Below are 71,455 nucleotides of genomic sequence, written 5' to 3'. Positions count from 1 at the left end.
CTGCAGGTGCTGCCAGACAGTCTCCAGTTGGTTCATGCCAGCTCCAGATCGAAATGGTAGTTGGGTTTGGTGACTCTTTGCATGCTCAGTAATTAGAGGCAATTTTGCATATGGTGGGGTGGCTGAGGTGGCTGAAGGTGTGTTTGTGGTCTCAGTGCAATAGAACAGTTGCAGGAGGTGGGTTCCCCTTGCATTTCCGAAGGGCCACAGCAACTTACAGAGAATGGGCCCATGTTAATCTTGAGGTTGTAGATGCAGTCTAGCACTTAGTATTGGTGGATGTTGATGGTATGGGCTGTAGAGTCACATGGAGAGTAGGACTTCACAGTGATAGAGGAAAAGTGAGGGGCTGGCCCTTGCAATGTTGTCTCCTTGCCCCTAGAGTTTTCCATTTTAACTGTGGAAAAAGCCTATAAATTCTCTGTTCCTGTATGGTGAGGACTGTTTGATACTGACGTCCACAGTACCCTTATTTGTACAAAAAAAAAAAAAAAAAAAGGAAAAGAGCTACCAGGATTTGGGTCTTGTTTTGGGGCAGCATTTAGGGCTAGATGGGGACAAAGCTGATCTGCTGCTGGAGCTGTCTCACATAAAGATACACCTTCAGCTGGGACCACTGTGGAATAGCTACATGAGCAAATGCTGCTAGACAAAAGTCTTTGAACTTACCAACTGCATCATGGTTGCAATGCACACTACCCTTTTGTCATAGGAGATTTATGGTTGCTCTGACTATGTATAGCATCTCAGACCTAAAATCAGAAGAAGAGACAGAGATTTTGCCATCTGCCTCTAAATAGGTTTCATGCTTGTGCCACTACATATGAAAAGTCACCAAAAACTGAATACTTGGGCACTTTGTGGAAGAGTTAGATTTGTCTGTTTACCAGAGCTTGTGCCTTAAAATCCTTAGATGCAAAGTCTAAATGAGATCATAGTGCATTTCATAAGCTGTTTATAAACATCCTTCATTAGGTTATTCATCTCAACCTTCAAGTTTATCTGCCTTTAAATTCACCTTAAATAAGCAAATTAATTTTAAAATATTGTGATCTGCAGATATGTTTTTACAACTGTTATTCAACTTTTATAATGTTTAAAGCCAGGAGAGTGAAAAGGACACTGTGTTTCATCCTGCCCCACTGAGTGAACAGATGTGATGGGTAGTTTATGTACATGCTGTAGAAGAGAAGGTGGAACTGCTTCTTGTGCCAGCTACAGTAGCTCCAGGGTTGTCAGCGCTGGGAGGCCACAGGTATACTGCAGCTGGCATGCATGTGTCACCCCAGTATGCATTTGTTCATCTCCTAACTTAACACCTGTTTCGGAAGCCTTTTCATTTGCTATTGGTGCTGGATTTGGGTCTTTGTCATGGTGAATGAAAATGCTGCCTAGCACACATGTTGTTTCATTTCCCTCTTGAAGAATGATCAGATTAAATTCCTTCAAGGCATGGAAGTCTCAGCCCTCCTGCTTCTCCACAAGAAAAATGTGGATAGTCCAGTTGCATCCTTTGGGCTCCCTGTCACAGCAAGCATTACAACCCATAGCAATATCATACTGGCCTGAATTCATGTACTTTCATGTGACTCATTTTCACTGGCATAAACCAAAGGGAGTGTCTTCTACATCACCCACGAGGAATTTCAGGTATAAAAAAAAGTTGTTTTTTACTATCCTAGATTGTTTCTTTTTTCTAGTTCATTTTTTTTTCTCCAATATAAACAGAAATTGGTTGCTGAGTTACAACACTGTGCACTCCAAAGTTTTTTTGGGGTTGGGTTTTTTTTTTTCTTCTGTAATGTAATGTGATGACAGTGATGTTGCCAGGAATGATTTCCAGAAGAGATGGGTGGTCCAAGAACGTTTGCAGGGTGTGGGGGGGCCTTGCAGCACTGTGTGATGGGTGTCATCTGAACATACCTGTCTGTGTTCAGGCTCAAAGCACGTAAGTGAAGATCACACTCTTGCACATTAGACATGGGCCACCAAGTCAGCAGACTGGACAAAGCAAGAAGATTTTAGCCCAGTTCTGTATAGGTGAGGTGTCCTCTTTATCAGGAGTGACAAAAGCATCTCACGTATGATGTACAGAATCCATACAAAGACTTTCGTTACCAGTGAACACTGATCCTGATAGTGAGAAAATAGTGAGAGCTGCCACTCCTGGCTGACAGTGAGTCTGCTGGATCTCGGAGAACAGGTGTGGTTACCAAGTCCATTAGACTGACCTGATGTGCATTTGGATACTTGGGAGGGCTGTGTCCAACCTCTGGCCTCAACTAGGGAAAGCTGCTTGTGCTGCAGGTAAGTTCTATTTTAACTCTTCACTTGCTGGACAAAATTTGCTAAAACTGGGGGTTTCCTTCCCATGTATTAGCAGGTTGTTAGAGCTAAGCTTGGTTACACTAAGGAAAGTATTGAATGTATTTTGCCCCATTTTGTAAGGTCGCCCTTGCAGACAATTTTTTAGTAAGATGCTGTTCATGACGAGGGTCTTCCACATGGTGAGTATACATGGAAGGGTACAGATCAGGCAAGAAAAATGATCTGGGGATGGAGTTGCTATATGAGCTGCGAGAGAAGATTGAGGTTTATAAAATCACAAAGGATGTGAATAAGCTGAATCTGCACTGATGTTCACCAAGCCCTGCAATGCAAGAATTTGGTGGCGCTCAACAAAATTTGTACAACGTCAGCTTAAAACAAGAAAAAAGTATGCAGTTGGTATAAGAGCCTGGGACTTCCTGCCCCATGAGGCAGCAGAGTCAGGCTGCACCAAGCAAAGTCAGAAATGCGTTAGTCAAATTCATGGGTGACTTACTTGAATATTGAAATGACAAAGTAAGGGTATACTTTATGTATTTCCAGTCCAGTCATTGTTGGTGTTGGGAGAGCACAGAAGCAGGGACTCATCATCAGGCACATGTATTTTCCTTAAATAGTGTATCTTGTTGCCACTATTGAAAACAAGATAGTCTAGATAGACCATTTGTCTGGCTCCAGAGGATGCTTGTTATGTTTGTGCCTGCTGGGTAGTACTTTGAAACCCTTCCCCTGTTGCTTGGTACCAGCAAGTCAATGAGTGGCTTGAGTAGAACAGCTGATTTCTTTTCTGGGTCCTCTAGACCCACTTGGGATAACTCCATACAAAGGGAAACTAAAACCCGACAGCTGATGTTAGAGCATTGCTGTCATCACTAACAAATATGACAAAGCAATACTGGGGGAAATTCAGAAAATGGCTGGGTTACTTAGGGTAGCTAGAAGGATCTGATGCCTTTGAAAGATTTTAATGTATATCCCTTTTCTGAGGCATTTTCTGTACCAAAAGCTGCCCAGTAAAGCCCAGCTCCTACGCAGTAGGTAGGTGGCTTGAGAGAGCGAAGTAGAAGCTCAGCTCAGGAGATGTCAAGGAGACCATTTTCAAGTATGCAGAAGAAAACCCCTTAGACCCATATGTTACTGAAGGTTGTACATTTATTCTCTGCTTGCAGAAATAACAAAGCAGGCAGACAGCTTAGTGCAAGTCTCCTTAAGATGGGGGAAAGACAGTTTAGGACATCCCCATGAAAGTGACTAATGGTTACTTCCAACATAACTTGAGAATTAGAGCCTGGCATTGCAGTAGTTGGGAGTTTGTGGTTCAAAAGCAACAAAGCTCAGAGCTGTGTCTGAATTTTTTTGGTTTTGTGGCAGAAGGGAAGCACGTGCCCTGGCTGGAAGCACTCTGACTCTTCTTCAGCTTGCTGACTCAGGTCCCAGAGTTTCTGAGCCATCACTCTCTTCTTAACAGAGCTTAGCTCAGCTGTTGCCTGGAGCTCTGCTGTAAAGAGAGACCTTTTACAGGCCAATGCTATAAGTGGAAGGAGTGAGGAAGGCAGGCAGGTAAATTCATGCTGACCGTAGCCATATCTTGTTAATTAACTTGCCTGTTGAAAGGATTTACAAGGCTTCTTTTGCTCCCATCATACTGCAGATCCTGCAGAAAAAAAACATACCATAGTGAGAGGTGGCTTCTTTTGGTTGCCTGCTTAAATCTTAAATATAGTCCAAAATAAGTTGCCTGTCATATTGCATATAGTAAGAGTCATCTCTGGATCATCTCTGTTGATGGAGGAGGCTGAATCACACCAGACTGCTGCCTGAAAGAGGCTGCAGGAAACACTGATCCCAGGGAAATTTTCGTTTTGCATTTTAGGGTGGCCTAGGCAAAAAGCCTGTGCTACTGATCTGTTTTGTTCAGTTAGTGAGACTTAAGCAGGGACTGAACTTGCATAGTTTTGCTTGTGATTTGGATGCAACATTAAAAAGACATTTGCTCTAGAAAGTATGTGAATGATTAAATAATTAAGTGAAATTTAAAATTGTTCACAGTTTACCCTCATCTCAAAGTTAACTGCTCTTTGTCAGACCTGAAAAAAATGCTCATATGCCTGCATTCTTACTCAGTTTTTAATTATAAAAACCAACAAAAAAAAATATTTCTCCCTTATGAACTTTGCCTCTTAGTTTATTGACCACCTGTTTTGATAAACATATGGATAAGAAGCCAGCCACAGTAGGGGTAAGATTGAAGAGAAAATATCAGTGAGATACAGAGTCATTCTCCCAGGGTAGATACCAACCACAGAGCAACTCCCCACATACTTTCTCTTTTGCTGTTGCTGGCTTCAGTCCTTGCTTGATCTAAATTGCACCTGGCATATTTGGTTTAGGCTATGAATTAGGTTGCAGACATTCCTGTTTCCTGTAGAGCCACACAAGTTTGGGAAGTGCTTGCCCCTCTAGCTGAGCAGGAGGAGGAGTTTTCAGTGCCAATTTCTTCTTGCAGTTAGAGAAACTGCCATCCGTGTGTTTAGATGGGTTTTGCATGTATCTTGGCTCTTGTTTGCAAATGTTATCAGTATCTTGCAGAATGAAACTGGGCAAGTTCTGCTGCCAGGACGATGACCCACATGTGAGAGGGAAGTGTCAGGCAAGAGTCTTGTTGCACTGTTGTATAACAGGAATGGAGCAGTACCAGTTTTTCCTTGACTGTTGTGTCTCGTGGGTCAACTTGGTCTGTCAAACCCCTCTATCCCAGGCCTACTTAATCACCTCTTTGCACTTGCTGGACAGGATTGCAGAGCTGGTTTCTCTCCTGGGACCATCCTCTAACTGCATCCATCTGAACAATTGGGAGCCAGTACCTTTGAATCCTGCATAGATGTGCCCCGCAATGCTCTCACTTTTAGTCCAGATCTTAAGCAATAGCATCTTAGTGTCTCAGACACATTCACCCTCTGAGTGGTTCAAGATATCTGCAGATGTGGAGCTCGTGTTGAGTGGTTGACGTGACTGTTTACTCTTATCAGTCTGTGTATGCCATGAGAAAAAAAAAAAAGTTATATGCATACCTACTTAGCCTAAAGCCCCGTTGCCTGGGAAGCCAAGGCCTGTCTTCCTGAATCCCACAAACAAATGTGTATGCATCACCATTTCCCACATGTGACTGCAGCCCCCGGACAGAAGGATTTTCATGATTGCTTTTCTGGGTTGAGCTGAGTTACATTTCTCTTCTAATTAATGTGTTGCCAACATGCTGTTCTACAGCAGCTCTTAGATCAAACCTCAACTGTTTTCTGTCTTAAGCCTCTCTTGGAAACATCAGACTGAAGTGGAGGCCTGGATTTTCTGCAAGGTCTGTGCCTCTAGTCTGCAGCTCTGCTGTGTGGATGCCAGAACTGGTGTACATATACTCAGATTTCTGGTGCAGAAATACTAGCACAGGTGTAGATGACCTCACAAAGGAGAAGCAAGGTTCTTACCCCTTCTGATTAGGTCATAATTAGGACATAGGCTTTATGTTCTGCTTAAAAAATCACCATTCTGGAAAAACCTGTAAAAGCTGAGGTGTCATGATAGTTTGTAGAAACTGAGGATCATGTGTGTTTAAGGTTTCTGCTATTGAACCTCAGGGCAGAATAGAGTTTGAATATCTAATTCAAAACACTTTAAACAACTGCTTCATTGAGCAATAACACTTCATATAGCTAGTCTCTGCTTGTTTTGCATTTGCCCTAGGGTCTGTAAATCACAGAATTCACAGGCAGGCATGGAGTAAGCATGTGAAAACACATGGGCAGAATGTTGAAGAGTTTGCAATGTAATATATAAGCTTCTCTACTGATTTTCTTTTGTAAGATGTCTGTACTGGAGAACGTGCTTTGCTGTAGAGCAGACCAAGTTTTCTTCCTCTCTATATTCTGGCTGGCCTCTGGTGTCCTGTGCCTTGCCCACACAAGAAGCTTCTGTAAAAGTGCAGCTATTGGGGTGTGTGTTGCTGGGGAATCACATGTGATACCTTTCTAAAAACGGTCCATTTATGTGTGGGTGAAATTTTGGAAATTCAGTTCCCAATGTATTGTTATGGCTCAAAGCACTATGAATTCCCTTCCTCCATGAGTCTGCTGAGCTAGGTCGGATTTTTTTCCATACTTTAACAGCTGTTTAATAGGCAGGTTGTCAGCTGCAGTTACATTTAATTAAAAAAAAAATAAAAAAGGAACCAATTCTCCCACTTATCTTAGGCAGCACAATATTAGACCCTATGTTTTTCTCTTTTTTTTTTTGCTGTTGTCGTATCTGTTGGACTGAATTTGCTTCCTAAATTATGTCATTAATCCTCATTTAAGGTCATGGTTTTAACTAACGGTGAGTTGAGTACCTTAGTGAAAGTACTTAAGCCTGCACAGCTTTGAAACCAATAGAACTGTACCCAGAAGGGAGTTTGTACCAGGTCAATTACATCTCTTTAAGCCACAACAAAATGTAGACCCGAGGCCCTGTTTTGGCTTTCAGCAGTGTCTTTATTAATTTTATGTCAGTTCTTACCTCCACTGCATTTGCTGCTCTCTTATTAGGAAGCTCTGCTCATGTGTGCTGGTGATGGTGACTAGTGTTTTTGAAACGGACAGAACAAAGCTTAATAGATTTTACTTTTAAACCCATGATGAGTTTCCAGACATGCTGCAGCATGGTGTTTAAGTCGGGGCTCACTTTTGTGGTTCTTATTTGGGACTGCACTGCACCTAACAGAGGTAGGTCCCCCACAGGGCCCCCTCCCACCCGCCTGCCTGTACCCATCCCTGGGTGCATGCTGTCATGCCTCCCCTTGTATAAGTGTTAGTGGTGGCGCAGCTGGTGGTGTGAGCCAAGCAAGCTCAGGGAGCTAGCTCTAACATCCAGCCCTGCAGCAGCACTGAGGCAGGACCATGGAGGACTTCGGCCAGATGGATGCAAATCTTGTGTCAGGTTTCCTGAGCAGCCTCCCTTGAGCTTTCTTTGCTTCTAGTGGGATAGGAAGCTGCAGATTGGCAGAACATGAGTTGCCTGGTAAAGCAAGGGCTATGTTAGACAGCATGTGTATTTTTCTGTGCTTTACTGGTTAGGTTTACGGTGGTGCAAGACTTCTGCTGCAGCTGTGTACAATACATGTATGCAGTGAAAGCAGGGAAGCACGCCTGTTACTGTGCTAGTGAGAAGCACAGAGCTGTACTGAACAAATTAGAAGCAGGTAAATTAATTCAGCTCTGTTTACCCTTGGATGCACTGCTGGTAGAGTCTGATGTCCAGCTAAGTGCACCCTGCCCTGACACAGTGGCTGTCCTGAGAAACTTGACATGGAGACAGATGATAATTTTCAATAAGCATTCATTACGACTCAGTAAAAATGGCCCTTCTTGAACTTAAAGCATAACTATATCCTGATGGCAATGGCAGAGGTGGGACTGATGCTTTAAAATTTCTCCCTTCGAAAGGAAGTACTTCATGTTTTTCTAAAAGCTCACAGATTTCAAACTTCGGTCCCGGCTGCAAACGCAGCCAGCAACATGCTTTTCTATTTTTTTCTGCCTACTTCATTGTTTCAGAAATCTGATACTTATTGTTATGCCTGGAATCTTGTGATGGGCCTCTCTGCATCATATGGTCTGTGTTGGATTCCTGGTTTATTTCTCTGTTTGTAGCCTTTTGCTTGTAGTCTTTACGACAGCTTCATGTCCTGTCTTCTGTTGAACAAGAGATTGTCAATTTAAGATTATATGGCAGAGCTTGGGGAGGAGGAGTTGCAATGGAGGCCTTTCTGCATTCTTGGAAGACTGTTGTTAGGATTGTACTAAAAATGAAGTGATTTGTGCTTGTGTTCCTTGAAGGAGAAAGCTAAGCTATATTAGCCTGTGTGATGGAGCTCCGTCAGTTTTAGGAGACAGCTGGCTTCTCTATCAGTCCGTATACCTTTGACTCAGATTCTCATGGTGCTTGCACTAATTAATTTCTCGATTTTCTTTTCCTCTGCTAATCTGCTTAGCTTTTAAATACTTGCACGCACTTACTGTCAGAGCCAAATCAAATATAATTGAAAAATGTGACTGGTTTGTTGAGGAGCTGTCAGCCTAAGTCAGATTGGGGTCGGCGAAGCAGGGTGTTCTTCGTACACCTAAGCTCCACCTATCTGAATCAACACAATGAAACGCTGTTTGGATTGTAGAAAAGTTGAAGCAGAGCCGAGAGGAGGCATCTTTGCAGCCCTGGATGAGTCAAATCTCTTGCTCTGAGGATGAAGGTTGTGATCAGGCTCCCCCTGTGATGGGGAGGGAAGGAGGAGCAGGAGCTCCACTGCACAGCCAGCAAGGCTGGTTTTGCAAAGCCAGCCAGCAGCCAACTAGCCACAAAACTGCTGCTGGTTTTGCTTCTGCCTCTTACTTGGCTTCTGCTTGGCAGCCACCCACCCAGGAGAGCAGCACCCTTTTTCTGTACCTGCAGCCTGAGCTTCAGGCAAGCACTGCTTCTCTGTTGAATGTGCCACACGCAGGTTGAAAGAAAACCTCACACCCAGAAAACCTGTCACCGCTGGGACCTGCAGGGGACAGGTCTTGTGGTCAGCCTTGCACTGTCCCAGCCAAGGTCCGTGTCAGCTCTGGTCCCCCCACCCCACAGGCTTCCACACAGCTGCTGTCGGGTTTATCAGGCAGTGGGATGAATGTGCTTCCTTTGGCTTCGTCTGCGGTGCACTCCTTCAGCCCTCACCTCCCTTGGGCGACATCTGCGCTCAGAAATCACCACTGGTCCCCCACTCGCTGGTAGAGCTCTTCTGTAGGTGCTCTTCACCTAAAAATCATCTAATCCTGTCTGTGTAAACAGTTGGGTAGTCTAAAACTTGACATACATGCCAGCAAATGTGAGGAAGCTGCTGCGGTACAAGGGAGGCCAGGGACAAACTGCAAAAAAGCTGAGGCATGCCAAAAAAGCCAAGGCTGATTGTAAATTCAGCTGGTTACATCCTCACTCAGGATGGCTCCAGAGCAGTGGTCCTCCTTGGAGGTTGTCAGAGAGCCACAATTCAGCTTCAGATGCCAGGACAGCTGTGGGTTTTGTGATAGCTAGGACACTGATTAAGAGGAATGGTGTCAGTTACTGCTATAGTGAAGTTTGCACTGAAGATGAGACTTTAAACACTCAGAAATGCCTACTGCTTAATGTACCTAACTTTTTAAAACTATGTTTTTAACTGCCTTTTTCTTGTCTGTTCCAGGTTGCATGTCTGGTTCAACTTGATGCATGGCACTTGCATGACACCTAACAGCCTAGCTCTGGATGTGTCACTGAGCAAACATGGCCTACCCAGCAAATACTAACGGCAGTGCCACAGGTAACTAACCGGGAATGCTTTTCCCCCTTTGGATCATTAATTAAAAAAAAACCCCTTTTTTCTTAAATTGTGAAAGTAGCAGAAAAGGGAAGTAGCAGCTTGTAAAACTAAATACTGAAAACTAATTTCCTGGTAGATCAGAGCCTGTCTGTTCCCCCCCACCCAACCCCGATCATCTTTTAAATATTTAAAGTGTGGAAAGTTGTTTGCAAAGATGTAAGATCTGGTACTCGTTGCTTTCAAGGACCTACACTGGCTTACACCAGACTCAGGGAGGCCTAGGGGTTTGCTGCAAAAAGTCATGTGGTTGTTATCCGATGTCTGTAATTAACTTGTGAGATTTAACCAGCTCTTACACGTTGAATCTCCAGCCCTTACTGGTCAGGCTGATTTTTGGTTCTTGCTTCTCAGCAAAACATGAAAGCATTTCTCAAGCAACATCAAGAGGAGGTGTTAGTTCATTTCACTTTTTCGTTATTTTAAGAAGCTCCTGAGTTTTCTATTTTGGTTGTGTGATACTCTTTGAAATAGATCACTTGGCATGTTCAAAGGTTGCTGAGGAGGCCTGACAGGTCAGAGGGGGCAGAGATTTCAGAAGGATTGATAACAGCATAGCAGCCGTGTTCCTCCTGCGGTTGTGTCAATATTTTCCTGTTCTCCTGATCACTGCACAAACAAAGCTTTAGCTCACTAAAGCTGAGGCTGCTGCAGTGGGATTATATGGAAAATTTCAAGTGCATGGCAGGAACTTGCAGGTGCTCTTTTGAGACCTTCTAATGTTCGTACAATGGGGAATGGATTTATCAATGAGGGCTGGGGTGGCTGGGAGCACTTTGAATATCCTAGGAAGAAACATCAACTATCTTTTGTGTTGCCCGTGTAAACAGAAGTTTCATTCGCCCCCCCCCCCCCAAGGCTCATGCCTTTGTGTTCAAATGCTACTTGCTAGATCATGACATAGCATAGTGAGAACTGGCTTATCTGATGTATTTTAGCACCAACCTCCTTTGAAAGTATGTTCTGGTATGGAAAAAAAATCCTAAATTACTCACTGTGCTCCCTGTAGAATTGTTCTAATTAGTGCAAGGGATTAAAGCATTTTGTGTGCAGGAAATTAGAAATATGGAGTGTCATTATCTGCAATTTATGCCAAACAAGTATTTTTTTAAAGACTAGTGGAAGTTACCTGAAGACATTGCAGTTACAATTTTCTGTTGATGATTTAAGGTTACATTTACCCATGTTGTTAATTCCTGAGACAGAGGAAAAAAAGGATATTTTCTCCCCGCACCCCCCCCACCCCCCCACCCCCCCCCCCAATACAATTAGAAGTGTATTCTGTAGGAAAGAAACTATATCCTTTTGTATCCGTTTGTAATCCTTTTGGCGGAATTCAAAACCTCTGCTGTGTGACTTAACTGTAGCTGTTTACTGCCTAAAGCCTGCCACGGAGCTTGACTTTTTTTAGTAATACACTTTTAACTTAAGTCATGCAGAACAATTCCCTCTGCTTACAGGAAAGAAAAATTGTGCATGGAGTGTTACTGATTAGTTTACTGATCCCCTCCCCGCATTAGAATTGTCTATTGAAAAAGTTGGTAGGCTGACTTGTAAAAAAAAAGTGTAAAAACCAGCTAAATGCTTATACTAGGCATGTGTTAATGCAAGATGAAGTTTTAGTTTCAGGATTTTTATGCAAACGGGACTTCTTGCAGGGTAGAAGCTGTTTGTTCCCTTATTCGTAGAAAGACGCTATAATGAATTGCAAGTATTTAATTCAAAACTAAATTGGACAACATCTTGCAGAGACTGTCAGGACTTGTTGTCTTTGCAAACCCTTGAGGCCAGAGTTCTAACATGCAGCTATGCGTGCCTGTGTCTCCAAATCCTCAGCAGTTCATAATGGACAGAGTATTGGGCTGCAAATACCTGTGATTTGTTATCCTGCCGTGCTGCCTGGGAGAGAATGCCTTTGGATGAGCAGGAACTAATTTGGGCGTTGGAGGTATTGAAGCAAGTTTCTTAATTGCATGGAGCTCTTAAGAGTGGAAAGACAAAGTTCAGGGGTGGTGTTTTCTGCACCCTCTGAATCAATCAGCAACAGGAAAAAGAACTAGAAAGACTTGTTATGGACTACTAAGCTGCGTTTATGTTACTTGAATATTTTGTCAAGTTCGACCACATGTTCAGCTGCATTCAAGTACAAGGTGACTAAGGAGCAGTGGTTTGCTTTAGTTAATTCGAGAATGTGAGTACTTGCACTGTTAAATGATTATGCCTATGTGCTATTTCGGTAAATTATTTTCAGTATTCAAGCCTGTGTGGACTACTGCTTTTGCAGATAAAATCTGTAGAGGAATGCTTGAATTTGGAAACTGTTTCCAGGAAAGGATCAAGCTATTTTGCATTTGTATAGAGATTTTTTTAAAAGATGTTTATGGGAAGTACATATGCTGTAAATATTTTCAGTGAGTGTGTATGTGAGAGAAGCTATAAAGCAAGTGATGACTTTATCATGAAAGCACCTATCGTAAATTTCTCTGCCTCTTGCGTATCTCGGTAAAGACATGAACTTTAAATGTGGCAAATTAGTAACCGAGACTGTGATTTAAACTTCAGTCCTGTTTGTCAATAGTTTTGGTGGCTGCTGACTTGGAAGTTTTATTACTCTGTTACCAGTTTCATTGCACAGAGGTCTTGTAGTGAACTGTATTTCTGTGAGCTGCAATCTTATTTGTTGATCCTTATCCATTTTGGAAGTTGGTTTAGACACTTCGTACAGATTTTGGACTAGGCTCTGCAAAGTTGTACTATCTGCTCAGAAAACAGGTGAAGTCTTTCTAACACTAATGATAGATAAATTGGTGCTTCCAGCAAAATTTGCTTTATTTTATCAATTGGGTGCTGGGTAGTGACAACTGTTTGCTGTTTTGGGTCTGCCCTGGTGGCATGTGAGCTCACTGCTCAGTCTGGTAAACTCAGCCGGGTTAAGGACTGCAGAAGTCCAGCGTGTGTCCTGCACTTGTCCAAGGAGCAGCAGCACGAGCTGGTAAATAGTGGGGAGCTACTGGGAAGCTCGAGTTGGTTTGGTGCAACAAGTACAATACAAATTTATCTTTGCATAGTACAAAAAAAAAAAAAGAGGAGGTGATTGTTTCTGGAAATAGTGTCTCCATTAACCACTGGGTGAAACTTCCAGTAATTGTTAGCTTCTATGCTTGCTAGGACTAATACATAAATCATCTATTTAATGAGGCTCCGCAAACATTTCTGTAATGATAAGTGTAGAAAGGTCTTCCAGTCAGATACAAAAAGCACAGGGCACACTAGCCTAAAACTGACCAAGCAGTTTGGAAATGCTTTTGGCTGGATTTTCATTCCTTTCAGTAACACTTGATGTGCTGAAACTTTCTTTTCAAAACACATGTTCTGAAAGGCACTGAATGGTGTGAAATACCAGTCCAAGTTTGTTTATTCTGATCTAGAAAACAAGGAAGCAGCAAGACAAACATAGGAGACTGATTAAAAAAGATAAAGGATTAAAACCTGTATTTGTTTCTAACCATAATGAAAACATCTGTTTTATTTGACTTCTCTAAGCACCTCATGCACTGTATCCAGAGACTACAGAATTCTCAGTCATCTCTTTAACAGGAACATAAAAAAGCATTTTAACGGAAGGAAAGCTTTTCCAATTTTCCTGAGTAGAACCGGCTGCAGGGGTCAGTATAGCAAGGCTGTTGCACAAACTCTTTCTTTACTTTGCTGTGAATCAAATGCGTACTGTTTTCTGTAGACAGTATCTGAGATTTCCCTGATCCTTTCCCTTTTCTCCCTTCTGTCTGCACCTTGTCCCTCGCTCTCGTTTAAGGATTTGTGTTTTCCTGCCTTCCCATCCCATTTCAAACATGCTTGTACTTATAAGGAGCACTACATCTTACCCGGACTCATTTGAACTATTTTCCTGCGTGTTTAACTCCACTATATGCTTCACCTCCTCCTTCAGATTCCTACACAGCTCTTTAAGCAGTGGCGTTGTAGCAACTCACCATCATTTTTACTGTTGTTCTCTTCGCACTTGTAAAGCATGAAACTGCTGCTGTAACAACCAGCATGCAGGCATCAAGTATCTTTGCTGCCAGTTTACTCCTTTCACTTTCAGCCTCCCGGGACAGGGAGATGTCACCCCCAGCAGACCTGGGCCTCCGCCTCCACTCTGGAGAGCACGCGCAGGGCTGCAGGACCACGAGTGGTTTGATGGTGGATACAAACCATGTTGGAGCACTGGTGTTACCCTGCAGCAGCCTGGTGTCCCTCTGGTTATTTTATATATGCACAGTTACTCTGCAGCACTCCATGGGTCTCTGGTTAGCTTTTCTTCGTATCTGAGTAGTTTTCTTGACTCCTAAGTGAAGTTACAACTATGCACCAGTTAGTCAGAGAATGAGGCCATTACAAGAGGCTGTTGCCTGAATTAATGTTGTTTGAGATGTTAACGTCAGCATGACTCAAAGACCAAATGTTTAATAAATGTGTTTTCCATCTGCTGGTATATAAATGCTTAAGCAACTGTTGTAAAGTATTATGAAAACCCCTGTTGACTTATTAACCCTTTTTATTGAAACCAGTAAATAGAACACACGTTTGCTTAGAGCAAATGTTTTTATCATACATGTGCTCTGCATCTATTTGTAACAACTCTTACCAAACATTTGTAGACACACTTTCCTTTCAGTTACTGGATTATTTGACTTAGAATGTCTCCTATGATTTGATTTTACTGATGCATATAATCTTGGGCAGTATGCATGGAGTTTTGCATGATGTCCAGCCTACTGATCTGAAGTGTAGTCTAAGAAGAAGGTGCTGTGCACCAGAACATTACCACTATTACTAATTTTAGCAGAATATCCACCAATTTTCATTACGGACCCTCACTCAATAAATGGGAACTTGCAGACACGAAGAAGTTAGCAATTGGAAGTGTTTGATTGCTAGATAGTAGTCAGTCGGATAGAACCTTTATTCCTGAGTATTGCAGATGCCTGCCACAAGAGCCCAGCTGACAGCCACCCTCCGTTGCTTTCCTGCAGGGTAGGTGTCATCAAGGTATTATTGCGGTGCTATTGACACCCCAAGCTCTGAGCTTAGCAGCCTTAAATGCACTGAGTTTGCTTAGCTTAGCAGATGGAAATGACCAGGGTTCAGGTGAGTTTGTATTTTTATCAAATCATCCGTGCAAGCAAGAGTAATTTGGTTGAGTCAGCGCTGTCTGATGAAAGGCTATTTGAGCCTGGGCTTGCTCCCTTACCATGCTCCCTGCTCTTAAGTCTGCATCTGAAAACCATCAGAGTTAAATGGGGACAGATGTATGCTGAAGGTGTGCTTCAGCAGCTGATGGGAGACTCTTGCCATCGAGAGAACCTGCTGAATTGCCATGTAATCTTACGCTTTCTGGATGGGCAGACAGCATGCAGGACTGTTACTGGGATCCTGCTCCTGCCTCACCCATGGGTGATCTAGTGAGTCACTATGGTGGTGCCCAGTATTTAAAAACAAGCTAGGGTGGGACCCTGAAATCTGTGGGGTGAAAGGTGAGTGAGCCTCCAGTGATTTCACATCAGCTTTATCATAAGGCATATCAAAATTTCCATCAGTATGCGGTAGTATATTCACCGATGCCAGATCTGCCTTAAGGACAGATGGCTGGAGATGGAGCACACATCTCACAGCCAATGCCAGCTTTCTACTTGAATTAATACTTGTTTCTGCTGCAGTTGCTAGTAGATACCTGTAATGCAAGTATGCATTTGCCGTTGCAACAGAAAGCTTGGAAACACATTGACTTGCATTTGCCCAAACTAGAGGCCTTTATCAGACCGCAGAGGATCAGAGATCATGCATCTTCTTTTACACAGGACTTGTTGCTTGAAGAATGCCCTTCAGACCTGATTTTGGAATCTGCTGGAAGGGGAAGGGGCAGGAAGAAGTTAGAAAGGATATAGTAAATACAACTGTCATTAGGAGCTGAGGACATAGCAGTCTGTCTGAGATAGCCCAGTCCTTAGAAATGGAAATTGGATGTGGTGGGAAGCAGATGGCCCAAGACACAAAGCCATATAAGATGCAGAGGCTCTGCAGAAGGACAAAGCACTGTGAGAAATGTAGTAGATTTAGTTCGACTGTCATTTGTTCAGGGATTGCTGGAGTTGTGTCTTGTTCTGGATTATTTTCTGCAGCTGCCCAGAAGCTTCTTACATCTCACCTAGACAGAGGACTGTGTTCATTCCTCTCTGACGCAGGCTTGCTCATGGAGTAATGCACTGTTTCCTTGTCTCAGCTGTTGAGATACACTTGCATGGGCAGCACCAGACCTCATGTGGCCTTGCTGCTGCTCCCTGTGGAAATACATGCCCTCTACACCCTCGGAGGCAGCTAAGGGTGCTGATCTTGTATTTTAAAGCCTGTAATGCTCTAGGGACTAAATAGGCATGCCTTGCTTTATCATTTATCACCAGGGTACCCTGCAATCTCACTGAGCTGATGGCAGTTAACAATGATAAAAGCCCTAAGGTCTTGTGATGGAAGTTGCCGCTTTGCACTGATCTGGTGGTGGTCAGGTGGGAGGTGCCTGTGTGGAGGAGCAGCCCCTGGGGCTGGATGAGGGGCAAGCACCAGTAGCAGGGCAGGCACTTGTCACAGGAAAACACCAAGAATAAACTTTTTTTCAGACTTTTGAAATTACTGTCTCTGCATCTTCTTTCTTCACCCCACTCTCAAGATACACAAGTCAGCAAATCTTCCTGTGGCCATTTAACCCAAACCAGTGTATTTTTCCCCAAAACTATTCTACAGTATTCCTCACTGCCTTCCCAGAAAGCAGTTTATGAATAATGCATATGAATCTCCTCCCTGTGGGAAGGGAGGGGATTTTGTTGCCTTTAAAAGGATGCAGTCCCCCAGGGAAATGGCTTGGATGGAAATAGCCTGATTACAGCTGTTTGTCTTCTGTTCGTGAACACTGAGTGCCTGCATTTAGATGTGTTCCTTACAGAAGGGTTTCTGCTGAAGCAGAAGTCCTTGGGAAGTTTCTTGTAAGGGCCACCTCTCTCCTCCCCCATTTTTGTGCCATTTGTAAGGCTTGGATTAGAGATGACAGGAGGGCAGCCCTTCCCGTATCATGTTCTCACAGCAGGTTTAGGGGCTGAGGGAGCACTCTGGCTGCCCACGTTGGCATTGCTGCTGTATCTTCGTTTCCTTCCTCTGGAAACATGACTCCCCTTGGTGGCACAGTACGATCTGATTCCTGCCAGGGTGTCCCCGTGTGACCAGCTCTGAGGTTCAGGACAAAAGCGTGCCTGTGGCCATCCTCCCCTTTCTTTCTCCCATTCCCTCCTCTGATTTCATCCGGACATCATACTTGCTGCATTGGCTGAAAGCAATGGTTAACCTGTGCTGTGGGATGCATGTTGCAGCTTGCAGTGTCTGGGGGTGTTAGCAGATCAACTGGGACCAAATAGGGTTCTCTCCCTCTCCCATCTCTCTAACTCTTTAAAACTCTTCATAGCATATACTTGGTCTGTGTTAAGTAAAGTCTCCTGAGATTTTTCTTCACCCAACTCTTCACACACACTTGGACAAAACTGAGTACTCAGATGCTCAGAGAGGTAGGTGAATGTGAGATCCCATTGTATTCTTTCATGCTTTCAGTCCATCCTTCCCCACTTGCAAAGCCACCTTTCCTGTAGAAGTAGGTAATGTGACCCTTAACCCCTCTCACAGCCCATCCCTTTTTCTTGCTCAATTTCTCCTCCCTAGTTATCTCACACTGTAATGAGTGTTTTATGGAATGATCTTCTCTTTTTTTATGAATATATTCCTGTATGTTTTTTCTTCATAACAATATGTTGCTTTCCTTCAGCACACAGGACTTGTCTGTAAAATTTCTGTATGGCGGTTCATTATTTGTTTGAAAGTAGAAGAGGGAGGGATGGAGGGAGGGGGTGGAAACTGTTTTTAATAGCTGGGTTTGAAAGTTTGGTCAGATTAGGGTGAGGATAAAATTAACTGATAATTGGGAACAGATTGTTCTCACTGTGTAAACCAGACACGGTTTGGAGTAGTCTCTTATTGCTGAGGGGCATGTTTGTTGATGTACTCCTAGCCCCTTCCCTACCCTCTCTTCACACAACCAACCCCTCTGCCTAGAGCACTGTCTCATGAATTGCAGAGTATCTAATAATAAAAAGAAAACAGTTGTGCAACTTAGCTGCTGTTACTGGAATTTCAGGTCTAATCCTAGCAAATGGGTCAAGTTTTAACACTTTATGTACACTTCCTGGTAAATCTAAAGTGTGCAGCTTTCAAAAAAAAAAAGAACAGTGCAAGAAAATACAATAAAATGCATGGTTGTGGTTGAAAAAGTGGACTGACATTTGCATATGATGGAAGCACAGACAAGATCAGAGCAGTCATGTTTTAAGGGATTAACAAGGATCAACAGCATTTTTTCACTTCAAGAAGTCCGTGACTAAGCCCTTTCTCCCCCTCTCCCCTCCCTCCTGCAGAAATTGTTTCTTAAATTTTAGATAAGTTTTTCCATCTCCTAAGTTAAAAGGTTAAAAAAGAAATTATTGTAGAATCATTCTCTTCTGCTCCTGTCTTCTGTTTTTCTATGTGGAGATACAGCTGTTACGTAGCTTTTAAGCTTGCCAGTACTTCAATGTCTTCACAAGGCTGTGCATCTACTGTATCATGCTTTAGACTTTCATCATTCTCCCTTGCCATCATTAGTTACAGTCCTGTTCCCTTCCTCCACTCTCAGACAGTGTGTCTGCCATCCAGGATTCTTGTCCTTTCATTTTTGTTCTTTTATAAGTCTCTTGGCCCCTTTCTGCAGTGGTTGGTGTTACCCCAGCTTTCCCTGAGGACACACAGGGACTTCTCCCTGGGTGCAGTCACTAGGAAGTGCAGCCTGAGCCTTCCTGGTATCCAGCCCTTCTCTGTGCCCCCTGCTCTGCCTTTAATGCTCAGAGGCCTCCTCACAACCCATCTTCAGTGCTGTGGAAAATGCACTATTTACGATTCTGGGAAAATTATTTCCCTCTGCCTTTGTTGTAAGGCTACAACTCTGGAAGAATGTGTGTAGCTCAGGTAGACCATCTCAGCCTGTATCCCTGTAGGACATGGCACCAGGTATACCCAAGACCAAAGCAGCAGGAGAGACATCTCTGTGTGAGACTGAGTGTAGCATCTCCTGCTCCACTCCAGCCTTACCATCCTTCTCCAGTCCTGCTACTGCACGATGTATTGCATGGACTGTTTATCAATTACATGGCATATTAATAAGGACATGTGTAGTCTTGCTGATGGGTCCCATTAGCTATGCATGGCACCTTCCCCCCCCCCCCCCCCCCGTTTTTGTGGCACTTTTCCTTGCCTCAGCCTCTTGCATAATCCGTATGTTATTGTGGGCAGAAGTGCAGTATTTCTGGATTAGTAATTATTACTAGAAATTCATGGTGTTTAATCGCAGAGTCTTGATCCAAGTGGGAAAGAAATGCCTAAAACCGTAGCTTGTATGGTCTCCCTGGCAAAGCTGTAAGTTCCTTCCTGTACCCCATGCCTCTGCTCAGCTGGAGAGGTGGAGGGTGATGACTGAAGGACAGGGGATGCCTTCCACGCTGGCAGGATCTGCCACCTAACCCCCGAATGACTCAGACACCTTTTTTTCAAATGCCCCAGGAGTCAGTCGCTAGGCTGACACCTCCACTTGAGTTCCCAACAGACAGAAGTTCACTTTGCAGTCTTGTCTGTAGCATAAGAAGACCATGCATGTATTTCCAGATTTGAGAACGCATATCTTTCTTTTATAGCCATGGATTTTTCCTTTCTCTTGCGTTCAGGTTCAGTGTTACTCACTTTTCATCTCTGCAAAACGGGGAAGCAAAGCTGACCCGTAAAGCCCTGCTGGGAGGTGCAAGCCGAGTTTCTAGTTCACTCAGTTCTAACACCCAAACAGAAATAAGCAAGTACATCTGACTGTCCGTACAAAAAAAAGAAGGGAAAAAAAAGCTTCACCAAATTTGAAGACTTGAAAGGTCTACTTGCTCCCACAACAGGACTTCTTACTATAAGCTTTTCCAAGCAGTCGTGTTGGGAGAACAGTAGAGACTACAACTTGCCTTGTGACACACAAAATACCAAGTAGTTGAAGTTCATTCTGTGTGGACACTTAATGATGATACGTGGTGGATTTTTCAGTTTCATCCTCTCTCTGGGTAGATGCTAACTAGTGAGGGACCTAACTGTAGCATGCAAACTCTCTCATATGGAGGTTTTGAGTGTTATGTAGTCATTGGGTCAGATTAATCATCCATAACTGTGTCTCCAGCTGCTTGACCAGTAGATCTTCTTTCAGTACTAATGCATCAGCTGCAGTCTGACATTTTAAATGCAGTTATTGAATACCTCCCAACTGCTCTGAAAACACATATTGACACTGTGACTTAAACCCCATTCTGGACTACCCCTTGCTCAGGAAGTCTGTGGATTGCAGGTTTCTGGAAGCCAAGAGGAGAAATTATGTATGTTTGCTTTCTTCTTATGCCCTACCAGAGACATCTGCTAGGTGGGTAGGCCAGATCAGTCTCAGGTCTGACCTGAATGGCTAGTGGGTTTTAAATCATTCAACGGAAATTGGATGCCAAATTCTGAAAGGCTGTAAAGAAAAAAAACCCCACAGCAATGTCATCCCTCTCTCCCAAAACAAAATCCACCAAAATAGAAGCGAGAAGAATCCCATATCCAGCGTTCACCAAAATGCAACAGCTGTGATTTTGGGGGTAGAAACATAAACCTGACAGTGGTGGGTCAGGCCAAGCTCTGTGCTCCCCTGGACCAAATCGTTGTAGTTGGTCTGATTACTTCATTGTTTCTAGGCAGAGCCAGCCCAGTGCTGTGGAAATGGACTGTTGGAGGCATGTGTTTTAAAGAGCTGCATTTCATCTATCCCCTTTCACGGATTCATTGTGCTCTCTCTGACTTTTGTTTTTAAAAGGGATGTGAAATAACCTGCTTTTTAGATAAGAATTTACCAGCTGGATGGCTGCACACCCACCAAATCTTACATTCGCCCTGCTGCAGACCGAGTTGGGTTTTTTGGTCACTGGGGAGCTATGCTTTGACCTCAGTCTTGTTTCTACTGTCAACAGTAGCTGAATGAGTTTATTTGGCACCATAATTGTCTCAAAGGCCAAGAGAATAAATACACATGTGCTCTTTGCCTTTAGGTTTTACTGGTGCCAACCCAGACATGCGCCTCCATATTTGACTTGCTGGACAAGGGTCAAAGTCCTGATACACTTTATGGGTTGTTGCCTGCACTTGTGGCAGGTCTTTTTCAGCCTGCTGAGTTGACTGAGCTTTGAAGAAGGCCCACTGAAGGTCTGTGACTTGATGCAGGGCTCGTTCAGATGTCAAGCCCTTGAAACCACAGAGAATGATCAACAGATGGAGCATGTGGAGACAGCTGCTAAAATTTGTTCTTCTAGAAACAGGATATCATGCTATCTTCTTTAAGAAAAATGAAATAATATAATGTTGAAAGATTTTTTTTTTTTTTTTCTCTGAGCAGAATCCTGACTCTTGAGAAGAACGTTTTGGTCATACCTGCTATTCTGATACTTTATCCTGGATGGCACAGTTCTTTTCACAGCAGAAAACTAGATGGGTGTTTTTGTATTCTCCCATGTCTGGTGTGGAGAACCTGCTAATGGAGGTAGAGAAGCCCACCAGTACCTCCCAGTGCTCATGTGGACTGCTTGTCCTCACCTGCTGGGTCACTCACTCTGCAGGTTGAAAGACAGGGCTTGAAAGGCAGTGAGCGCAAAGCGATGGCTGGGCAGTGTTTCAAGGGCTGAACTTTTGCTTTTGTTTCCCTGAACAGAAAGCATGGGCTGGGTTTCAGCTGCCCTAGAGATTTTGTGTCTTCTAGGAGAGACTTCAAAGCATGGTTAGAAGCTGTTCCCAACGCGTTTTTTATGGAAAGCTCTTTTCTTTATGAATGGGTGGTTAGAGCAGAGGCTAGACCAAACTAAGTTCACTTAAAATTGAGTACCTGCATGGTCCATAGATGTAACAAGCTGGCTAATCTAGAGACCTTCTTCAGACTTCTTTGGGGAGCTCATGTTTTATAGTGTATGCATCAATGACTTGTCATTCAAGGAAATAAATGTAAAATTACCTAAAGGGCAGGACCTAGTTTACAGTCCAAACGCTGATGCCTGTAAGTACTAAATATTAAATTTGCTTCATATTAAATACCACTAAAGCCACTAGACATATTCAGGAAATGCTTTTATTGGAAGTCTGTGCCATTTTAGCTGAAGGCGCTGTGGAGTACTTGGACCTCTCTCTTGTCATTTCAGTGCAAGGTCCCACTTCTGTTTGAAGCACAGCTCTTCCAATATACAATGATCTTGCAAATTATTTTAACAATTCATGTATCTTTTTTTTCTTTCTTTTTAACTGTTCTTGGGAATCTGAATAGCAATAAAACTCTTTTCCTGGAGTCCTCTGAAGTCTTAGGGCCGTTATCCTTGTTAAATTAGCCTGTCCCCTTGCCCATTTACTTTTGGAGTCCTTGTTTGGCTATAGTACATCAACTTACTGTAAGCAGAGGTGAAGAGAGATGGAGCTGAGGCCCTTGAGGGTCTCTTCATGATTCTGAGAAGTGACCCTTTTTGCATCTGCAATCCCAGTTATCTTTACTTGAGTTAATACTTGGTGTTATGGGGAAACAAGAAAATTGAATATGCAAAAAATCAAATGTGTTTGTGCATTTTTGAAAGTTTGAAAGTGCTTGTACTAGCACGAAGGATATCTCATATTTTGGGTGTGTTTCAGAAAAAAAAGAACTGTTTGCGTCTGTAACTTTATACTAAATGTTTTTGTTTTTATCCCTCAAATTATAAGCTGCATTTGAGAAGCATAAACAATATGAGATTGAATGTAACACAGGCAGAATTGCAAGCAGTGGTGGTTACAACAGAGGTAATTGTTCTGCCCAAATTATATCAATGAACCTTTCTGTGCTCTCAGTCCACACGTGGGAGTGAGAAATGAGAGGGGTGGGGGTGAATGGCTTGGGGAGGAAAGGAGAGCGGGTGGAAGAGAAGTGACATGAACTTTTAATTCCCTCTTGGGAATTAAATCTGCCTTCATCAGAGAAAAAAAAAAAAAAAGATTATCATTTTAGCATGTCATTTGGTATGGTTCCTTTTGTCCTGCTGCCCGTTTCATGCATTTTAACCCTTGGGGAGCTGGAGGCATTGCGCAGCATGTAAAGTGCCATGGAGGAAACCACTGGTGCTGCGCTGGGCTGGCTGCCGTGCTGGGACTGTCTCAGGAAATTCCAAATGAGTATAAATAAATGCTCTGTAGCAACTTCTGGGCTCCCTGCCTGCTGATGTGTCAGGGATACGCACTCCCTTTAAGGCAAAGGAAAGTGTGCTTCAGACTTTATTTCCTGAGAAACTAAACGCCGCAACATCCAAGGGTTTGCTTCTCGGTGGATCGGTGAGTGAGACCCTTGAACGGGGTGGGAGGAGAGATGAGATGCGAGTGGCTGGCTCTGCTAGCGCTGGGGGCCAGCTGAGAATGGGGATGGGGGGGCACCCCGGGGTAGCACAGCTGAAGCCAGCTCTGTGTTCTTATAGGATGTTCTTATGGGATGGGTTTCTTCGTTTTTTAACAGTGTCTGGTTAGCTGGGTTGTCTTGAAGTGCTGTGTCTCAAGGGAGTTTGCACAAAGTGGTTTCACACACCTCCGGTAGCCTCTTTCTTTTTGTTGTTACATACAGAGTAGTTTGTTTCCTTCAACAAATGCAGGTTTTCTAGTGGGAGATCAGTGTTGTGAACACTCAAGTGAAGGAAACTCTGCACCAACTTACCATAAGGCAACGTTTCAACAGCAGAAAGGTAGCTGTTACTCTTAAAGTTGCTAATTTGGAATACTTTTCATAGACTTTCAATTATAAGCCACTTTTTCAGCTATTTAGAATACGTGTAAAGAATTAATTCTAATAATGACCTTTTCCATATTTTCTCTGATGATCGCTTTTTTAACTTTTTGGAGAAAATCAGTTCATCAGTCTGAACTATTTTAAATACAGAGGAAAAGCTTGCAGTGTTTTTGGATAATGCAAATCACTTATGCTTTTGAAGTTTGGAAGGCAACACATGTCTTATCTCACAGAAGGAATCAGTACTGGCTTTAATATAAAAAAGGGTAGGAGGGAACAATTCCCAGTATTTGAAATATCATACTGATTATGCAGCATAAACCATATTCCTTATGGAGGTAATCATGTGACAAAATAATGTCCTTCCAGGACTCATAAATACAAATATTTGTAGAACCATTCTTGCAGAAGACAATTCTTCCATTTTTTCCACCCTGTGCACAGATGTAAGACAAAACTGAAACTGTAAATCAGTTTTAATATTCCATGGCAGGTTTATATCCCAGGAGTCCAAGTTCTTTCCTGATGGTTACTCCTGTTACAATAGCCCTATGTATCTGTTCTCCACTTCTCACCTCTTAAGAGATTTATAGACACAGAAGGGTAATGAATCTAAATATTTTGCTTTTGTGATTCATTTATTCTTGGCTAGAAAGCAAACACAGCCTTCTTTGAAGCTTTACTGCCTTCAGCAGGTAACACTGATGCACAGTTATGTAAAAAGACATTTTAAGGCCAACACCTGGCTTGCATCCGTGCCTCCTTTGGCCCTCATGGAGAGTGGGGAAATGATTTTGATGAGTGAGGAAGGAAGAGAAATACTTGGGGGGGTTGCTCTGCTTCTGCTTCGCCAGCCCTCTATCTCAGTTTTATGAAGTCCATCCTACTATGTGGATGCAAGCCTTGGTCTTTGTAATTATTTTGTCCTTTCTCATTTTTCTTGTGACCATGAAGTGGTGTAAAGCAACAGGGGATGATGTACCATCGGAAGAGCGGGGCAGGTATTCCACATTTTCAAGGGTTGGCAGGGAGGAGCTTTGGGGTTTCTCTTGTGCAGCAGAGGACAGCAAGGTGCCTTACCAACACTGGGACTCAATCTTGCCTTCATCAGCATTGCTTGCTGAAACAGTTAGCCCAGATCCATTGGGATGTATTTGCAGAAAGGAGGGCTATGGTGGTCTGAAACTGAGCTGCTCTCCCACTCTGTTCGCTAAATCACATTGTGTGGCTTTCTCCCAGGCTGCAAGGAGCTTGTGATTGTGTATCTACCATTCGCCATAACTTACATTATTTTGCCAGGCCTGAGTTAGTCTGATTTGGAAAGTATCTTTAAATTGAACGCTCTTGATTTGTCGTAAGTGTGCCTGGAGCCAGTGAGTGCACGCAAAGCAGAAAGTGAATGAAATAAATGCTTCAGGGAACAGTGAAGGGCAGTTCTCAAGTAGACAAACACTGCAAGATGAAAAAAACGCACACAGAATCAGGTGCTTGGAAAGAATAAATTCATACTGGTTTGGACTTGCCTTGTTGGCATCTGGTTTCAGTAAACAGGACTGAAATGCCCCCCATTTTGAGCCCAAAAGTAAAGGATAACTGTGATACCTGAGAGAGCAGGAGGCTAACTTTACTGTGAGGAAATGAGTGTCTTTCAGGGGAGAGCATTTTCTGTGGCTGAGCCAACTAAGCTCCTGACACCAGTTCAGTGGTTTGCTTTCAATGTAAGGCAAGCTCTTTCTTCCTCAATTACATTTCTTGACACGGCACATTGGTTAAAGTGGCATTGGTAGAGGATTACTGGGGAAATGCATCAGTGCCATGCAACTAAGGCTGCCGCTTGCTTCTGACGTGCTTGATCGTGGACCTGCTGATCACACTCAGAGCCACAGTGCACCCATAGGCTGACTTGTGACAGCATTTGCCCAAGTGGCCACTGTTTTTAAAGTAGTTTCTACCCAGAGTTGGCATTGCTGTTGACAACAGCAGCAGCCCCCAACATGGTTTCTGCTCTGCGCTTCCTTGCTGCTGGTGGGGCAGCTAGCAGAATAATCTAATGGCTATATCCCTTCCCACCCATGCCCTGCTTCCTGCCAGCCATAATTTGATTTCCCCAGGGACCTGTGAGTCAGAAACCGGGATAGAGGCAAAACAGACTAGCCTCTTAGTTTTCAGTTTCCATGGTTAGTGGCCTTGAGGTAGTGCACATACAAGATGTCCCACCACAGAACTGCCAGATATAGAGCTATTCCCAGAACGTGAGAGCAGTTGAAAAGGAGATTTATTGTTGGCTTCAAATAAGGGAGTTGGATTTTGTGACTTTTGATAAGGGGGCGTGTTGGAGTCACTCTCAGGACAGTTGTGCTTTTTTGTTTTCCCCCAGGAACAGATTTCTCATAAACAAGATTAATCCTTTATTCAGGGTTAATTAATTTTCACAACTTTCTTACAATCTGTATTTTGTATTTTAAATGAACTTCTGTTTGATCTGTTTTCAGTTCAGAGATTCTAGAAGTACAAGTTTTAGACATGAAAAAGACTAGAGAGGGTTAGGAGGTGTGTTTTTTGAAAGGTGGTTTTTACTTTCAGCTCACAGAAATAATTTTTAGCTGTGGTTATATGATGTTCAGATATAAACTCTGTAGGTAACTTTTTTATCATGTGAAAGAAAACCTTTAATGGTATAAAAAAGGTAACATGACCTTGAAAGACCCCCTCCTAATATCCTAACACCAAAAAGGCTATTGACTACATACATACATACTGTATGCCTTTGGATAGCGGTCTAGTGAGCATTCTGAGCATTTTCTATGGCGATACCAAAATGCTCTGGTGTTTGTAGCTATGAAAAGAAGCGAGCATGTAGTTAGCAAGCATGCAGCAAAGGGAGAAGAATAAGAAAAGTCAGAGTCTCTTCTACAAGGTTAAGAGATGGTTCTGTGGTGTAGGAATTGACCCTCGAGGAGGAGGTGACAGGGGGACACCTAGACTAGTGCATCTGTCTGATCACTCACCAGTACCAAGGTGAGAGCTGGCTCATTGTTTTTGGTGTAATTCTAAGTGATTAAATTTTTTATTATGTTTTTATTATAATGGTAATCCTAGTATAATGCTAAGCAACTAAGATTTTTCCGGTTCGGAGGAACATAACTGCTTGAGAGGCTGTTTTCACTGTGGGTTGATCAAGTCAATGGAAAAGCCCAGTTAAGTCACGGGAAAGCCTTTTGATGCTTTTAATGGCTTTGTGGCTGTGATTGTTTTGAGTTTTTCTTCTGTTGCCTTAATGGTCCTACTTCTAGAATGAGCATGGTATTAAGACAGCATTCTTAAAATGCCTTCTTTTACCAATGTTGTGTATAAATGTGGCATCGTAGCCCAGTGCCCTAGTGTTTGCATTCACAGTGCAACCAAAACACAGCAACCCTCTGATACATCTTTCTTCAACATCGCTGCTGCTTATGTTCATTGACTTAAGGTGGTGTCCTTAATTCACTTCTGTGAGGCTTAGCACTACAAATATCAGAGCTGAGGCTTCTACATCTTGAAATAAAAACCTACTTATTACACAGTGTTGTAGCTTCAGCCTTATTATCAGGGAAGTTGCTATTCCCCCATTTTTTGATTTCAACTCCCAACCCAAAGCACTGAGTATTTACATGTCAGATTTAAAAGTCAGCTCCCCAGTTGGGGTATTGACACACACATTTTAAAAAGTAATTTTAAAATCTTATAAAAATATATTACCATTTTTCCGCTTCTCATTTTTCTTTGAGATTAAATTTGCAGCAAACATTTTACACTGGAGATTTATTTCTTCAGTAAAATGTGCAGTAAATGGAATTCCCCTGTAACAGGGGGGTTAGTAGCAGGGTCTGTCATCCCTCTCTGGCTGGGGCATTCTGGTTTGTACTGTGGTACCCCATACCTGATAGCATCAGGAGTTAAATCCCTTTTGCTCCAGGCACAGCTGTAGCTGAGTAATAGCAAAGCAGGTTACCTTTCTTACAAGGCAGTGTTTATGGGTTGTTTTTCCATAGCAGAAAAAGAGAGGAAGGTCTTATCAGCCACGTCCACACTATAGTGCAGTGTGCTGGGCAATTGTGCCATTGCTTGTACAAGTCCAGCGCTCCAGCCTGGCACTGCAGGAAGGGTGGCCAAGGCCAGCACTGGGGTATCATCATGGGCAGCTTCATGGCTGGACTCTGCTGTGCTGTGGTGGCTCTCCTCATTTTGGGAGATGAGCAGCCACCTGAGGCAGTCTGCGTTCCACACTACCGCTGTGTGCTTTAACTGCACGGGGAAAAATAAAACACTTGATGCTCCTGCCGTGTCTGGCAAAGCAGAGAAACAACTTTCTGTTTCTGCAAGTTTTCCCCTCTCAGTTCTTGAAATAAAATAAAATCTGAGAGGTTGATTGTTTGGGTTTTGGGCTTCTTTCCCCCACCTTTGAAAATACTGGAGAGCTAGGCTGAGTTGTTGGGAGCTAATAGTTTCATGGCATCTTCTGTATACTGCTAGCCAAAAGAAAGCTGATCAAATAAGAGTGCTGCAAGGCTAAGGACTGTTTTCCAAGTGGTTTTGTTGTGTTTTTGTTTGTTTGTTTGTTTGTTTTTAACTTACATTCAAATGCCAACACTTGAAAAGGAGAATGAAAGAAAAATTGTTAATTATTTGATTCTGCTTTTTCTTCTTAAACAAGTGCTCAGCCTCGTGTTTTGGTTCTGTTCGGATGGCAAGGCTGATATTTATATATGCTGAAGAACAGAAAGAGAAAAGGACAAAAGTAGTATTGGGGGTGGGAGGAGAAAGGGAAAAGCATCAGTTTCTTCTCTGTTGCAGTAAAGAATCAAAAAGTTAGAACTCTTTTTTTTCTATCCTCTCTTTTCCTGCCCCAGATAACCTTTCAAACTGAAGTTGAGCACATAAAAATACAATTCGACTCCATTTATGTCAGCTATTGTCTCTGTGTTTTTCCTCTGCAGGATTCTTTATGAATTGTCTTATGCCATAACTCTGGAAGGAGACTCTGTTATTCAAAACATTATTTCAGTGGAAAAGACTTCTTTAATAGCAGTCAGATCCAAGATAAAAATGCCTTAGAGCAAATATCATAACCAGATTGGGTGAGAAGTCTTTAGATGTGATGTCTGTATTTTTCAAGGCACCTTAGACTTTTAGCTTCAGAAATACATCTTCAGTTGCTTCGCTTTGCTCTTCTGGACCCTCCAAGGCGGCTCTACAATAAAGTTTTCCTAGCTTGGAGAACCAAAACCCTATGCCTGCCCACGTTTTCACTCGCTCTGAAGTCTTGAAGCACATCAACTAAATGTTCTGGTTTTTTCCAGTTCTTGTCTGGGTGCAGACATGGTTAGCGTGGACTCGGGTAGGGCTGACTCAATATTTTAATATACTGATGTTCTTGTGTAGTGCCTTGGTTAGGATATAATTTAATAGAAGTTGGCAAGACTGGAATGTTTGGACAGAACCAGTCCCAGCAGCGCAGAAGGCGAGATTTGAAGAGTGCATTTTTTAAATGCTGCTTGTGTCCTGCCCATGGTTATCCTGCAGCAGGGAGGGGGAAATGAAGTATTTGCATACTTCTGGAGAAATGCATTAATAATGACAGTACCACAATGAGGCCTCTGTGCTTCACGGAGTGTTCTACTTCACAGGTGCTGGCCTAAAAGCATGATGTGTTTGTGTCTCGTGGCATTTAAAAAGGTTTCAGAAGAAAACAGGAGTGTCTGCAGCATTTTCACAGACAGAAGTGTATGTGTTTGTGTGTCTGCCCATACTGTTTCAGTGTCACACAATGACATAATTAATATTTGCCTGAGCTACTATAGAGACTGGAGAGTAGTTGTTCTAATTTTAGCAGTGCTCCCATGATCAGATGGCCAAGGATGAGACAAGATGCCTAACAAGAGTGTTTGTACTGCCCGGTACTGCTGCTGCAGTACTTCTTTGTGTTGGGGTGAATGGGGTAGGAATCTTTTGCTCGCTTTATGTCCCTGGCATGAAGGCTTGCCTTTCTATATGAATGGCAGATAGGTACAGCTCCCTTTGAGGTTAATCTGAGGTACCTGCTTGTGTAGCACTTGGTACTTGCCCACCAAAGCTAGGGAGAAAAGGCATCCGTCGTGGATCCAGAACCTAAGGGTTGAAAGGAAGAAGGGCTGCACTTCTATCAGGTGTTTATTAATTGCTTTTTTATTAGATATTTCTTTTCTGTTGGAATAATAATTTTAAAAAGTATTGCTTGAAAATATTAATCCATTTTGCTTTGTTCCATGCTTTAACAGGCACATCCATTTTGGCCCTTTCTCTGAAACAGCAAAATGCACAAAGTCTTGGCATGGCTCCAGCACACTGCATCAGTGTTGTGTTGTTGTCAGTAGATTGCATGCTTGATACTCGTTTGTCTTAACGTATCAAGAAACGCCTCGAGAGATCAACTCATAATACTGGGATTGCGTTGGTGGAGTGCTCGGTGTCTTGTTTTAAGGAGAAGTAATAGGCAGTCAGCTCCGCACACAGTCTCATGCTTGTGGAGCAGCAGATATGAACTGTGTCCTGGTAGTACTGCCAGCCTAAGCTGAGGACCAAGGGGATTTAATTGTGAAGACCCTGAGCTGCCTGCAGGTGTTGTGGAGAGGTTTAGTGTGAGATTCTGTGTCAGTGTGATTATTTTATTATTATTATTTACTTTTGATCAGTTTCTGTTGAGCAATCTCAATACCATTCCATGAAGAGGAAAATATATCTGAGAGTCCAGTTTGGCTCTCATAACTTAACATGAGATTTGCATGTCTTTTTAGAGGTTTTATGAATAGTTTTTCAAAGATGCATTAATTCTTAAGTCCTGGGACTTCCAAAGAGTCTGTTCCTCCCTCCCCCATCCAACACTTAGGCATAGTGCCCAAGGACAGTTTAGAGGAGCTGCCTGACTTCACTGGTGTAGTGATGGGAGAATCGGAGATGTTGCTGGGTAAGAAAACAAGGACCAAGACAAGCAGAGGAAAGGAACTGGGGAAGATGGGAGAACAGGTAAAATTGATGTAGCTTGAATTAACATGGGCCGGGTGAAGTAACAAGAATGAAGCCTGGGATGAGGGGCGGGAATATAACCAGATTTTGTGTTAGAATTGGTGAAGCAAGCAAATGGGTGGGAAATCCAAAGTGTGTGAAGAAGGCAGAAAGAGGCCAGAAGATTGCAGGGGATGAGGGCCAGTGTGAGAGTGGGGACAAACCTATGGTGCAAGCAAGAAGGAAGGGCGAGTGACCTAGGGCGAGGAGCTGTGAGATGTGGAAAGGAGAGTTGTCTGTCAGTGGGGAACGGAGCCAGGATGAGAATAGGGGAACAGAGCGCTGAATTTGGGGAGGAAGAGGAGTGATTTGGAGAGTATGCTCTTTCTCACACTCTCCCTGTTAGTGAGAATCCTGAAGACTTTTTTCCCTGCCTGACATTGAGGCAGTCCTGCTGGAAGGAGCTGTGTGGGCTTATGTGCTTTAAGTATGTGTGTATGCATGTATTTTTGCTTCCACTCTAGTATTTAGATGGCTATTTTGGGGTGCATCTCGCTAAGTAAATACCACAGCAGACTGAGACTGTGGTCTTTCAGCAGAAACACGTGGTCTGTGTGGGTCGTTTCTGTCTGCCGAACAGCCTGTCCACACGGCAGGATGGAGACACTCATGTGCTCGGGTCAGCCCCACGTCTGTGGCTCTCCCATGTGCCTGCCCGTGTCCGTGTCTCCATCCTGTCCTTTTCCCTAAGGCAGGTTTTCACTGAGCAGCATCCTCCTTATGTCTACTCTTCGGGGTGTCCTGTGGTAGCCCAAAGCATAAAGGATAGCCATGAAAGCAGTTAGACTGTCTGTAGACAAAGCTTTTCTTAAAGCATGCCAAGAAAACTGGAAAAACAGGAGCTTCCCCCCCCCCCCCCCCCCCCCCTTCTGCTAAACCTTTTCTGTACGACGTTAAGTCACTTCCTGAAGTTTCAGTAAGTCAGAGTTTCTCTTTTTTTCCTCCCCCTGCGCTCCGCTCTCCTGAGGCTTATATTCCTTTAAGAGGACGCGGCTTCCAAAACTTCGCCTTTTAAAACGAAACGGAGAGCTAAACTCGCCTCCAGCCGCGGTAGCGGCGGGGCGGGCCCGGCGGCCGGGCCGGGAGGGTGGGTGGGGGCCGGCCGGCCGGGCGGGCTGCCGGCGGGGGGGGCGGCGGGCGGAGCGCGGCGGCGGGGCCGGTGTGCGCGGCCGGCCAGGGCTGCGCGGGGCGGGCGGCGCTTCCTTATGGGGTGAAGGAGAGAGCCGGGAGGGAGGCAGGGCTTCGGCCTGTGACACATGAAGCTGGGGCAGCCATACGTGGCTGGAGAATGTGCAGTGTGGGGGCAGAGGCGTGTGGCTAATTCAGGTAACCGGAAAGCTGGCTTTTATTATTCCTCCAGCTCCTAACTCGCGACAGTTGTTTTTCCCTTTTTTTTTTCCCCTCAAGTGGGACGAGAGGAGCAGGTCGTATAGCTACGCTGCATATAAATACTCAGTCCAAGGAAGCCCAGCGGATCTGGTGAAGTTTTATTTAGACTGTTTTGGGGAGAAGCAAGTCCTGTGTCTGGAGGGCAGACGGGTTTTCCTCTGTGCGAGGCGACAGTTCCCTTCAGCAGTGGGATTTGGGACCCTGCTGGACAGGGTTCCGGCTGCCTGTCTTGGTGCTGGGGGCTTCGTGCGGTTTAAAATGAAAGCGGTAGAGCCACTGGTGGAAGTAACATGAGCTGAGGTGAGAGTGAACTGGTATTGCTGCTCTGTTGGCAGCAGTTCCCAAAGCCACAAAACAGCAGCAGATCTGTGTAAAGTCTAATGGCATCGGTTGCATAAGGAGCGGGGTCGGAGTTCCCGTCACCTGCTCGAACGCACCCTCTAGAGAAGTTGGTCTCCGGATGATTCGTGCGGTACGTTGCAATCCTGTGGTCTTTGCTTGGCAGGATAGTGTGTGTGTAAAAGCTGGGTGTGACACGGGAAGTCTGGAGGGATCCGGGGAAGGACAGCTTTGAGCTACTAGCCATGCCACTTCAGTGCTGCTTTGTTAACAGACGTTATCTGTGTGTATGCATGTGTACACATTTATGTGGGTATGCACTTCTCAGCCTTTGAAAACCTACTGATTAACTTTTAAAAAGTTAATCAGGATTTAGTGTTGAGGGTCAGTCAGCGGAAAGCTGGTCTGCTCGCTGAGCTGCAGCAGCAGTTTCTGCCTCCGGCGTGCTATGAGCACCGTCTTTCTGCACTTGTGTTTCAGTGCGTAGTTTATTGAGACATAGTTACTTTTCCAATGCTAATTTTGTTCCTTCTTTTCCAGAAAAAGAGGAAGTTATTATAAATGGAGAAGATGAAAAAGAACGGAAAGACCCCTATTCTGTGGAAACACCTTACGGCTACCAGCTAGACTTGGATTTTCTAAAGTACGTGGATGATATACAAAAGGGGAATACCATTAAGAAATTAAACATCCAAAAGAAGAGGAAAGCTGTACCAGCCTCGGCAGGTACCAAGAACTCTGGTGGCCAGTTCAGTGGCTGGACCTCCACGGACTCTCTCTCTTCATCAAACAGTGATGAAAACAAGCAGTCTTGTTTGGCAGTGAGGAGTCAAGTAACCTCATCCATTGCTGTGAGACCCTCTGTTTCCTTTGAAGCATCTCCTTCCTACTTAACCGTTCCCGAGAGTAAGCAGCTTCCTCCTCCCTCCCCCCAGCCTCCTCGGCACAACCTCCATGTAACAAAAACCCTCATGGAAACACGGAGGCGACTTGAACAGGAGAGGATGATGCAGGTCACGCCTGGAGATGTCCGCAGGCCCCGGCTTTCCAGCTTTGGAGGGATGGGCTCCACGAGCTCCCTCCCTTCTTTCGTGGGATCCAGCGGGTACAGTCACATGTCTCAGCAGCTGCAGAATGGGTATCAGGGGAACAGTGACTATGGCGCCTGCTTCAGCTCCTCCTTGGGCAGTTCCATTCGTCACAGCCCCATGAGCTCAGGAATATCCACACCAGTCACCAACGTAAGCCCAGTGCATCTGCAGCACATCAGGGAGCAAATGGCAGTTGCCCTCAAGCGTCTCAAGGAGCTCGAGGAGCAAGTCAAGACCATTCCTGTGCTGCAGGTCAAAATTTCAGTGTTACAGGAAGAGAAGAGGCACATGATGGCCGAACTTAAAAACCAGAGGAAAGCAACTCAAAATGACGCATACGGTTTCAGAAAGCGATCCTACAGTGCAGGGAATGCAGAGCAGTGGGAACACATGTCTCAGGTGAGAAGGGGTGGAGAACTGTATATAGATTGTGAGGAAGATGGGGAGAGCATGGAGCAGAGCTCTCAAAGGATAGAGGAGTTCAGGCAGCTGACTGCTGAGATGCAAGCCCTGGAGAAAAAAATCCAGGATAGCAACTATGAAAGTCCAGCAAACCTTCGGGTGAACAGAGAAAGCCTGACAAAAGAAGCTCGATCTGTTGCTGTAGGTGCTGATGAGAACATGAACAATGTGGTTGTATACAACAGATCTGCGAGGCATCACAAAGAAGTAGCTGTGGGGACAGAGAAAGAAATGAGAGAGTCTGGGGTTGGCGTGACAGAAGCCATGCTTGGCTTGTCTACAGAGGTCGAGAAAGAGATAGAGCTTCAGCAGCAGACCATCGAAGCCCTTAAGGAGAAGATTTACAGACTAGAGGTTCAGTTAAAGGAAACGACCCATGACAGGGAAATGACCAAATTAAAACAGGAGCTGCAGGCAGCTGGGTCTAGGAAAAAGATGGATAAAGCCATGATGGCTCAGCCCTGTGTCATCAGCAGGATGGTGGAGGCCATTGTACAAACGAGAGACCAAATGGTGGGAGATCACGTGGAGGTCGCCGATTCGTCAGTGGGAAACCATCTGCAGATGAGCAGTGTCAGCACCTCCTGCAGACCTGCTGTGCAGAGCACGGCTGTGGGCCCTGAGCTGATGATGAGCCGGTGGCTGGTGAGGGAGCGGGCAGACGTGCGAGAACAGGGCACGGGGCGGTCCGTGGAGCTGCATGATAAGGCGGTGGGTGCAGAGACAAGCGTCTGTGAGACAGGTGTCAACACGGAGGAACCAGCAGGCATGCCAAGCCCCCACCAGACAGCACAGCTGGTCGGAGCGGTGAGGTCTGTGGGCTGTGGGGATTGCTCAGTGGATGTGATGGTTTGTGTCCCTAAGGAGTGTGTGTCCCGTGAAACAGCCACAGAGGCTGTGCCCAGGGCAGAGGCAACAGTGATGGCAGTGCCTTCTATGGCTAGCCAGCAAACTAGCACCACTTTGGAGATGGTGAGCCAGTGCACTGGCACGGAGATGGCCTCCCTGGTGGACTGCGGGACGAACACTGCTCTGAGCTGCTGCGATAAACAGACCAGCACGGAGAGCACGGAGATGCGGACTGTGGCAGTAGGAGATGGCCGGGTGAAGGACATACACCCATCTGCTAAAACTCGTTCGGTTGGAGTGGGCACCTTGCTTTCTAGCCACCTTGGCTTTGAAAAGCCCTCTGCAATAAAAACCAAAGACAGTGGTGTTGGGCAGATAAACGTTCATGAGAACTACTTGGTTGGTCTTAAAATGAGGAGCATTGCCTGCGGACCCCCTCCGTTGCCAGTTGTGCCAGCTGGCACCAGGAGCATTGGTGTCGGTGGAGAGTCTGTATGTGAGCCAGTGAGTGGTCTGTTGGAAAGCCCTCTGCCTCCACCTGAGCTGAGGACAGGCTTGGATCACTACATCGAGCGTGTGCAGAAGCTGCTGCAGGAACAGCAGATGCTGCTAGCTGAAAATTACAGTGAATTGGCAGAAGCCTTTGGGGAGCCCCACTCCCAGATTGGATCTCTCAATTCACAGCTTATCAGCACCCTCACCTCCATCAACTCCGTCATGAAATACGCAAGCACAGAGGAGCTGCAGAGCCTGGACCTTCAGAAGCAGAGCATGGAGAGAAATGCCACGTCAGGTAAGCCCAGCATCCAGGCATACGTGTGGTCTACTTCTTGCCAGAGCTGCCGGTCAGTCACCCGCTAGTCTCGCACTTAGTCTGGAAGCAAGTGTGTCTTCCTCCCCGATGAAATGCAGAACATAATGCTGTTGCTGAATGTGCCTGTTGGGTATTCTCTGCAGCCCACCACTGGTAACTGAAAAAACAGAGGTGATTTTATGTCTGCCAGTCCAGCAGACTGAAGGGCCTGGTGATGACCATGTAAGAGAGGTATCTAAAAGTATGCAGGGCTTGACTGCTGGGCAAGGTATTGACTCCATTTTATAACTGTAAGAGTATTCGAGGTTAATGCATGTGCCTTTGGAATTTTGTCTTTCCTTTAAACTTGGCATAAAATTTTTAAAAACTATAGTGTCACATTCAGTGTCGCTATCAAACTGACTTGTTTCCAGATACGGTTCCCTGGATTTTGTAGTGTTTGCCTTTGTTCCGTGTGCTGCTCTGCCAGAGAGCTGTGGGGTGCTTTCCCCATTCCGGCGGGACTGATTGCTTTATAATAGGCAACTCCAGAGCGCTTCACAGAAACCACATCTTGTGTCTTCTCTGTTCCAATAACTGTTTGTCCTAATCCCTAATTACAACCTCATGTTTGAAAGGCATAAGCTGTAATTACTGCTGGAGGTTTTGGTGACACTCAGGAAAGGCAAGAATTTAGATTTAAATACTCCCCGCATTTTATTTATTGACTTTAAAATCTATACAATTAATTTGAGGGATTTCTTTATTCCCTGGGGTAAAATTGCTTACTTTTTTTAATTATTATTTTTGGGTGTCTGATAATGTAGTTCAAAATTTAGCTATTTTTTTCTAATACCTTATTGGTGAATCCAGCTGCATTACTATTAAATTTATAAATGCTGGCTTACTGAAAACCGACGTGTAATGCCAGCAGCGACTCTTAGTTCTTGGTCCTGCCATACAGTGACTGAAACAAGTGGTTGAGGAAATGGGAAAAACTTATGTGAATTAATCAGCGTCGTGGGTGCTACATTTGAAAAAAAAAAAAATCCTGAGTAAATACCATTCAATGTCAGCATAATATCATTGGTTAATGTACTGCTGTATACGCCCTTGCAGCTTATTTACTGCCTTAAAATCTACCAATTTTTGTTAAAAAGGCAGCTTGGTAAATCTGATTCTTTTCAATGTTCATGCACTAAATGGAACCATCCATTGAATAAGCTGAAGTAAAAATTTTGACTTCCCATATTAAAGCAATAAGCAACATTCATGTAGTAGTAAAAAAAAGTATGATAGCCTGTCTGCATATATACAGTAGGATACTATATATGCAGCAATATTATCTTTCTGGTATGCGCTTTATATTTTGGGCTTTTTGCAAGTAATGATACTATAATAAGAAGAATATGTAGCAGACACCAGAAGTGTCCTTAAAAACAGCGAATCAGAATTTTTACTAGCTGTAAATCCTCAATTCCTTTCACTGCTTTTACTGCACAGTATCAAATGTGTAGTCTAGAGACTTGAAAATATTTAGACACAGGTGGAGCAATGGATCATATTTTACTAAAGATGTTCCTACTTGAGTTCAGATTTCACATTCTTGATAAAATTATTCTGGAATAATTTTAACTTGTAATGCCATTATCTTTAGCTGTGGATGCTGAGTGTAAAATCTCTTTATTTTTAATCCCTGGTGAGAACTACATGCCAGGATTGTGTGCATAAATCAAGCTTTGGGCTATAACAGTTTAGACCCATGGAGAATTGGAGTGGGAAGGAGGTCATAAGCCTGAAATGTTTCCCCTTCTCTTTCTATTAATTTCAAAAATACTGTCTTTACTACATTTATCTGTTGGTCCTGCTGCCTGTTCCTGTGGTTTTACAGACATTTTTCTGTAGGATTTTTTGCTGAATGAAGCACTAACTTAAATCATTCTGTAAGCACGGGAACTGATAACACTTTTTTTTTTTTTTTTTTTTCCTGTACATCAGATCTCATGATAGCTTGTGAGCTCTTACTAAGTCTTTCCTCACATTTAGGTTTCTTGGATGTAGATTTTCATGTGTCTTGTGTGTGAACTCAACCAAACACCCCTTTCTGCAGAGCTGGCATCTTGGCCTGATTTCTCTAAAGTTTGTATAAATACAAAAGTCCTTCAGAGCACAGAGTCTAGTTCGGTTTGGGTAAAATGAATCATAGAATACCAGGTTGGAAGGGACCACAAGAATCATCTAGTCCAGCCTTTGAAGTGAGTAATTTGATTTAAGTTATTGAAAGAAGAATGACCTCGTAAGCCTTGGCTTCTTAGAAAAACAGGCTGAAAATAGAGTCAGAAGTGCCTGGTTTCAGATTAGCAACAGTAGTGTCATCTTTAATACTTTATTCAAAGACCATCCTTAGGAAGCACTTCTTAGAGTCCAGGTCCTTTTAGGGCAAAAATACCTGAGCTAGCTTTGAGGCATGTGATTTGGGTAGTAGTTTGTCTTCTTAAAGCATTAGTGGTCCATACCACGTCTGATACCTGAGATATCACATCAGTCAAATTCTCAGCTTTACAGGTTTTTCTGCTAGCTCTGGGGAGATGGGGTGTGCTGCTGGGGTGTCTGCCATCTCATAGCCCCTGACAGAACCGTGGCAGCCGATGGGGATGCAGACATGAGCACCAGAGCCTGCCGAGCGGGACGTGGGCTGGCTCCGCAGCTGGCGTCCTTAGATGCAAGCCAAGCGAACCTCTGAGATGATTTCTGAACTGGCTCCATTATTAATTAGTATATTGCTTGTTGCAAAATAAACACCTTCGCTTCCGTAACTAAGCAACTCCTATTTACATATGCAGTGTCTATCAGAAGCCCTAGTGACGTCAGGGAAATCAAACCTGCTGGCCAGACAAGCTGATTTCCACTCCGCAAAGTCATGTTAGCCAGCATTGGCACCCTGTCTGCATTCAGCTAGATTGAATGGATGTGGGTGGCAGATCTAGATGCTAACTGATCCTTAGATCAGACAGCCTATAGGAGGACTAAGAGAGGCAGTCACATTCAGGTTCTCTGGTTATTGTCACAGAATTTTTGAGAAGTGTCAGAAAGTTACATTTGAGTGTGCGTGTGATGTGTTTTGCAAAATACCAGCTAGAGGCCTGATGTCACTTGTAGGGGTTTTAGTTACACGGACTTTTCACGGGTCTCGTAGATTAATGTATTTCACAGGCAAGGAGTTTGCAAGAGTAATATTTAAAAACATCTGCTCCACTGTTGCCCTGAAAAATTACCTGAGCATATTTGACCTGAAAAATTATATCATAGAATCATTTACATCAGTGATCTTTGGAGTGTCATCAGTTTTACGGTCACTTTTTGGAGCAATCCTGATGGAGCACCCCAGTGGATGCATTACACTAACCATCATGAGGAAGGAGGCAACTTCTTGAATTAAGACTTGAGGGAGTGGAAAGAAGTGGGAAGCAAGTGGTGTTAGAAAGTCTCGGGGGAAAACATGATGTGCCATCTGGTGGAAAGATCTTTCTAGGTTTTCAACTGTTAACTTTCACACAGAGCTGGGGAGGCAGGCTGAGGGACAATGGAAAGACCAAAGGAATGATGATGGTGTGAGAAGCCCCTGGTTCTCCAAAGCTGGTGTGTAGGACTAATGAGGCATTGTGGCCATGGTTGTCTCTCTCTGTGTCATCATTCATAATGCAAAACCAGCAGGGAATTGGACAAAGCTGTTTTCTCTTTATAGCTCCTGTGTTTGACAAAGTTTGTAGCCTTTTCTCTCAAAGACTGTGTGGCTTGATGGGTTGGTAGCCCCCCTCCTGGCAGCATGGGCCACGCTAGTGCAGTTGAAGACTTGAGGTTTGCCTCTGGCTCAGGAGCCAGTGGTGCTCAAGGCGCAGGCGTGTTGGTGGATGCTGCAAAGCTATGGGCTGCTACGAATCACACTGGTTGTCTACATCTAGGCAAGTGAATGAAGCCATCAGCTTCAACTCTGCCACAGATGCATGCCTTAATCACCAGGTTAAGTCTCTGTACAGATGCACTTGTTTGTGCAACAAACAGGATCCATCCGTCTCTCTGCTGGGGAGAGGGTGACTGACATACGTGAAGCATTTTTCATATTCCCTGGAAGGTAGTGCGTGATGCAAAACAGTCATGCAGATGGTCCCGTCTGTGTGCCAGATGAGTACTGTTTATTCACATGTGGCATCTCAAAGAATACAGTGCTTCCTCTGCATTTTTCATATGACAGGTGGTGTCTATTGACCTGCTAGTTGTGACAACATATAAAGCTCAAATGCCTATGTTGCTTGAAAATGGTAGCGACCTCTATATTAGGAACTGATGTGTTTAGTGGTTTTTTTTTTTCTCTTTTAAATACCTATCTGGTTATATCAGAAGGCAAGCAGAGACCTGGTCAGTGATTGACCTATGAAGACATTATTGAAGTGAAACTGCATAAACCTCTTTAAAGAGGTTTGATGTACCTTCCCTAGTCGTGTATTAACACAAGCTTATTACTATTACCATTAGAATATTTACTGTTTTCATTCTGTGGCAGCACTACATGGAGTGTTTGAATCCGAAAGCTGGTCTAGCTCATAATTTCTGCCTCAGTTAATAAAGAGTGTAATTTGCCGCAGCATAAATAATTTTTTCTTTCAAATCTATTGCTGCTTAGAGCAAGCTCCAGCCTGCTAGCCTGGTTTTAGGGCAATTTTGGTCAAACTCCAGTTCCCTCCCCATGCTGTGGCATCGGGACATGATGTTCAGGCACTGAGCTTTGTTCAGAGTTCAACTTCCATGGTAACAGGCACATCTATGAATATTTAATGGAAAGAGAATTTTTTTCCAAGGAAGTGTTGTCGTATTTCAGCAACAATAAAGCATCAGCTGAGAAGATCAGCTCCTCATAAATGAGAAAGAAAGAAAGGCTCTGGGATGACCTTCCTGCTGTGCCCAGCATCATGAAATGATTTGATCCACCACTCATCAGGGAAATTAAGGATGGCTTTCACCAAGCTTCACACACAGTTGTCTTGGAAAGGAGAGTGTTTCATAGACGTGTAATTTTTTGTGTTCAGTCTTGTTCAGTTAAAGAAATTGGTTTTGACTTCCAGTTTCAGCAAACTGCCTTCACAAGCTAGTTTGGGGATGGAAAGCAGCTTCTCAACACAAAGGAAATGGTTAAAGTGAGATTGAAAATGAAATTGAGATCGTTCTTGCAGTCCTATTAAAGGAGCTGTCCTGTTAGAAGGAGCATTTTCCATGGAGCTGAATGGTAGATGCAACATTGACCTATGCCGGGGCCCCAAGTGAATCTGGCTTCTGTCAGTTCATCACGTAAAAAGTTCACGTGTGGCAATTTTTTGTTCTGAAATTTTAAGTTCACTGACTTTTAACCTGGAATGGCTCAAAAGTACCTTTTAAAATGAAACTGTGCTTAGCCTTCTGGAGGTAACACTTTGATCAGGTGGATGGGTTAATATCAATCGTTGTAAATGTTTAAACGTAGTGTATTTGCTCATCATTGCCTTATTTACCTTAGTAGAATGGGGTTTTTTCTTCAATAATTCTGATTCGTAGACCAAATGGAAAGTGGATTAAAAATTATTTATATGAAAAAGTAACTTTTTAAGGATAAAACATAAAGCAACTCAGTAAGATTTAAGACCACTGGAGAAGACTTTGTGTTCTTCGGTTGCAGTAATTTCATAGGTACCTTATTGCTACTGTGAAGAAATCATGCAGTGTGAAAGAGAAGTATTTCCTTGCTGTATGTGCTTCAGACAACATCTATGTGCAGTCTTTAGTAGGGAGTGCATAAGTTGTATCATTTGCTGTTACAAATATATTGTGCAAATAAATGCTGCACTGATCAACAGGTTAAAAATAAAGTCTCTATGCAACTACCACATAGGCAGCAAGCTCGTGCCCTTTTTTTAGCTAGAAGCTTGTGATGTTCCAGTCAGAGCTAGGTTCCCATCCTGATGGTATTTAATTCCCCTGACCTTATTTGCACTCCTCTTCATTTCCAGTGGTATAACAATATTGTCAAGTTAAATTATTTTTGTAATAATACTTTGGTTTGTTTCCATCAGGCTAAATGGAATTCAAAAGGCCAGACTTCTGTTATCATGAGTTCAGCACAAATTCAGGGGAAAAAATACTGCTTAAAACTCACTCAGTGAGTTCCCTGAACCAGCTTACTACATGACTACTCATGCTTTCATAAATGGGAGGGAAGGTCTGCAGTTGGGAGGGGAAGTAGCATCTCAATAACAATAAATGGATTTTGGAGGTGCCAGAAATGGCATGGATAATCTGCTGCTGATGTATAGTAGTTTTGCTGTCACCCTGGTTTAAATTGGTGAGATTTTCAAAAGAAGCACAAGTGATTTAGGAGAGGATTTTTTCCTTGTAAAAAAGAAAAACAGGTGCTCTCATTCCCTCAAATGGCTGCAGCACTGAAGATGCTTCAGTCACTTGTTTCCCTCTGAAATTGATGAGTAGCTTTCTTCATAAAGGTTTATGAACAATTGAAGTCTGTATTTTTTTAATAGTATCTTGTTTTGTCTTATCATACTTCTGCTTGTAAATTACTTGTGAACTTTTCCAAGATCCCTGCTATATTGCAAAATAAATTTAGAAATTCCTGGCAGCTCCATGCTGTAGTTAGCTATGCTATACCAATACTTAGAAACTTCTGTCAAGTTTGCATCATTTGCTGGCAACAGTAAACTAACAAAAATCAGCAGGGCAAGTCTACCCGAGCAGCTCTGTCTGGAGGCAGTGGTTGGCGAAGTGTTGAACCTGTTGGCCGATTTACTGTCAGTGTTATGCACTGTGACCCAGTGTCACTGAGAATGGTTCTGTGCCAGTGTATTTGAGATCTGTGTGAGGTGAGGCAAAGAGTCTATTTTAAGGTCTGTGTAGACTGATGGTGATCTTCGGCCAGGGTTTCATTTCCACACTTGAGAAGCGTGCAGCGCCTTCAGCCCTGACAGCAACTTTGCAGCCTCATTGGAGGAAGAGGGAACTTGGCTCAGTTTGGTTTGGGCAGCAGTTGATTATGAATAGTGTTGGGTAGCGCAGCTGCTTCCTTCATCGATTTTTCCAAGTGATTTGCACTAGGTTCCTGCTTTCCAAGCATCTTTATGTTGGCTTTCTTCTAAAGGGGAAAGCCTGAGAGCTGATGTTAAACGCTGATTAACAGCTTGCAGCATTAATGCTGTGGTGGGCTCAAAGCTGTCTTTCATTGAAACTTGGGTGCTGTAGACGCAGGAAGTGTAGACTTCTAACAGCTGTGTTGGGAGAATGAGTGTACTGGCCAGCTTGTCTAATGCACACTTACTTGTTGTGTGCTTGTCCTTAAGCCTTGATGGCATCCTCTCTTGTCAGGTGCTGGAGGCTGAGCAGGACACCTTTTTGTCTTCATTTGAAGGCATGGACAGCATGCCCCAGATCCTGAACTCAGTGTAGTGCTTCTCAGCCGCTGCAGGATGAACAAGAAGAGGGAACCTGCTGAGATCTTGTTGCATCCGTGGCAGGTTTAGCTAGGAGAGGGGATGTGAGGTGGAGGAGAAAAGTCTTCTACTGCCCTTCTCCTTTCTCTCTGTCCTACCCTGCAGCTCCCCCGCCTCCAGCAGTGTCCCAGGACAGAAGGGAGACACCTGAGCAAGGTGCTGTCTGTTCATGTCAGGCAGGACCCTGGCTCTGCCGTGCCAGAGCTCTGCCGGCTACCCTCAGCTCCAGCACGCACAAGCCCACCTGTGTGCTCGGGATGCGCTGTGGTTGTTACAGCTGCCTTTGGAGCAGGACCATGACGCCTGTCAGAGGGTGGAGAGACTTCAGCTGGCAGTAAACCTGGCAGCTTTGGAGGCTTTGCATATCTTGGCTGCTTCAGAGCAGGTTTCCTTCTCTCCTTCCCCATGTCCTCGGTGGCGAGGCTGTAGCAGAAGTGGTGACCTGGTAAGATCAGCCGAGGCAGCCACCACCAGCTGCAGTTGGAAGTGGTTACTCCGTTTGGTACTTTTTAATTGTAGCTGTCACCGCTCCAACCAAGCGGAGAGAGAGGCGGTTTCCTTGTTTTTCAGCTAAGGGAGTTTAAAAATCATTGGCTTTGGCTTAGCACTCCATCGCCTTGGCAGCGCTCTTTTCCTCAGCTGGCAGATGAGGGATGGCGCTGCCGGGAAGAGACCCAAATGAAGTCAGTCACTGGTGTGAAGCAAGGAGAGGTGGGGGAGCCAGAGCAGGACTTCTGTCTTGATTTCTACAGGTGCCCGTTTCATCCCAAGTGTGCAGCTACATCTCTAGAGGGGTTACTCCTGCATAGGGGGTACTGGGGTGGCTGCCGCCTTCACCTCCGGCTTCCCTGAGAGGGCAGAAGCTTTTTGGCTATACCTGTACTGACGTGTCTGTCGACACCCTGCCATGTATGTACCTTTCGCAGCAGGCAGCTTCCCCCTGTAGCTTGGAGAAGCTATAAGCAATGGTGGAAGTGGGTGATAGGTCTCGTTTCTGGAGAAGGTGCCTTGGAAATGCATGTGGGGTGAGACTCGGTTGGGAACTCGGAGTCTTGAGTGGGAACGGCAGCAAAGAGGAGGAAGCTGCTGGGAAGTGACGTTTGGAAAAATCAGCTTCATTATGTCTTGTTACAGGAAAAAGAGGAACTGAGGTGAACAAGTATGGAAAAAGCAGTCTAGCAAGAGCCATAAAGATGCCAGCATCCTGCGCAGTGCCACTTATCTGAATGAGGAGGCAGGGGCTTAATTCTTGATAAATACAAAGGAAAAAAAACTATGGAGGCACAAGTGATTGAAGCAAGCTTTGAAAGGAAGTGATAGCATTTAAAGTCAGTTAAACATTACCTTTTTTTTTCCTTGAAATGTTAGCAAGATGACTTAAGGAAGAATGTGTATGTAAAACCCCAATATGTTCCACAAACAAAAGCATTTGTGTGGCTTTGTAGAGCAGTCCTAATAGCACAGCTGGAGGAACTCCAGGGGAATCTGTAAAAGTCTGTGAGTAATTAGCGCTGCCTTTTAAACACACAAAGGGAAAAAAATGAGTGAATGCCAGCAAATCAGGAAAAAAAAAGTATTATCCAAACATTGGGAATTTGATTTAAATACAACTCCTAGCTCAGTACAATCCTGTCAGGAAAAAAAAAAAGAAAAAAGAAGAAAGAAATGCAGTGGGTAGGAGTTTATTGCAGTTGTCTCATAACTGGGTAAAGTGTATAACTTCCAGAATTAGTGGAATGCTGGCAAAAAAGAAAGTTTCCTGAAAAGTTTCTGCTTTCATGAAAAATGCCATTTATTAAAAACAGGTAAGGTAGAAAGGGCACTGCTGTTACAGAAGGAACCTGCAGAGCCCATGAACATGCTCTTCAGGCATGTCAGTGAGGAGCAGCTCATTGAGCCCGCCCTGAGCCAGGGTGGCAGGAGCTGGGGTCACTGCACATGCCAAAAGAGAAGGAAAAGGAAGGACCATTCCTTTCATCCATTTTTTAAGCAAATCTCTTTATAGTTTTTCCTTGTATTGTGTGTTTTCATGGAAAGAAAAACTCAGCTATTTTTTTTGTATTTCCTGAAAGTGATCACACCCTTTTCCAATTGGATCCTCAGAAAAGACTGTTGTAAAACACACGTGTTGCTCTTTTTTTTTTCCACTTTGCTTTCTTTTCCGCTGTTGATCACAGTGTTGACAGAAATGTTTTGGTCTGACTCCTCTGTGATGCCTACTGTCTCCTCCGGCAGGTGCTACGTTGGAGTACATCCCTCACGGCCAACTTGCAAGTGCTCACTTAACTTCAAATTTGCGAACTCTGAAATTGGAGCAGGACATTGTGCCCGCTCAGGAGGAGAGGAAGACTCCCCTGGTGGAAGCTGTTCGGGGAAGGAAGTCCTTTTCTTCTCAGGACAAAACTCTCACTCCAATTAACCTGACAGATGATCAGCTTGCCTCTGGCCTCTATGGTAATAAGTGGCTCACATTTGCCTTTCATCATGCTGATAGAGTTTGAATATGAAATACAGTTAAAGGAGGTTTCCAGGGTTCTCAAAATTGCAAAAGCAGTGAAAGATGCGGCTAGGGGGAAAGCACAGTGTGAGACAGTGTGTCTGCAGCTAGTGGTTAGTTTTTAAATAACAGGTTGTTGTGCATCAGTGAAATGTCATTGAGTGTCTTTGTAAGAAAAATGTACTGAGAGAAGGGGTTAATGATGTATTTTTTTAAATTTAAATTTGTCTGAATGTTTTACCTGTCTCATGCTTAGTTGGTTTAAAAGATGTTTCAGTGAATATTAAAATCTAAAAGACCAGCCTTGATTGAACCTCTCGACCGTGTTGAACAGGTTATTGTTAAATGTGCTGTCTGTACTAATGCGTTAGTTCTGGCAATGAGCTGCTGTCATCTGACAGCGAGAGTTAAGGTTTTCTTAACAGAGCAGAGTAACCCATTTCAATGTTAGAAGTCTTTCACAAATAGCAAAGAAAATAAAAAACTGTCTTTTCTTAAAGTTTTCTAAGGCATCATAAAGATTAGGAGCATGTTGGAAGATGGAAAAGTTAGGCTAAACTAGTTTTCTGGTTTTGGAAGTGTTCTTCTGTATTTTCAATGTGCATCACACACCATGACTGTATGTATAAAAAGGTTAGAAAGCCCAGCTTCAGTTGGCAAATTAAACTGAAAACTGTTTGTTTTGAAAAGTTGTCTAAAGCTGCTGTAGTCAAAGCCAGCTACAGATTTGTACTGATAGGTGTGTGCTTTGTCTCCATTTTCAACAGTATGTACTAATAATGAAAATACGCTCAAGTCTATTATGAAGAAAAGGGACGGGAAGAAGGATTTGAGCAACACCAAGAAGAACCTGCAATTTGTCGGCATTAATGGCGGGTAAGAGGCCTGTCTCCAAAAAATCTGTCATTGTAGTGGTTTCATAGTGGGAAGGAGGACCCCAGGAGCATATGCATAGCTTTGGCCTGTCCTTCAGGCTGAGGTGCATCGGCTGAGTTTAAGGGTCAGAGGGAAGAATGAAACAGCTGAGCTCATCTGAATCCTCTGTGAACCTTTTGTGCTTGCGAGTTGTATGTGGCATCAGTCTTAAATACCTGTAGATTAGATTGGTGCCAAATTTAACACAGGAAAATGAAACAAACTCAAAAAGCCATGGGAACATTTCTCAGGCAATATTTTAGCAAGGAAAAGTTACGTGTCTTTGGCAGCTGACAAGTGCAGCATTATGCGATTGAACAATACAGCAAGAGATGGTATTGCCTAAGAATTAACTTCTCCGGCTTTGTACTAGATAAATACAGAAACTTTGCTACACAAATACAGAAAATTATCTTCTGTATGGAAAATTATCTTCTTTTAAAATATTACTTACCCTTGCAGAATGTTGTAAAGGACTTTAAAATGGTCTCACCAAATTGTATTTACATAGCTTTTCTAGCCCTTTCCTCAGATTAGTTTTTCTTTAGTACAAATGCCTTGTGCAATGTATAGCCTAAATATTAGCAATTACTTCCTTTCATACATGTAGGCTTAAAGTGTTATTACTTACAGCGGGAGAACGTTTTCAGTCATAAATTACTGTTGTATATTAGAAGAATAGACTTAGTGCATTAATTCATTAGCTGCTGAGGTTGGTGAGATAAGACAATTCATTAGAATCAGCATTATAATAAAATCACTTATGTTTCACCTAAAGTATCAAAATATTCTGTATTGTCGCAGGAAAAAATGTTAAAATTGTGGCTGTTGTCTTTAGATACATTTGTTAGTTTCCATGGTTATATCAGCTTAGTAAGGCAACAACACAATGTACTCTGAACGAAGTAATTTCATTTTGGGGCTAAGGCAAGATCTGACAGAGTGTTAAGAATTCTGTTTAAAAAAGTTGTCATTCTTTCATTACACACTGTGCACATAATAATCACAGTGTCGGCTGGCAGTAACACTGAGTTCAGCGAGTAGAAAAGGTCTCTGAGTAGGAAACAGGAGGACTAAGCCTTTGCAAGACATTTTTCAACTTGCATCAGCTCAGGCAGGTACTGTTTACTGCATGGCACTGAGCAAGCACCCCTGCGCATTTTCCCCCCAGGTATGAGACAACATCCAGCGATGACTCCAGCTCTGAGGAGAGCTCCTCCTCAGATTCAGAGGAGGAGTGTGAGGGCCATGAATACCCCCAAGGCCGGCACGCAGAGGAGGGGCAGGCTGCACCCTGTGCTCTGGAGGTCTGCACTGTGGGGGCAGAGAAGGACAGCCCCCCTGCAGAGTGCGAGGCGGAGGAGGTGGAAATCAGAGAGAGGTAGGCTGCTCACCCTCTCCCTAGTGCCTCTCAGGGGGTTACTGCCACCTCGTTGCGTGGGGCAAGCCGCGGGCTGGGCTGTGCCTGTGCTGGTGGAGAACGCATCAGCACCATTGCTGCTTGACTGCTGCTTGTTTCCCTCCTTCTCAAGTGGGTAACCAGAGGCTGTTTCACAGCAAAATGGCCGTGTGTGAGTGGGGAGATGGTGTCAGAGGGTGTCTTTTCTAGCAGCTGACCCCAGTGGCTTTAAATGGCCCATTTATAGTGAGACCCAGGTGGCACCCCCTTGGCATAGGCTCTCCGAGGTGACAAACAGCACTCATTTGGGAGCAGGCAATGCCCTGTTAACAACCTGGTCTGAAAAGCAATAAGTAAGCAAGCAGATGAGTCTTGAACCATGCACACCAGGTCAGCGGCCTGCTGGGAGCACATCTTGGATTTGCACCTTCCACAGCATCTCAGCCATAGCTGGTACTACTTGGTAAGATGATGGGGTACAGCACCAAGGAGGTTGTCCAACGCCGAAATACTGGGTTTGCTAGATCCTTACAAGTGTGCTGGCTTGGAAAATTATGTAAGTGGAATAATAACAGAGCTAAGACAAAAATAGTATGTCATGTTTTGCTGAAGATACAGCTTAGCATCAAACTTATCTATAATTATCAACTGCTAAATAAAAGAGATGCAGAAATTCGTAACTAAGAGCTTTTCATAGGCCTTGGAGTTGTGAGTTTTGAGGTGCCCTGAGCTTTGTTTATACAATACTGTAGGATGGCCTGCTATTTTACAGGTGGCATAAAAAGATGGGCAATGTCTCAAAGGAGCTCTCTAATTCATATTTACCCTAGCAATGGGTGATTGTGAAGAGAAGCAGCAGGACAGCTTGGATAGCCATGTGTACTTGAGGAGCATGTTCTTTGCAAGCTGGCTGCCCTGGAAATGCCCTTCAAGGGGAAAAGGCAAGGGTGTGTGGCTGTGTGGGACCAATATGATGGTGGAGCATTTCATTGCTCTGAGAAGCACCAGCAGCTGGCTTGTAACTCTGGAGGGCTGGAATGCCCGCCTTACACACATGAAAGTGTTAGCCTCTCTGCTTTTTGGGAGAATTTTCCTGTAAAATTGCCATTATCCTCTGTGGCAGGTTGTAGGCAGAGGTGGTTGGCCACAGCCTGGTGTGCCACGTGACGTAGGCATGGGCCTTCTTATTTTCAGCTATTCCCCAAGTTTTTAAATTCGTGATGGAAAGAGGGCAGAAGTGAAAACATGAAGGACTGCTGGAGAAAGAGTGAATTTCCAGAGTGGATGTGGTGAGAAAGACTGGTTCCAGTGAATGGGACCTGGCAAGGAGGCACCACCTATGCTCTTTTCCACCAGTTAATTCTGTTTTCATCACAACTATCAGCATTTCCTCTTGCTAATCAAGTAATCAAAGCACAGAGTATATAATACATACTCTGCAGTCATACAGCAGTAGGTGAGGATTTCCACTAGAAGGGTTGCCAAGTCTAAAGCACAGAAGTGATGCGTCGCCTGCTCTCCGTTCCCGCTGCTCCTCCCATGTACATCTAGGAAACACACTTTTCCTCCTCGTGGAGGTCCACAGCCTCGCCAGCGGCTCTGCTCGCCATGGAGGGGAGTCCCTGCAGAGAAGAGCTGCCAGAGCAGCTTCTGCATTGCAGCAGCTGATGGCTTGCCTGGAAACATTCATTCCTACACGACTTTCCGAAAGGTAAATGTTTCTATGCTGAAACATGAAGAGAAAAAATGAAACGTTCTATGTACTTGCTGTCTCCCTCAGATACGAACTAAGTGAAAAGATGCTTTCTGCCTGTCACCTGCTGAGAAACAACATTGATGACCCCAAGGCATTGACCAACAAAGATGTGGTAAGCAATGCAGGGCAAAATTTTCTCTGAGCTGCAACAGAAAGACTTCAGGAAGGGATAACTTCTGGTTTTGCAGGACCAGCATTGCAATGGCTAGGCAGAAGAGGGTTTCATCTTTGCTGGAAGAGTCGCAAAGTGCCTTTTCTATCAGGAGACTTCTGTCTGGAGACTATACTTGTGCTTCGTGTGCTGGGCTGTTGTCCCAAGGCACTCACATAAAGATAGTAACATGAAAGCACAGTTTCAGCACATTAGTTCATTAGTTCAGCACATGCGTTCCCATGTTAGTTTTGTAAGCATTGCTTTAGCACTGCTGTGGGCAGCTCTCAGGCCTTGCATTAAGAGATTGCACAGGGTGAGGAGCCTGTTCCTTCCCGTGGTAAAAGCTCAGAGTCTGTTCTGAAACTGCAGATGCTGTGCCTCGTTCTAAGCACAGGCATATTGTTTGTGGCTTGCTTACTGCACTGGTAGCTTTTATCAATCCACCAGGGAGTAAGGAGGTTTCGTTATTACTACTAAGTCTCAAGAAATAAGGTTTTATTTGCTTCATATAGGAAATGCCTATATGCCTCATACAGGAATTGCTTATGCTGCTTTGTGAGAGCAATCTGAAAGCAGACGAACACTGATTAGTGATATTAATTCGAATTTTGCATTTGTTACAATTCTGCAGTGATGTAAAAGGCAACAATCCAGTGCCAGTCTCCTCTATCATAGAGCATCTGCAGCTTCTTAAAGACAATAATACTGTCTGTATGACACAGACAATAATGTTATGTCCGGTTCTGACATTTGTGGTCCAGGGAATGTTTTGAAAGGTTGTTTAATACAGTTGTGAACAGTAGTTTTTAATCCCGTGTCAGTCCTTCAGGAGTAGTTTAGGCATTCAAACAACAAATGTTTCAAGCCCACTTGGAGTTTAGAGTGTCAAAAACGGCATAACCAGGTGCTAGTCTCTGCCTTGGAAGTGTAATTTGAATGTACATGTTTCTTCCATTTACTTAAAGTGTTTGCCAGCACAAGTGGTGCTTTGTAGCTGGAAACTGCAGGCTGATTGGCTGTTCTCTTCCTGTCTGCTGATAAAGAAGCCTTGTCCAAAAAGGGTAAACTTCAGTAGAGCTAGGGATCTGTATAAATTGTCCAAACCTTTTCCAACACGCTCAGCTCTCGTAGCTGCTGTTTACACCACAAAATGCTGCAGGCTGCTCCTTTTGGGATGTGATGGATTGCTTGAATAAAAAGTGTAGTATTTACTTAATAGCGCGTGTGATACTATGACTGTAAAAATAATTCTTTAGTGGTATTTTGCACTCAGTAGTGTCCAAAATAATAAAAAAAGGGGGTTTTTATTTTATATTTATATTACGTCACTTTATGACTGCTTCTGTGTTTCAACTCTGTATGTTCAGAATACGCATGGTCTCTTAAGTCAAATGGTTGGACCTTTTAAGTTTTTATTATAGTAGTACTGACGTACAATATTCTGTATATATGTATATGTAGTACAGATACATATGTAGTACTGATCTGTGTAGAATATTCTCCCTTTACCAGACCTGGGCCCCCTCTAGAGCTACTGGTACAGGTCCTCTGTGTTTTCCCCAGAGCCTAGAGAGGCGTGCTGAGTGTCTTCTCTGCAAAATTGTCCTTGAACTTACTGGCCACTTTGCAGGTGGGCGTTTATGAGAAGAGAAAAAGAACATGGTGGTCCTTCCAGATTAGAGAAATGGTCTCAGAAAGTCAGAGCAGTCAGTGACTGCAGGAGCCTCCTTGGCTCACAGATAGATCTGCTCTACCTATGTTGTTCCCAACAGACAGTTACCTGGCGTAAGAGGCTTCTAACCCTCCACCCTCAGTCCATACGAATGGGAGAGTTCATCCTGAATGTCTAGCCTGCATCTTCTCATTGCAGCTAAAATCCCTTACTATTACAGCCATCCATCCTTCAGGTGAAGAACAGGTTCTTTCTTTTCTCGCTGCAGCAGCTTTTTGCACTGTGAAAATGTTACAGGGTTCCTTTCCTCAGCTGCGCTTTCAGCAGGGCGCCTCCAGTTTTTCCTGTCTGTCCTGTAGGCCAGATTTCCTTGACTTCTAATTGTTCTCGCTGTTCACGTTTGAAACTGTTTCAGCCAAGTCTTTGTGTGATTCCGTGATCGGACCAGACAAGGTAGTCCAGCTGTTGCCTTCACAGTGCTAGGCAGAGAGAAGGGACTGCCTTACATGCCATGCAAACTATAAATCTGTTCGTTCACTCCAAAACAGTATTTGTCTTTTTCATTACAGTGAGACATTGTTGACTTAGGTTCAGCTTGTGATCTTCTGTAACGCCCAGTTCTTCTTCTGCAAAACTGTCCAGCTAGTTCTCCTATGCTGTGTGCATATGATAATTCATGCCTTGGGATTGGGCCTAATTGACCTAGCACGCTGTTGTTTTAAGTCCCCAAGAAATGTGCATTCCTGCTGCTATTAATCTTGGGTTCGTCAGTGATTTATAAACTTAGTTAACTAAGTGTTTCATGGAAATGGTTACTCCAAGTATTTTTTTTCTGTTCACCAGTGTTTGATACCTGTTAATTGTGGGAGTAATCTCATCCTAAAATTCTGTGCCTTCAGAGGTGAACCATTCCTGAAGATGAGGTAAAATGAGAGGAGGTAAACAACTGGTGTTTTAAAGAGGAGTTTAGTCAGAGGGGAAGCTTCAGTCTGTATGTCTTGTTTGTGAGATGAATACTTTCTTCCCACATTTGACTAAAAAAGGCTTGACCTCCTGCGTCTCTGACTTGTGGGATGGAAAATCCTTTAAATAGATTGCCCATATGTAAATTTTTTTGTCTTTGTTTTGGCAGAGGTTTTGTTTAAATACCATCCAGCATGAGTGGTTTCGTGTCTCAAGTCAGAAGTCAGCTGTCCCTGAAATGGTTGGAGACTACATAACTGCTTTTGAAGAGATTTCTCCTGCTGTCCTCAGACATATCATCAATATGGCAGATGGAAATGGAAACACAGCTCTGCATTACAGCGTCTCACATTCTAACTTTGAAATTGTAAAGCTGCTTCTGGATGCAAGTAGGTTGACTTGTTTGCATATTTGTTTTATTTTTGGTTTTTGCAATCCTCACAGGTGAAATTCTTGATGAGCAAGAGGTCAAGTTTAGACTTCCTCCAGCAGCTGTTTTAACTGTTAACAGTTACACGGTGCTCACTTGGGTAGTCTAGAATCTTTGTTTCTAGTGCTAACTTTGGAGGTCATGGTGGTGGCTCTTGGAAGAAGTTACAAAAACACTCTAAGTAAATGAAATACAGAGTTGACCAGTAATGGGACAGATAAGTAGATCCCGAACTCTTGGACTGTCATCCAAGTTCAGCAGCACCAGCGTTCAGCAGCACCAGCGTACAGCAGTTTTCTCTAGAGGCAGCGCAGCTGCTGCTCAGCCAGAGGTAGGGTGCTGGTGGAGGAGGATGCCTTCCGGTATAAACATCCATGTAAAACAAACTAGTCAAGCTTGATCTTACTAGAGCAGTACAGAAGCCCCTTCTGGCCACCATGTCGATGTTGCTCTCCTGAGAAACTGGAGTAATATGGCATTCTGCCATCTGCAGCTCAAATATGGCATTCTGCCATATAGGAACACTTTCCTGATCCGTTAGCAGTATGATGATGCTTCATTTAGTTGCTTTTATTGTTCCTTCCTTCTCTCAATCCACTTGCAACACACATGCAGAGAGGGTAGTGGCAGAGGGGAGACTCCAGAGCATCTGCTCCCCACATGCGCTAAGCCAGAAGGTAGCCAGCAGAAGGTGTCGCACGCTGGAGCTGGTCCCAGGCAGGATGTGCTCTGTTTAAACCTAGTTTTGCTTCCTGACTGAAGTTTCTTTCTCTAAACTAGTTACAAAACCTGTCACAGTTGGTTGTGAAGCTTAACTGGGCCAAGGACACGGCTGGGGTGTAAGCCTAGTGATATTTATAAATCCAGAAGGGTAGCATCAGATGAACAGGTATATTAATGATGCAAATCTCAGCTTTGAAAACCCAGCACATCTGTCACATGTGCAGAGACTTCCTCGCAGGGAAGCGAGCTCTTTGAAATCTCTGGTCCTATTTGAAGGCAGCCTGTTGGGAAGAGTGAGTCATGGCAGGGGAATGCAGGGAATGTCAGGAGCACAGTGAAAAGCAGCAGGCTAGCTCTGCGGCATGGGTGGGAGGAAGCTGCCCTTCCGCTTTGCCGGGTACCTCAGGGTAGCATGAGCATGCTCATCTGTTGCTGGAAGTCAAGACTCCTGTAGTTTACAGCAGCTGGTGTATTCCTATGAACACAACTATTTTGACTGTAAAATCCAACAACTGTGACTAGTGCCAGGTGTGCGGGAGCAAACTGTATGTGCGAGCACTTGGAAAGTATTTGCAAACAGGCAGATTCCTTCAGGTTTCAACAGTCTTTCTCTGGACCATGTCTACATTTGCAGTGTGGTTATATCACAGGCAGATTCTTGGTCCAAGAATTCTGTGTCTGTGTGTTTGGTGGGAAGAGCAGATGAGACAAGAGACTCCTCTGTATCATCATGCATTGTTACCAAGAGGGCAAGCAGGAGTTGAAACATGACCTCAGAAAACATCTGCTGAAGTGGTCTAGTCAGGGTAGGAGAGCATCACTTCAAATAATTACTCATTACTCAGTGTCATGTCCTGTGGCTTCCAGAAGTGACTTCTCAAAATAAGGTTGGGCTACTGCTTGTAAGGTAGCACAGGTGATGTCTATGGAACATGAAAAAGCGTGCATTTTCTTACATCTGCACTTGTATTGCTTCTGCAATGTTCTTTCCACTTTAAAAAAAAAAAAGGGGGGGGGGGAGGGCCTTTGGCAATAAATCTGAAGAATTTCCAGAAACATTTTTGCTTGTTACAATACCTGTGGTGCAAATTAACCCCAAGTCTAGAGGCACTGTTTATGTAAGTCTGAATCCTTGCTTTCCAATGTGATGAGCAGGCTGAAAGCTCTGCTGCCTGGTAAACTAATAAGCACTGCTGGATTTCAACAGAACTTTAGGAACAGAGACAGGCTGCAGGTTAGACTTGAATGAAAACTTATGTGATCTACTCTAAGTGGTCCTGCTCTGGCAGGGGTATCATCTGGACTAGATGATCTTTCGAGGTCCCTTCCAACCCCTGACATTCTGTGATTCTGTGAAGAGGAGAACTTTTGTCAGTTGGTGGCACTAGTCAGAGGATTTGACTGTATTTGTTCACAGTCAAATACTCTGTATAGCTGGAAGCAGTCTTTAATTGAAAGTTTTTTTCTGCAGCTCCAAAACCTCAAAGTACACTTGCAGATCTTTAAAATAACACCAATTACAGGAAAATGTTCATGCTGAGAAACAGCTTTTCTGTTGATGTGTTGCTGGGCCTTTTTTTTTTTTTTTTTTTTTTGCAGTTGTGGATCCCCTCAGGAGAGGAGCTTAAACACTGTCCTGATGGTATTCCTGGGGTTTGAACCCATTACCTCAATGGTCATGTCAAATTTCAGACCTCTTGCTTTTACAAAAGAAATAAAACACCCAAAGAAAACCCTAAATGACACATAAATTGGCTTTGTGCTGTCCCTTGTGTTGTACACATAGTAGAAGAGAACCCTTTTCTTTGATAGGCTCAAAAGCACCCCTGTTTATTTTTTTTTTCTCCACTTTCCCTTGAATTGCTTCCATTATGAGAGCAATTGCTGCATTTTCTTTTTATAGGCTGCTCTACTAACAGTTTATTCAGTTCATTAGCACAATTGATGCTTTTTTGGGTTCCTGCTGTCCAAAGAAATTATCTCATCCCTCTGCAGATGTCTGTAACGTAAATCATCAGAACAAGGCTGGCTATACCCCCATCATGCTTGCTGCGCTTGCAGCTGTGGAAGCAGAGAAGGACATGAGGATAGTGGAGGAACTGTTCAGCTGTGGCGACGTGAATGCTAAAGCCAGCCAGGTCAGTCAAACAGTTCACGAGACACTGTTCGCACTCCTGTGTCCTTTTATCTTTTCCACGCTCTCATCCCTGCTCCGTTGGTTCAGCTTTTGCACTCGTTCACTTTCACCCTCTGCAGTCTTTGATGTTTGTGTGTATGCTTTTGATCGCTGTATACAAAAAGGACCTGGAGAAGAACAGTCGAGCCTCACGTCTGGATCTCTTGTAAAAATTAAGATTGAATATTATATGAAAGAACCATTACTGAATTTTGGGAGGCATTTACAAATTCTGCACCATTTAGCTCCTTCCAAGGAACTCCAGATGTCTGGAAGTAGATCCGGTATCTTCCATTAATTTAATAAATAGCTATGTGAATGTGGGATGTATTATGCATAAAAGGTATTTAAATAATGGCAAGCAGAGCCTTGGAAGTGCTGTATGAAATAACAATCTTTTTTTTTTTTTTTTTTTTTTTTCTCCCAGAAGAAGCACAGTGCCAGAAAAAATAAGTGTGCATACTTTGTCACTGATTGTCTGTGTAGTTATTTGGGTTTTCCTCTTCTTCCCATGCAGGCTGGTCAGACCGCACTGATGCTAGCTGTGAGTCATGGACGGATAGACATGGTTAAAGCTTTACTGGCCTGTGGTGCAGACGTCAATATCCAGGACGACGAGGGCTCTACAGCTCTGATGTGTGCTAGTGAACACGGACATGTAGAGATTGTCAAACTTCTGCTGGCTCAGCCTGGGTGTAATGGCACCCTGGAGGACAATGTGAGTTGTCTTTCCAGATAGTGCTTCATCAGATAGTTTCTCCACTCTGGAATGTTTTTCCAATTCAGTATTTTTGATGCAGTGAAGAGCCGCTGAAATCTACTTAAGTGAATCTCTGACTCACAGCACCAAAGTACCAAATGCACGAATCCTCTGCTTGGTGGTAGCAAGTGCTGTGATTATTTGGCTAGTATCTTTGCTTTTCTAACAGACCTATCCATTAGCAATTTTTATGGTTAGCTGTAGGTGTGCAGTGGCCAGAACAGAAGAAACATTTGCTAGCTCATGGTAAAATATCTTCCTGTCTCACATTCCTTCCCCCTTTCCCAGGATTCTTCCAGTTTTCAGTTAGGATCTTATCTGGTGACTTAATGGCTTTTCTGTGCCCATGGCAAACACGAGCCCTACAGTTCTCTTCACAGGATGTTCACACAGTATCTGCATCATGACTTTTGAGAGTACAGGTTTGGTCTCAGTCATGAACCTACATTGTCCTGACAATAAACAGATACAGGCTGTGATGTCAGTGCCAAGTGAGACACTTACATATTTCTTGATTGCAAGGATCATTGCAGCCTACACTGTCAGCAGACAATTTGATCCATAGACTTCTCAAGCTTGAAAATGTTGACTTAGCTAGTTCCTTGCCAATTCTGTGTTCTTGTTAGCAACATCACTTCTTGGGTACTTTTCTGTTCTTCCTATTGCTTTACCTACTGAGCATCTAAATAGAGCCTGGGTTTGGAATTTGGGAGGGCAGTGGGTGGTTATTTGTTGAAGCTGCTGCAGAGAGGCAGAGACAGCATTTCTGTTCATTCACTCACCTGCTGCAGAAGCCAGCTCAGTTGCCCGATGGTGCCAGCAGTGTGTAACAGCTAGCCTGAGAAGAAAATGTGAGGTGGCCTCAGTGTAACAAACGCTTTTGGGGGCAATCTAGGTTACTGCAGCTTGGGTGCTGTTAGCACTATTGATCACCAAGTCAATAATTAAAGTGTTTATGTGGACATGACACTTAACTGTTCCTGTAGGCAGTTTGGTACTGTTTCCCAAGCACAGCTAGTCTGCTTATTCATTTTATAATGGGTTTGTCTGTGCTGTGACATTATGAGATTTTTAGCATTCCCCTGGCTATTCTGAATGTGACAGTAATGCTTTTCCAGTCAGCATGATCAGTAGTAAGCTGAGCTTCATCCTACTGATGTGTGCCACTCTGCCAGTGATTCAGCATCTCTCTTTAAGAACTTGGCTTTTCCTGGTGTTTACTGTGGAGTACTTGTTGTGCATTTGTAGTGCATTATATTGCACTGCAGTGGACAGCTCTTCTAGCTCCCTGTCTGCTCAGGACAATTAGATTATGTATAATCGCTCCCTATAGTCTCATAAGAAGGCTTTCCACTTGGATGCTGACCATTGTGTCCCATGCTGGAAAAAGGGTTTACAGTTTCCTTAAACACATGCCAACCTCTCTAATACCAGTGCTACAGCAGTGGCTGGAAAACGTGCTCCATTCAGAGCCAGCATAAGAAGCGATCCCTATGAGAGGACATTTCAAATACCGGCATTATTGTGTAAGCTTCTGTGCACAAGAGCCAAAGGCCAGGCAGTGGACCAGCAAGCCACTGTGAGATTTGTGATGAGGTTGTAGCTGCCTGCCTTGTGTAATTTAAACACCATCAGAGAGCAGGAGGGTGTAGCCATGTGAAATTGGTTCAGAAAGGGAAGGAACCAAGGAAGGCAGAGTTGGGAATGTGGCAGCTTCTGACAAGTGTACCCCTCTGACAGCTGAGAAGTTCACATCACAGGTTGTCCCACATCTACTTCCTGAACCAACACGGTCTAAAAGGAAAACAGCAGGTCAATAAATTACCCTGTCAGCAAAAGCACTCTGCTTCTAGCAGCCTCAGCAGCTATGGTGTCTGAAAGCAGTATCTTAGGAGAAACTGAGGTGATAGTGTTTGACCAGGAAGGTCCATTTGTTTGTAGTTAGACTTCATCAAGGAGTATTTGGAATTCTGAATGCAACTGCTCTTAGTCTTAATGGGAGCTATAACACAACAATTATCGTTTTAACACTGCAATTATCATGATACTTGATCAGCATTTATCCCTCCTTCATCTTCTCTTCCACTCCTTACTGACATTGTAGTTTCTCTCAGGCAGCCCAGTCTTATGAAATCACTGGTCTTACACAGCACCATGTGTAACGTTATGCTGATAATGGCATGCTCATTCTTCCTTGGCAATAATCGAGACTCCTCGTTGAGAGAAATTATGAGACCTCTGACAATTGGACTGCCTCATAAAACAGCAGTGCAAGGCTTATTGTCACTTAATTATAATAAAAGAAATTAAACAAGACTCTAAATTAACCCAACTGTCTGTCTGAGCAGTAGGGCCTTCACTTCATAACTTCCCTTCTCTGTTGGGCTGATGGGGCTTTTAAGAGCACGCTAGCACTAATTGTCTTATTTCTTCCTTCTTCTCTCAGGATGGCAGCACAGCACTTTCAATAGCCCTGGAAGCTGGACATAAAGACATAGCAGTTCTCCTTTATGCCCATGTCAACTTTTCCAAAACCCAGTCACCGGTTAGTACACAACCTCCTACCCTTTATGTTTTAACTTGCTGCTCCTGCACATAATAGTAAAACATAAACAAAAAATTAACCCCCTGGCAGCTGTACAGCGGTACAGCACATGAAATTTCGAGGTTATTCACAGGATAATTTTTATACCTGGTAAGTGGAACCTACATTTTTTTAAATACAGGTTGACTGCAGAAGGCTGAACCCTGGCTAAGAGATACGTCCTCCTCCTCCCTTTTATTTGGAGGTACAGATAGCTCATTAGCAGGGTTACTGAGTCTGGCTAGTGTGCAGCAGCCCCAGCTGTTGCTTCATTGTAATGCTAATTATTGACCTGGTCACCAAAACACAGCTGGTTTTGGAGTTACAGCTGACCTAGGTGTTCTGGCAACTATCCACCTGCTCTCTGAGCCCTGTCTCGCTGTCCTGATAAACTGCTGCTAAATGTTTCACTGTCTAAATATGTACTCTCAGTTAGGCTGTCATGATAGCTAACACTGTTATTCCTAAAATGGAGGGGAAAAAAAAAAAAAAGATTAATCTATGCAATTTAAGGCAAGGGATTGAACAGAGTGCTTGTGAGTGCTGTGTTCTTGTTCAGCTGGCTGGAATAATTTTGCTTTGATTAATTGTTCTTTCCTCTTTTCTAGGGCACTCCTAGGCTTAGCAGAAGGACATCTCCTGGTCCCACCCACAGAGCCACGTTTGAGTAGTAGTGCATGAATATGTGTAAAAAACTCTATGCCATCTTTAAGCTGCTAAATGTTACCGTTTTACTGAGACAGATACTGAATGTAATTGTCTTGTGCCTGAACTCACCAGCAAAGCGAAAGCAGAGATCTAGTGCTAAAGATAGAAAACTGTAAACTTGAAGCAAGCATATAGTTAACTAGTGCTCAGCTGAGAACCTTAGCCAGAACTGTTCTTTTGCTCACCTACTTGTGTTTCTGTACACTGGCATAAATCCTGGTTTTCTTTGCTAAAGATTATCATTTCCTATGTTATGTGCAGCCTAAGACTTCTAAAAGCTATCCATGCAAGGGTGTCCCAGTGGCTTGGTTTTAATCATTCTAAAATATATTTACTGTGCCTAGACTTTATCACAGTAACCTTTTCATAAATTTCATTCCAACATAATTTTCATGTTTTATGATTACTTTGAAATTCAGAAGTTGCAGTTGCTTATATAGTCAGCTCCGTGGATCTTGAGCTGGTGGGTGAGTGGGTAGGTATTGGGGATAGAGCCTCTTGTCAGGTCTGAAGTTCACTAAGTAAGTTGTTGCTAATTGGGGATAATGTATAACTTTTTATATGAAAGATACTAGTATCTATAAAATTAACTCACAGTATTTTCAACATTTTATATTCCTTAATAATTAAAAACTACATGAAGAATTACATGTCCTGTTACCATATTTTTATTAACTGTTTCAGTCTATAAGCTCCACCTATGTTTATTGGAAAGTAAAATTAGAGGTACCAGTTGTATATTCCCCTTGAGTGGAATTGAGCGTAGTTCTTGGTGCATATTTATGGAATGCTATTACCTTGTCACATTCACTTTAGTCATGTGTATTGAAATGTTTGAAGTGCCTTAGCCTCTTGCCATATTTTCAGAATAAAATTTCATTATGCTGTTTTACTCCTCTCCTGTTTTATGTGTGATTTGTCATCATCCAGAAGTGCTGCAAATTATAACTGCAGCAGCAAAACAGGGTAGATTGGGTAAGTCAAGGCAGGGAGAACCGCAACAGCATCAGTGCCCAAACTAGCTTTTTCCTGCTGACTGACAAAGTAAAAAGCTTTGCCCAAGAGGATCCGTCTTCAGTGGTCTTGCACATGCTGCAAAGGTTGGACCCTTTGCTGGCCGGGAGAGAAGTGGCCTCTCTCTCAGCCATGTGAAGTGTCATGGGGAGCACCGAAGGACGATGTTCAAGTGGTTTGCTTGAACTGCAAAGTAGTTACCAACTGAAATAAAAGCCTTTGAGCTTCATCTTCCAAACAATCCTGGCAGCTTGGCAACGGAATGCTTTTTTAGATGGCATCGGAGCAAGTTCTAAGCTAGTGCCTCCCTATCCTTGTCAGTTCAAGTCCAACAGCATGCAAGAGTCAGGTTATGCAACTCAGAGCCCCTGGATTTATTTACGTGCCATTTTCCTGGTAAGCAAAAGCATTGACCCAGACTTGGCCTCCTAGAGCTTTAGAAAATGTTAGATGAATCTGTGCACTCTGCACAATGTTCAGTTTCTTATCAAAAGCCTGTGTCTTGGGTTAAAATGCCTTGTAAAGCAAAGTGCTCCTAGTTTTAGCTGCATGGTGAAGTAGGCCATTGTGTTATGCTACGTCAGGAAGATTGCCAAAAGCAACCACAACTTTGGATGTGTTTGTGGATATAGGTGAAAAGTACAGAATAGACTGACTATTTTATTCACCAAAGTCAGTGAATGTAAGTTCTGGCCTAAAATCCTATTAGGGTAGACTTAACGGATTGAGCAGTTAAAAAAAAAAAAAAAAAAAAAGAAAGGAAAGGAAAGAAAAAAAAAAAAGAAGAATTACTTCCCTTAGCATTCTGTTCCCTTGAATGGCCCTCCTGTCTCCAAGAGGTTGACACCTGGAGCAGTTCACACTGTGGAAGTCAGGTATTCCCCCAGGAAATAGTTAAGAGGTTCCCAAAAGCATTTGTATCCACTGATGTCCTCTGCAAACCAAGTTTAATTCCACCCGCTAATGCTAGGTAGCACTTATCACAGGTGCTGGGATTAAGAGGTTTACCATGCATAGCAGCTCTGAACCGAGTTCCCCCTACATACTCTCCACGGCATTTGTTTTTCAGTTCGGATCAGAGGATGATTGACTCTCAGTATATCCAAGCACGATACTGTCATCACCTTTGAACTCTGACTGTCAGTGAATGTATAAAAGCTCTGGCACTTTTTCAAGACTGTAAAATAAGTCACTGTCTTCTTCCAGTTACACTGTCATACATTAAATGAAACTGCCACTTAAAATCACCCTAAGAGATAAGAGGCAAGGGTTACTGGTACTGAGTTTTAGAATTAGGGAAATTAGCTAACACAATACTGATCTAAATGCAATGACCGAAGAAGGCATTTTTGCAAGATGTACTTTCAGAGGTTTTATCTTCTTATTACAGCTGGAAGAACTCAAGTTATTCTAGAAATAGCTTTTATGTCTGTTTCTCCTGGTGTCTCATACTTTTGGCTGAGACGTCTGGCTGCTCTGGGTCCAGTTCAGCCATGGTGTGAATAATGTAAGCCTTGGCGTCAATCCCTGACACACAGGACTGGCTCTGTTTCCTGGGATGGAAGCGGCCCAAAGGCTACAGACGTCCTCCTGCCTTTGAAAGGCAGCAGGAGAGCTGCCTGAAACACACTCTTACTTTGGCTGCAAGTAGTTCTCTTCAGTGGGCTCTGTGTCTGCATGCCGGTCTGTAAAATTCCTCCCTTCCTGCTCTTGTACCTGCATCCAGGTCCATTGACTGAAAGCTTAACTACAAGCGTTTCCTCGCTAAAAAGACACTTTCAGATGTTCAGTTCACATGAGGATGACTGGGCCTGCCTCTGAGAGCCTGATGTGGGACCAAGGACAGAAGCAGGTCAAGGAGTGATGCTGGAAAACATGCAAGGAGGATTTTGCATTAAACACTCTTAAAAACGGCCACAACGAGATTAGAGGAAACAGGCACCCAGATTCAGGTGTGTTTTGAACTTCAGTTGGGAACTGTGAAAGTATTAGCCTTCACTACTCACAGCCGAATGCAACACCTAAGGGAATTCAGTTCAAAACTTCTTGCTCATTTCTCTTCACTTTGGCTGTTGTGTCTGTGCATGCATATGCTGAACAGAAGTGTCTGGTTAGAGCTGAGCTACCTGGTTGCTGTCTTTTTCCATCAGTTGCTCCACTTTCTATTGGGTGGGTATGACATCATCCAACATATCAGTACCTCATCTCTTCTCAACAAGTATCACTGGACAGCAAAGTGCTGCTGAAGAGCTGCAGAACTGCATGGTACCTGCAAGAATATTTGAGAACCTCTGTATTAGATACTATGCAGGAAATAAAACAACAATTTTTTTTTCCAGAGATGATTGTAACAACTTCTTAAAGTTGTTTGTAAACCGGCATGTCTGATTGCCTGCCAGGTTTTTACACATGTGAGTAAATAATGCTGTAAGTATTACTGTCTTACAACTGTATATATACATTGGTCAATATAACAGATGGTTCTTTATTACAGGTGATTAATGAATTCAGTACTTCAAAACCTCTGTTATAAGTGTTCTGCTTCCTTAATGACATGCACTTTCAGCTTTTCATGTTAAAAGAAAAAGATAAGCATGTTTCCACACACCCACCCCATGCATGAGCCCATGCATGAGCACTGAAGAGAGATCAGGAATGAGGAGATCATCAGGGAAAACAGGATCCTTCCAGCAGTTGGTACCTGCTGTGAGTGCTTGGGCTGGGCTCTTAAAGGGGGTGGAGGGGGGTATGGGAGACAAGCTTGGTGGACCTTTCTTTCCCTCTGTCATTTTACCTACCTGTGCTTTGTTCCTTCGCCTGTGCCACTGGGTGAGTGGTAGTCTTTCCCCTCGGCCCTTCTTACTGGGAACCACGTCTCTGCATTTTCTGTTTGTTTAGCCAACACAGCCAGCACCAGCAAAAGACAAATTGCCTTTTAAATAATTCTTGCTATACAAAACTGCCCTTCAAAGACCTCTACAGTAGAGACCTGTAAATAAGGGTACCATTATACTCTTAAGCAGAGTATTACTAAATACATTCAGCCAAGAATAGTAGATGTCAATCTCCACGTCCTCTAAACACCACTACAGCCATTTCTAGGATTATTACTTAGATAACATAAGGTGTAACAATTTTTCAAAGCAGCACACATACTTTGTATGATCTGTAAGTGCTGAACTAAGTGGAAGTAGCAAAGAGATATTTCTAGGAGATATACCGGTAGTTTTTTCTTCAGCTTTTCACTTAACGGCTTTAGCCAGTGTTACAGAAACAGGCCTTGCTGCATTCTCCTTAAGAGCTTTGCCTAGCCACAGAGTTGAAAGGGTAGCTCATACTCCCCCAGTAATACTGTCCTTCCTCACTCAGCCACACTAACTTCACTGAGATGAAGCTATGCCATTTCTTTTGCATGCCATGGTGAAGAGGCAGATTAAGATCCTTCCCTACTTCCTCACCATGGTATCGTACCTTTCTTTGAGGCATGAAAAGCCACCTGCCATCTCTGGCAGTCATCCTCCAGTGCCCCTGTATTGCTCTTGGGCATTTTCTGGGGCTGGAAGAACAACTTTTCTCCAGTCCCAGGGGTGAGTGAGACTTGGAGCGAGTCAGTTACAACCCCTTGGTACTGGGGAAGGTGTGAGCAGGCAGGGGCTGGCCCAGGAAATTGCTCCCCGCACTGTGTACTCATTCTTGCAAATTTATCATGAGAATTTTCCAGTCCAACCACATATATCTGCTCAAAGGCCCTTTATTGTGGTGGTTTAATCTGCATCACTAGCCTAGCAGGAGGAGCAAGAAGCACATTAATGCCTTCTGCAATGGATGCTGATTTGGGATGAGTGTGAGAAGAGCAGCTGCACAAAGAGACTGAGAGAAATTAGAAACACAGGATGATAATAAAATGAGATTTGCCTTCAGAAAAATAGACTGAAATAACCGAGAAAAAATAATATACATTTGTGTGAGTGAGACAAAATCAGAAATCTGTAATGCTGAAAGAGAACTTGCCAGAGATTGAATTAAACAGGAGCTGGCAGTGGGATGAGAGCAAAGAATGTTCCGTGCATTTTTTTGTTCACTTCAGATGGAGCAGAGAGGCACCAGACCTTGGGAGACATAACACAACTTGACACCATGTACAGCTAGTGCGTCCCCAGGGAGACAGCTCCACAACCCAACAAACAGCAGTTGTTAACAAGTTTGAAGTTGAAAATAAGGATGAAGTTTAAAAAAAGACACTTTGTTTTGCTAAGAGATAAATCCTGTAAATAAGGAATTTAAAACAGCCCACAGTATGTGTCTACTGAAATAATAAGCCCTACAGATGATTTGCAAAGGGGCAGTAAAGCAAAGAGATACAGCTGAAGGTGAGACAGTTCTTCAGGTTAGTTCTGCAAAAAACAGGTTTTAACTTGGGAAGCCTGGATGAGTTTTTAAATGAATATGAGCTTGTCACCATCTCTGTTGGTAGCGTCACAAGATAACCGCCCATTCTGGCTTTCATACAACAACTTGTATTTGGTCAGAACTGGGTCAAGAATTGGAGACAGAGACACATATAGATATATCAAAATGGGTAAATATGTGTGCGAATTTCTGAAAACACGCTACAGATAAGACTGTAAATCCCACCTTTAAGCTGTGTGAACAAAATCATTCCGTGCCTTCCCGCCGTGCCCCGTCGATCTGGTGGAGAGCCCAGCTGCATCCCAGCAGGATGCTGGCTGTCCTACCTCCGCTGCCCGGCCTCCCTGGCGCTTCTCTGCGGAGCAGGGAGACCTCTACAGGCGGGATAAATCCAACACTGCTGCAAGCATGCAGGGGAAAATAACCAGACTGACAGAGCAGTTAGTTACTGGGTTTTGGTTTGGGTTTGTTGTGGGGGGTGGGGGGTGGTGGTGTTGCTTTTTTTAGTATTCTGGTATTGTTTCATTCATTTTCTTCATCTTTTAATAACCTCCTTTCAACTGACATGTCAGGCCCTGCATGTATAAGCTGGCATATGCAAGTCTTGGTCTTAGATAACCAACATAACATAGAATCAGTAGCCCACTGTTTTCTACCCAAGTTTTGTGCTTACAAGAAGGCCCAGCAGTATTCTCCTGAGATCTGGGGTCAGGAGATGGAAAATTGGTGTGGCCTGTGCCCTAGCATTGCCTTTGCAAGACCTGACAAGCATTGCAAAACAACTGCTAAGAGAAATATAAGCTCCATAGATCGAGAAAGGAACCTTGTCATGTAACTCTGTGCTAAACTGCAAAACCCTTGCAGCTCTTCTCCCAAGTCAGCATGGAAGAAGTTCAGGAGCCTGTTATTACCTTCCAGGAAAGCTCTAGCGGTGGCATTTTTCGGCTTGTGAGGAACTAGTCTACCCAAGAGCAAGAGGTATTAGGATGGCTACCCAGGCTCCGAGATCAAATTACAGGATGATTTTCTCAAGGATGCTAACAAAGTCACCTACCATGCAACCTGGTACAGGAGACATGTTTCCAGTGTCCAGGTGTGACTTTTCCAGCTAAAGCATGATAAATGCACAAACATGTCACATGCCCCACCCCCGGCCAGCTACCAGTTCAAAAGGAACACTTGCCCTAACGCACAGCAGCTGAGGATCAAGGCCAAAACTCTCTTCCAGCTGAAGAAAGGTTTATGTATTATTCTCTTCAAGCCTGTAAGAAAAAAACCTTCAAAGGCAGGTACAAATGTGGAAAACAGGCTATCGTCTACCATGGCCCTGCCCAGGGCTTCCTACAGTCTGCTGCTGGCACACATTGTTACTGAGGTGCATGAAAACAAGCTGGGTTGGACATGCTCCTCCAACACAGAAATACAGGAGCTGAGGAACTAGCTATCCCAAAGACTTTCACCTGAAACGTAACACAGGCTGCCTCACAGTACCTGAAATAGCTGACTGCCTTCCACAGGCAGCAAACTTGATCCTCTTCTGTGGCTGAGCAGAGCTGAGCATGTCAATCTCAAACAAAAAGACAGCACAAGGATGCCCAGGTTGCCATTCTGAACTGCCACATGCCTTCTTGAGATGCTGGTGAGGCAAAGGTGGAGAGGAGGCTGCACGTGGAAATTTAGCCTTGGCTTTAAATGAAGCTTTGGGGAAAGCATGACTCCATAATTGCAAGAAAAACGTGCAACTCTTCTATCCCTGCCTCCCATACTTCCTTCCAGCTTTGCCAACTGTGAGTGAACTAATGAGTCCCTCATCATAATGAGGTTGCCTTTCCCACTGTTTTGATTACATCAAAACACAACTAAGTATGTGAAAGTCACTCCTCTTGTCCCCTGCCAGAAAAAGGGTTGTATTAACCAGCATTTGGAAGCCAAGGCACTCCTGAATTCCAGTGCTGGAACTAACACTGTCTCCCTCTACCACCATCACCTTCACTGATCCATTTATAAGCTATGATTAACAGTGCAATCTCATATGACTTGGTTTGGGACATCAGTTATTTTGACCATCTGTCATGAGTGGTCAAGTGGTGCCCCTTCAAACTTAACATTGATAATAGCAGTGATTTTATAGAGCTTCTTTGAATAGGAAGAAAAGGTAAGTGCAAGATACTCCATGTAACAACATTGTCAGGCTCCATAACAGCTTTTATTTTAACAAAGGGGATGTCATGGTGTGACCAGGTTAAGTACTCTTTTCTTAAAAAAAAACAAAACAAAACACAAAAACGTGTGTGTGTATGTGTGGGTGGTGGGTGGGTGGATGGGTGTGGGTGGGTGGGGGTGGGGGTGGTGGATGCGTGCGTGTGTGCGTGCATGTGTGTGTGTAATTTCCATTTTATTCCTAAAGGTTGCTTTGAAAAAATGATAGGAGGGATCTCACTGGAGCACATAGGAATATAATAGCTATTGGAAGTTGGTTAAGACATGTGTTCTTCACTCAGGGACCAGAACATCACCAGGCTGCTGGGCTATTGGACAAAGTGAGCATCCAGGCAGCTATTTAAGGTATGTATCATTCAGCTAGTAGAACACAGTGAGGCCTACTGAGAGGAATTATGGGCTACTGTATTAACAGATACTTGGGCAATTTTAAAGGTGCACCCTACTTACCTTCAGGTGCCTAACGAACAATCTTCTAAGATGTCATTATTGTGAATTCACAGAAGCTGCCTTCCAGTAGTGAAAAGGCAATGTCCGTGCCTCAGTTTCTTAAAAACAGGTAAGAAAAAATAATAGCTTAAGCAGCCATGCAGCAAAGCTACTCTTTGTTCTCAACCTTACACTGTGTTATCTGTTACCATTTCAAACTCTGCGGGTATTTAAAAGATTTTACTCAGGCAATGTGAATATTTGCATACCCTTGGCTGGGATGGCTGAGCTGGGCTCAGAACACCTTTATTCTGACATCTGCAAGAGACGCTGTTTGCATAGGGATGACAGAAAATTAAGATGTCTGACTAATTAGTTTCCATACACTGTTCCTATCACCTGACAAGGCATCTCCATGTCTAAACAAAGCCAGCCTAATTAAAATTAACAGCCTGACAGTTGAAATAATTTGTAACAACGTCTCATCTTCCTTAGCCAACAGAATTACAGAAACTCAATTACCCCTAGTTAGCCAACATGCATATAAGACATAGAGAGATCATCAACCCTGACATTGCTGACCAACATGCAAGTGATAGAAGAAGTCTGTTACCTGAGGAAACTAAATAACTAAGTGCTCTGATTATCTGTACCTTTATAGGACTAAGCAAAGCCTTACTTGAGACATGCAGGTCTCCTGGAATGTAGATCTCCCAGGTCTTCTTCTGAACTGTATTCCTGGAATGGAGGAAGGATAAGCCTATGAGCCCCTGAAGATGAGGAGACCAAATACACTGTCTACAGTGTTTGGGGACCACCTCTAAACTGCCCAATTGCTCTGGGGGCTCCAGGGCACTGAGGGGAGATGGGAGACACTGTGGGGGAAAAGAGTCAGGCTGACAGGGAAGAAGAAACCCTCTTTCTCAGACTAGGAGATGTGAAAGGTCAGCAGCTCACATCAAGTAATTTCACAGCATGGCTGATTAAGAAACGGTCATTTGACTTTGATTATAATATTTGGAAAAGGTCAGCTGCGGCTGGAGGCAATTCTGACACCCTTGCCCCCTTTGCCCTGCAACTCCTCAGTAGATTTGAAAGACTTCGTGAGGGAAGGGGGAAGAAATGGGGGACGAGCAGCACAACGCTTTGTTCTCAAACACATGTGCTACACTGATTTTAATGGGAAGTCCCACAGAATGAAACGTGCTCCCCTGACAGCAGAATATTATGTGGAAAAGATACTTTCTATTTACTTAGGCTTAAAGAAAAAAGAAGAAAATAAATTCAGAAGGAGCTGTTGTAACAATACTTTTGCTTCTGTCAAGCACTGAAATTAGGAGCAACAAATAGCAATGCACAAATAATTAAATAAATTGGACAGCAAATAAATCAACACAGCAAAACCTGCCTCTTCCATTACCTCAGTTGAAACCATCCCTCACCACCATGGTGCTCCAGCAGTTTTAAGTTACTGAAGATCAAAAATGCAAAATAATAAAAACTTGCACAACTTAAAAGAAAGCGTAAGTAATAAAGCAAGTGCTTTATAATTTGAAGTGATCTATTTGTTCCTTTAAATACCAATTGCCTTGCTCAATGAAGTGGAAATTTAACTGTATCTATTAAAAGATTAAAGACCATAAATTAAAAGGTAGCAATTAATTGTGTTGCCTGTTTTTAAGAGGTTGGAGCTTAGTTTTTCACACTCTGGCAGTCTATCAAACTCAGCTCCATTACAGATGTCTTAGAGCTGAATTGATGATGATATTCAAAACTAAGGGCATTCCCTTCAATAGTCCCACCCTGATGAAGGAGCCCAAACATATAGATGGCTTATGTGATTCTATCACTCTTACAGTGTGAATTACAAATGTTAGAAATGTCAGCTTAATGAGTCATGCAAGGGTCTTCAATGTTCTAAGTCACTGGATCCAATTAATTTTTAAGTGTGCCTAAAATGAACAATGATGACTGAGAAGAAGCAACCCAGTGGTTTCCCCATACTCACTTTCTTACTTCTATTTTATAAGTCAGACCTAATAACAGTTTCAAATAGCTATCCAAGTCAATTATTAACAACAATTGAAATTTCCAAGGAGCTGACAGCATGTTCTCTTTGGCCTTTAAATCTGCAATGAAATGATTCCAACTTGCATGAACAAATGAGGAAACAGAGACCGTAGGTGTTAGTGAAAGAAATGGTATTTTTTTTCTTTTCTTTATGCCTGTTACCACTAAAACTAATCACAGTGGTGAATAACATGTGCATTTTTTAAATATCTCCATTCTATTTGCTTCGTTGCACCTGAAAACGGCTTTGTTTTCATACTGTACTTGGCACAATGTAATAGAGTGAATTTTGTTTCCAGTGAATGACATTTTTATCAAGCACTGTGGGCCAATATCATTGGCTGGGCTCGGAACTATGAAGGGGAAGAACCATCCGTCATTACAGGCAGCCTTTTCTTGATTTTTACATAAACAACTTTTACCATAATACAGACATTTGGACCATTAAACCTAGATTCTGACTAGTGTGTATCTTGCTAACAAACATACGTTTGCTTAGGCAAGAATCTCTGGCGGCTTTTCCCAGCTATAGCTAATCTGAAATTACTGACGTGGAGGCTCCCTTTCCACATGTCAGGAGAACACCAGCAAGCAGAGTGTAAATGAAACTCCCACTTCAATGGCCATTAACACATTACCTGCTGTGGCAGGCCAGTTCTCTAATTTCGGATACAGCTGATGCTGTTCCCCACCAACATCCCTTCTTCCACCCTGTGGAGAAGGGTCCCCTGGATGGGTGTCACACTGGGTCTTCCCAGTGGGTCTGGATTTGTATGAAGAAAAGGGAATGTGAACTGAGAGTGCTGAAGAGTGTACACATTTTGACCCGCCTTATCAACAACCAGTGGTCTTTGCCAGCAGAGCTGGGCAGAGCAGCTTTTCAGACTGATGGAGAAACATGTCCCTGAGCTGACTGGTGAGAGGCTGTGGACCCCCTCCCCAGTGACTCCTAACTTTAACCGAGGAAAAGCAGCAAACAGCCAAGTGGTGGCAGAGTGAACAACAGATTGGCTTCTGTTGTTCACTGAGATGAACTTGGGCCCCTGAGACCAAGACAGCAAAGAAAAAAGGAGTTTGAGGAGAAGAGGACCAAGCAGCACATTGACGGTCTCTACACCTAAAGGTCCTATGCCCTAGAAATATTCTTTGGAGCAAGGAAGAATGAAGCACTTGAAATCTTATGTCTGAATGAAAGATTCAGCTTGATTGAATGGACTTTTATCAAAAGCCATCAGTGGCTTGTCAGATGTCACTGATCTTGAGTAATGCTGCTGGTGCCAATGCCGTGTAACAGTATCATCATAGAGAAGTGTCTGAGACAGCAACTCTGGG

The 71,455-nt window shown here is 43.5% G+C and overlaps 1 protein-coding gene across 2 annotated transcripts; it reads left to right on the top strand.

Moving 5' to 3' along the window:
• The first annotated feature begins 32,050 nt into the window (after positions 1-32,050).
• On the top strand, positions 32,051-59,943 carry KANK1 (KN motif and ankyrin repeat domains 1). 2 transcript variants are annotated; one of them, XM_009961668.2, is made up of 11 exons: positions 32,051-32,120; positions 33,063-35,717; positions 45,479-45,697; positions 46,508-46,616; positions 47,827-48,036; positions 49,835-49,922; positions 52,769-52,988; positions 55,748-55,890; positions 56,446-56,646; positions 59,135-59,233; positions 59,881-59,943. In XM_009961668.2, the coding sequence occupies exons 1-11, from the start codon at positions 32,051-32,053 to the stop codon at positions 59,941-59,943; spliced, it is 4,077 nt and encodes a 1,358-aa protein (XP_009959970.2). The 2 variants fall into 2 exon arrangements, with proteins under 2 accessions (XP_009959970.2, XP_086335538.1); XM_086479412.1 differs by having other exon boundaries at positions 52,769-53,000.
• Positions 59,944-71,455: the final 11,512 nt, after the last annotated feature.

Source organism: Leptosomus discolor, chromosome Z (genome assembly GCF_034619465.1).
Source record: "Leptosomus discolor isolate bLepDis1 chromosome Z, bLepDis1.hap2, whole genome shotgun sequence".
NCBI classification, from domain to species: domain Eukaryota; kingdom Metazoa; phylum Chordata; class Aves; order Leptosomiformes; family Leptosomidae; genus Leptosomus; species Leptosomus discolor.
This window is presented reverse-complemented; position numbering and strand designations above follow the sequence as displayed.

Excerpts from the sequence above, each read along its gene's own strand:
- KANK1 (XM_086479412.1), top strand. The coding sequence starts at position 32,051 with ATGAAGCTGGGGCAGCCATACGTGGCTGGAGAATGTGCAGTGTGGGGG. Across the intron at positions 46,617-47,826 it reads TTTGTCGGCATTAATGGCGG|GTATGAGACAACATCCAGCG; the intron begins GTAAGAGGCCTG and ends TTTTCCCCCCAG. Across the intron at positions 55,891-56,445 it reads TGAATGCTAAAGCCAGCCAG|GCTGGTCAGACCGCACTGAT; the intron begins GTCAGTCAAACA and ends CTTCCCATGCAG.